We start from the raw sequence: 62,945 nt of genomic DNA, 5'->3' as shown, positions 1-62,945 counted from the left end.
ATTAAATGGTTCTGTAACTTTTGGAAGTTGAAATCTAAGACGTTTTGGAAATAGGTATTAAGTAAAACGTATTTTGTTAACTATCCTGTAAAATGAAGTAGCATCAGGATAAGAAAACTAGCAGATAGAATAGAACAGCCTTTACGTCATATGCATGAAAATGGGTGCAGTGAAAAGTTTGGAATGTCGCCTCTCGGCACCATCTTAGGTATAGCATACCTAGGTACAGATACTTCAAATGTTTGTTACAAGATCGAAATAGTATAAAAAATAGATTAGCATAGGAATACAGTGTTTTAAAAGTCCAGAATGAGAATGAAAAGTGTCTTTAAAGTACTCGGGTTATAGTCCTTTTCCAACATGAGTCCATGCCCACCGAGTTTCAGAACACAAGGCCATGCGCTGGCCTCTGTCCAGGACTCGCCCTGCTCCGTGCTCTGGGACTCGGCATGTGACTTGTCTTGTTTCCATGCTCCTGCATTCTCCAGGTTGGGTACTTTAAGAAGTTAAAAGTTGGGGAGGGGGGTGGAAAGAAAAACTGCAGCAAAGAGGGAAAATAAAACGAAGAAAAAGGAACTGGTGAGCAGAGGAGCTCCGACTGGAGCATCTTACTCTGCCGCCATCCTGTCCAACAGGTGAGTAACTGGCAAATCTTTATATATTTAAATGTATGTTTAATAGTCAAATAAGTAGAGGCATGGCAGGAAGGAGATTGGGAAAGCAAAAGGATTAGAGAAACAGGAGAAACAAACATCAATCCAGGAGTGGTACATTCCCTCTCTCGTGCCAGGGTCAAGAATATCACTTGAGTATCTGTGAAGCACACGGGTGATATTTTAAGAAAAGGATTTTCTCATTTAAAACAGAGATGAAAAATATTTACTCTGAAGAGCATAGATCCCTACAGCACAAGAACAGGCCCTTCAGCCCACCAGGTCTGTGTTAATCATGATGCCTTTCTAAACTAATCCCTCCTGCCTGCACATGGTTCATGTCCCTCTATTTCCTGCTGTTCATATGTCTAAGGTCATCAGCCTGTAGAACGCTCTTTCCGAGAGATCAGTAGATACAGAGTCATTGAACATTTTTACTGCAGTCCTGACTAACAACGGAGTCATAGCGTGTTTTGGGGGTAGGGAGGAAAGTGGGGTTGAAGCCACAGTCAGATTAGCTATGATCATGCCAAATGGTGAGCAGACTCAAGGGAGTGAATGACCTATTCTTGCTTCTAATTTGTATGTTAGATCTAAAAAGGAGGGTGTCATGGTCTGTATTGGTACCAACAACCTAGTTAGAAAGAAGGATGAGATATTAGGCCACTAGGGATGAATAGATCCTAGCTAAGTTAAAAATCACACAACGCCAGGTTATAATCCAACAGGTTTAATTGGAAGCACTAGCTTTTGGAGCACCACTCCATCAGGTGGTTGTGGAGGACACAATTGTAAGACACAGAATTTATAGCAAAAGTTTACAGTGTGATGTAACTGAAATTATACATTGAAAAATACCTTGATTGTTTGTTGGGTCTTTCATCTGTTAGAGTGACCATAATAGTTTCACTTCTTTCATATGTAGATCACAAAACTTTTTTAAAAGTTACATTCTCAGGTTAACTGGAACAATTGGTGTCAGCCAGATAATGTGTTGAAGGTGTTAGCCCCCTTTTTTCCCCGTCTGTGCCATAATGTTTACAGATTCTAACCTAAAAAGTGAGTTAACAGAGTCTTACATGGATTCATGCATTTTTTGAGCAAAGTACAATGTAACTCTGCAAGTACAAATTCACCCCACAAACGTATATGTGTGCATGTGGGTTTTGTGTGCCTGTCCATCCGTACTGTCGTGGGGGGTTGTGAGTGTGAGAGACAGTGTCTTTGAGTGTGTGTATGTGAGTGTAGAGTGTCTAAGTCTGTGAGAGGGTGCATGTTTGAGTGTGGGAGTGTGTGTCTCTGTAGCAGTGTGTATGTGTGTCTGAGGTGGGGGGGGTTGGGAGTGTCTGTGAGAGAGAGTGTGTGTGTGTGTGAGTGTAAAGTGGTCTAAGTCGATGAGAGGATGAATGTGAGAGTGTGGGAGTGTCTTTGTGTATACATGTGTATGTGTGTGTATCGGTGTGGGTGTCTGTGTGTGTGTGTATAGTGCAATAGTGGTCACTTGTAATGTGACATGAACCCAAGGTCCCAGTTGAGGCCCTCCCTATGGGTACGGAACTTAACTATCGACCTCTGCTTGGCCACTTTTCCCTGCTGCCTGTCCCAAAGTCCACCTTGGAGGATGGTCACCAGAAGGTCCGAGGTCGAATGTCCCGGACCGCTGAAGTGTTCCCCAAGTGGGAGGGAACACTCCTGTCTGTTGATTGTTGTGTGGTGCCCATTCATCCGTTGCTGTAGTCTTTGCTCGGTTTCTGTAATGTACCATGCCTCCAGACATCCTTGCCTGCAACGTTGGCTGAGTCACATGAGTACCTGCCATGTACATGGTGGGAGGTGTCCCCACGTGTAGTGGTGGTATCCATGTCCACACTCTGACACGTCTTGCAGCGGCTACCTTGACAGGGTTGTATGGAGTTGTCCTGAGAGCCGGGCAGTTTGCTACGAACAATGATCTGTTTGAGGTTTGGTGGTTGTTTAAAGGTGAGCAGTGGAGGTGTGGGGAAGGTCTTGGCGAGGTGGTCATCCTCATCCTAGCTAGGACGTCAAAGGTAGTAATCCTCAGTGACCTCTTGTTGCCGTATACTGATATATATTGAAATAGGGTAGAACACATAGATATATGACTGCAGACAGGTGCAAGAGGAAGCACTTTAGACTCCTGTTGCTATACCACATAGACTGTATTGGGTCACGAAAGTGATTAACCACCATTTTGTCAAGGGCAATTAGGGATGGACAGTAAATGCTGGCCTAGCTCGCAACAGCCACATTCTGTAAATGAATAAAATAAATCCATTAACGTTCTCTGCCCCACTTTCATTTTTAAAATTATATATGTATATGTAACTTAGCCTCCATGTGTCCATACTTTCTCAGCATGAGTTGAAGTCAGTGTTGGAACGCTTACTTTAAAAGTCCAAATTCCATTGTACTTGAATGACTTTAAACATGCTGTATACTATCAATCTCTCAAGAAAGTCCATTATGGTACAGTATTGAGATATACATCAAATATCATTGCATTGAAATGTTCCAGAAAAGGTTCCTTATGGACAAACTTTGGTATTTGTGCTTTAGGGCACCTAGTACCATACTAATGAAGAAGCAGTCCCCCACTCTGGGTTAGGTGAGAAATTGAATAGGAACAAGGAATATTTCTGAAGTAACCCTCCAAAAGATGAAACAATAACAGAAATTGTTGGCAAAACTCAACATATTTAGCAGCATCCATGGGCAGAATGTAGAATTTGTGATTCAGGTTCAGTGATATTTTTTCAGAACTCCACAGGTAAATCATTGCTTCACCTGGAAGGTGTGTCTAGTGAGGAGGGAGGAGGTAAATGGATGGGTGTTACACCTGTGGCTGCCTGGTAAGGTGCTGTGGTAGCATAGGGAGGTGTTGGGAATGAAGGAGGAGTAGACCAGGGTGTGCTAGAGGGAATTGTCCCTATGGAATGCTGACAAAGGAGGGGAGCAGAATATGCATCTGGTTGTGGCATCATGTTAGAGACGGAAATGGCAGCTAATGATCTTTTTGAATGCTGATGGGATGGTAAGTGAGGACTGCGATCACTGTCAATGTTGTGGAAGAGAAGAGAAGGGATGAGTGCAGCAATGTGGGGAATGGGCTGGACATGGTTGCCCTGTCAACCATGGTAGCAGGGAATCAGAGGTTGCAGAAAAAGGACATTTCTGATGCCTCCCTGTGAAAGTTAGCATCATCAGAAGAGATGCAATGGAGACAGAGAAACTGGGGGTGGTGCGTGTGTCGGGGGGTGGGGGGGAGGAGGAGGAAGAGGAATGGTGTTGGGATGGAGTCCTTAGAGGGAGCTGGGTGTGAAGTGACTGTGCGAGTTGGTGGGTTTGTCACAGATACTGGTAGCCAGCCTATCCACAGAAATGGAAACAAGAGATGTTGAGGAAGAGAAGGGAGGAGTTGGAGATGGGTCAAGTGAAGGTGAGGGCAGAATAAAAGTCAGAAGAAATCTCTTCAAAACAGAAGAGGGAAGCGGACCAATGATGTCATCGATGTACGAGACAACAAGTTGTGAGGAGAGATTAGAGTCAGATTGGAACAAGGAATGATCCATGCACGCCACAAAGAATCAGGCAAATCTGGGAACCTATAGCCACCCCTTTGACCAAAGAAATGCAGCTATCACGTGAGTAGTGTTGACTTTGCAATTTTGTTCAAGCCCCTTTCTTCACCCGCTTCAGTGTAGAGTTGAGAATAGGTTGACTATAGACAATAGGTATTAACTACAAATTTCTTCAAGGCCAACCTCAGAGACTTCAGCATTTATGTTGACATTTCAGCACAGTACTAAAGTAACTGCAGTTTCTAAGCTGTGATCTTTTGAATAAGCCATTCAGGTAAGGCCTAAAGGGCACTCTCTAATGGATGTGAATGATCCCATGATACTTAGTGTAGAAGAGGAAGCAGTGTTGTCAGTCCTGCCAAGTATTTATCACTCAACTAAAACTGGTTTTCTGGCTATTTATCTAATAGGACCTTACAGAAAACCAGTTGGCTGTTATAAGAAGTTGGAGAAGGAGTGGACAGTATGGTCTGCTGAGCTTCATCTTCCATTCAATATGATGATTCTCTGTCTAAAGTCTAATCTTCTGCTCACATCATAACTGTTTTCTGCATAAGTCCCTCCACTTAAAAACAGCATGTGGTTCAATTTTTAATGTAATTAATGTTCCATGTCATGTAAAAAAGCATGATTTGACAATATTTGACCATGGGCTATAAAGATATATTGGGACAGGTGAGCAAATATTTGGTCAAAGAGGTAGATTTTAATAAGAAAAGTCAAACATTTAATGAAAGAGAATTTGGGCTCCTAAATGGTTGAAGGCACAATCCCAATGCTGGGGTGGAGGCGATGATCGAGATGGGAGGGTCAAGACCTTTGACTGCAAGAAATGTAAATTCCAAGATTGAGGCATTTTGGGATGGAGATCCCATTTAGACCAATGTATACACAGATTACAGGTGAACAAGACTGCAAGTTAGGACTCAGGTGATCGAATTTTGGATGAGCTCCATTTTATGGAGGGCAGAATGTGGAATCATTTAATCAAGCCTGGTGACAATAATTGCACATTTGAGAATTTCTTTAGTAGATGACATGAGGCAGGGGCAGAGACTCGCAATATTAGATTGGAAGTAGGATGTGTTGCTGTACAATGCTTTGGGCTGTAAAAAGTCTTAAAAGTTGCTATATGCTTTCCAGGTTTAGTTGACACTACTCTTGTTTCAAGCTATGGTTTTTATTTCAAGTCCTATGCTGGACTGAAATCATGGTAAATGCAGAGAGTATATCTAGTCTGATTCCATGAATGGAAAAGATCCTCTGTAATCATTGGTCAAACAAGAACAAAACATGTTCTCCTGTGCAATGTGTGCTTCTGCAAACCATCTCCAACAGATCAGCAACTATTAATCGCACTAGTGTTTGTGAGTTTGTACTGTGTGCATATTTAGCTAATGTGTCTTTCTGCATTGTAACGAGTCTACTTCAGAAGTACCAAAATGAATGTCAGGCACATTCAAATACAGAATCAGCAAGGCAGCTGAGGTTTTTAACCCTTGGTATTTGACAGATTAGCATAGACTGTTCAATGTGATCAAATTCATCCAATTTAGACCAGGAGGAATTCTAATAGTGTAAAATGATACACCAAAATGGTTAAACTGTGGACACATTTTTATCTATGTGCATTCTCTTTCATTAAATGTTTCACTTTTCTTATTAAAACCTACCTTTTTGACCAAATATCTGCTCACCTGTCCCAAAATGTCTATAGCTTATGATCAAATATTGTCAAATAATGCTTTTTTGCATAGAACATCCATTACATTAAAAATGGAACTGTTACTCATCTGCCAGTATTGTTCATTTCTCTTGTAATTTGTTGCTGTGAAACAACATTATCATTAACTGACAACCAACCGAAAATACTATTGCTCTTTCTTCCCTTCACTATTCCCACCATTCAGCCTTTTATGTAATCTCCTCTTCCTGTTCTGACTTGAAATGTTAATCTCTTGCTTAAATAATGGGATAATTTCCGGTCAGGTACCTGACTCATTGTTTACATGTCTAGCTGTTGCTGTTTCCCAAAGCAAATATCATCCTACTTTGTGGTTCCCAGTTTGGGAGAATGGTCAAGGATCTGACAAAAGATGGATTTCTAACTAAAGGAACCACCATATGGTTTACAAGGACAGGCAGTGAAAGGAAACTTGGAAAAGCTGATCCCTAGGTGTCTTACTCTTACCTGTAGATCCTACTGAAGGGGTCTGAGGGTTTGCAGTGAGATGTGTTCTCTCGAGCACAAATGAAAGAGAGCATCTCCATGCAAGCAAGCAGGATTGGAAGGGACTGAGGAAGTCAGCAGTAGGAGTGTTTGAAGACCGTGTACCAGGAGGACCGAGGACCACCAGAGGATGGGAAAGTTGGCTGGTATACCCCTAACATGTTCAGCATTCTCCTGCATATTTGTCAAGATATAACACTTTAAAGCACAACTCATTTTCTGCTGGCATCACTTCCACTTAGGAGAAAGTGAGGACTGCAGATGCTGGAGGTCAGAGTCGTGAGTGTGGTGCTGGAAAAACACAGCAGGTCAGGCAGCATCCGAGGAGCAGGAGGAACAGGCATCGCTTCCACTTACACCCAGCCTATTGCGTCTTGCCCCCAGCCTATCTTCAATTTTCATAAAAAGGTGTCCTTCAATCCTTCCCACAAAGGATATTGTCAGCACAAACACATATCTGACATTTCTTTTTGTAAAAGAGAACTGTACTTGGCGAGTGGCAAAGAGAAGAAGCTTACCACCAACCCCCCTCCACCTCCAGTGACATGCACTTTTGTCGGCCACTGGTGCAATGTGAACATTTGGCTCCACTGGAAGGTGATCTTGTTGCAGGAGGTGGAGGATCTCGACAACAACTTACCCCGATAGCCTAAGCCTCCTGGGACACTGAAGCTTGAGACATGTTGGGAGATTGACCCTGAGCCTGTAGCCCCCATGTAAGGGTCTCAGTTTATTCATATATTTGTACCTCAGAAGATTGAACCGAATATATTAAAACGACAGCAGAAATGACCAAAAAAGTGGAGGAGGGAAAAAGGGCACTTGGGTAAATTCAAATTATTCAGGAAGCATCAACATGGTAATGTGAAAGGAAAATCATGTTTGACCAAACTTTTGGAATTCTTTGAGGAGCTAACACGTGCTGTGAATAAAGAGGGACTGAGGAATGTACAGTCCTTAGATTTCCAGAAGGAGAAAGGACTGCAGGTGCTGGCGATCAGAGTCAAAAAGGCGTGGTGCTGGAAAAACACAGCCAATCAGGCAGCATCCGAGGAGCAGAAGGGTCCACGTTTTGAGCATAAGCTCTTCAAGAATGTTCTGATGAAGGACACGTTCCTGATGAAGAGCTTATGCTTGAAATATTGACTCTCCTGCTCCTCAGAAACTACCTGACCAGCTGTGTTTTTCCAGCACCACTCTTTTTGACTTAGATTTCCAGAAGACATTTAGTAAGGTGCCACAAAAATTATTGCAGAAAATAAAATTTCATGGTGTCTCATATAGATCAATGCTGCGACTAAAACCATTTATAATTGATATAAATGACTTAAATGAAAGGATGGAAGATACGATTGCAAAATTTACTGATAATAAAAAGGTATGTAGGAAAGTAAATTGTGAAGAGAATGCAAAGAGATTGCAAAAAGACAGACAGTTTGAGTGAGTGGACAAAAATGTAGCGAGTATAATGTGAGAAAATGTGAAGTTGTCTATTGTGGCAGCAAGAATAAAAAAGCATTTTATCTAAGTGATGAGAAATTGCAGAGGGATTTTGGTGCTTTCCTGCATGAACCTCAAAAGGTTTGAATGCATGTGCAGCAAGAAATTAGGAAAGTTAATAGAATGTGATTATTTATCATGAGAATTGAATACAAAAGTAGAGAGGTAATGCTTCGGTTTACAGGGCATTGGTGAGACTGCACCTGAAGTGCTGTACACATACTTTATGTAAGGAAGGATTGAAATGCATTGAGTGCAGTTCAGGGAAGGTTTATTAGGCTAATACCTATAAATGAGCATTCTATCCAGGCCTCTTAGTATTCTGTAAGTTTCAGTTAAATCCTCCCTCATCCTCCTAAATCCAGACTCCTCAGCCTCTCTTCATATGGTAAGTCCCACGGCCTTGGTGAGGGATCTGGATGTCCTTGTGCATGAATCATAGAAGATTAATATGCAAGTACAGGAAGTAACTAGGAATGCTAATGAAATGGTACAGTTTATCATGAAGGGAACCAACAGAAAAGTAGGGAATCTCATGTTTCCATTACACAGGCCACTGATATGATCATCTCTGGAGTACCATGCACAGTGTCAGTCATCTTATTTAAAGAGGGCTATAAAATGCAGTTTAGAGAAAGTTTACTTGGGTAATACCTGAAATGAGCAGTTGCCTTATGAGGAAAGGTTTGCCAGGCTTGGCTTCTATCTGCTGGAATTCAGAAGAGAAAGACAGGACTTGATTAAAATATACTAAATGGGTGAGGGTCTTGTCAGGGCAGCTATGGAAGGGATGTTTCCTCATAGGCAAATCTAGAACTAGAGGTCACTGCTTAATAAGGTTATGCCTTTGGAAGACCTTTTAGAGGTTGTGGAAGCAAAAGTCCTTCAATATTTTAAAGGTAGAGGTAGATAGATTCTTGTGAAACACAGGGAGAGAGATCAGGAGTAGGTGGGAATATGAATTTGAGATTGCAACCAAATCAGCCATGGACTTATTGACTGACAGAACTGTCTGGAAGGAGTTGAATATCCTCCTCCTGTGCTAGATTCTGATGTGCTGCTGGTTTTGTGACCATCCACTTGAAACTGAGTGTTGAGGAGGAGGCAGTTGATGCAGCTGCTAGTGTAGCTCCCGCTGGTGACATGACTTCTGCTCTTGTCCCTCAGTGGAGCTGGAAGTTGCAAAGCAAAACGTGGTGAAGACCGACTGCTGGGAAATGTAACTGAGCGAATGAAATGCTAGACAGATGAAGTGTCTTCCAAGAAGTTGACAATCGCAAAAGAAATGATGGCACACTCTGGGAGAAAAAAGTTACTTTGAACAGCAGTCTTCTTACCTTGCCAAGGCTAGAGCTCTTCTTTGTAATTGATCAGAGACTTCCCAGTTTGTCAATTTCACTGAGGGTAAAAAAACTTATGTAGATGCCTCAGTAATGCTGATGAACTGCAGAGACAAACTGGAAACCAAGCACTATTGAGGAAACAGGATTTCATGGTAAATATGCCCCCTTGTTGGCCTTTTATTTCTTACTAGACCCACAGAACCTGGAACCGTCCAAAGAGAAAATTGGTAGAGGGCAGGATGCCATTGGCATCTGATCTTACATGGTTTTCTGTGTCTATAATCCTGTTTTCTGAAAACTTCCTCTATTTGACTGGGGAAATTCTGCCCATTATCTGTACTTTTCTCTCCATTGTCACTGCAAACCTGCCTTGTGTTTTTCAGAATTTATCTTTATTTCAGGTTTGTGGTATTTTGCCTTGTAGCCTAAACAAACGGATAGCAAAACATGTAAGTGTGTATGCTTTGCAGAGCCTTGCAAGCTGCCGGATTTACCACAAATGTTGCAGTGTGGACCTTTCCAACATCCCTGATCCTTAAAATTGATCAGCTTGAATTGGCAACCATACTGTTATTTGTTGGATGCAAGTAAAGGAAGGGTGGGGATAGTAGAACTCTAGAAACTTTCAACAGCTAATGGTCAGCAAAACAACCCACTGACTCATAAACTGATTCCTTAAAAGATTACAAGCGCTTCTGTGCTCTGCTTACAAGGATAACACTGTTTCCAGACCACAGTTTCAATCTGGACAGGACATGCAGGCGAGTAACACAAAAGGTAATTTCAGGAATCTAGAATTTAAAAATATTTGGAATGGTTACAGAATTTGAGTTTCTTTGAAAGAGAAATTCCATGGTCTATCATATTGAGATTACGAAGTGAGCTGGCAAAATCTTGCACTGGTGAAGTTATAAATGAAGCAATTAACCAATGGAATATGTTTACCATCATGTACTGGGTATGCATTACCTAAAAACAAAAGCCAATAAATGGATGCAATAAGGCTCAAGTTTTTTCTAGCTATTTCTGGATCAAAAAGAATTTGTTGATCAAAAGGATCACAAGTTGGTCTCAAGAGATAAATACCCAGGAGCTCTCCTAACAAGAAATCTTGAGGGTGGATTGGTTATTGCACATAACACAAATGCTGTTGTGTGAAGTGGGATTTCTTTGCTTTTTTTTTAATTGTAATCCTTTCTTAATTCTCCATCTTCCCAAACACCTCCTCCACTGCGGAAGACCCTTTGAGTTCCGTGAAAATGTACTGGTCTTATAGGGCAGCATGGTAGCTCAGTGCTGCCTCACAGCACCAGGGACCCGGGTTCAATTCCGGCCTCGGGCAACTCTGTGTAGAGTTTGCACATTCTCCCCATGTCCGAGTGGGTTTCCTCCACATTCGAAAAGATGTGCAGGTCAGGTGAATTGGCCATGCTATATTGCCCATGGTGTTAGGTACATTAGTCAGGGGTAAATGTAGGGAAATGAGTCTGGGTAGGTTACTCTTTGGAGGGTTGGTGTGGACCGAAGGCCTGTTTCCACACTGTAGGGATTCTAATCTAATTATCTTGTTTGAAGATCTATTCTTTATGAAGGAAATTCAATAGTAAATGCTGAAAGCACCTATGACTGTGTTCATTTACTCCTGAGTTAGTGCAGCAGGGCTTAGCAGATAGTAACAAAAGAAATGTAACATCTTTTCCTAATCTAAATGTACCCAACACTCCCCCACCCCAGTAGAGATTCTCAAAATAAGCTGCGATCAAAGCCAGATACACACTGGATGGTGCAGTTCAGGTACATATTCCATTTGGGAACCCCACTCTCAACAGGCTGTTCTGGGTTTTACAATTCAAAGACAAACCAAATGTTGAAAATACAAAATGCATTAAGGAGACATGGGCCTGTTTAAATCATAACTTTTGTATTGGACTTTTTTTTGTAAATTATGCAAGTTTTGTTCAAAAAGAAGAAATAAAAAAATCAACGATTATGAGAATTTCCGTGAATGTCATTCCCTTTTTATCACACATTAAACAGGTGCCATAACTACACAGAACTGATGACCAAAACTAAAATAATAGCCAAAGTAATCAGATAGCAACACGCACACATAAAGAATTAGAATTGTCACCAAAAAAACCGGATCCAACCACCTACATTAACATTCTACCCCTGAATATGCTACAATGTGACAGTACTAGGGTTTTCCTAAACACCCGTGCTGTTTGTAAAGTGCATTAAAAGCAAATTCTACCTACAATAGCTGATCATGAAAACCAGGAAAGAACATTTTACACAGTTCTAAGTTGCTTTCCTCCTCCCACTTTTGCAATTCTCCCCCCACCCCCAGTCTTCTCCCCTCCCTAGTTATTGACTTGTAGCACCGAAATTCGATATGCACTTAAAATCACTTTTAAAGTCATTGGTACATTTATATTTATATATATATATATTTTATATATATATAGATTATAATATATATCTCAGCCTCTCCATACAAGGCCATCCTCATCATTCAGTACCAGTCATCCTAAGGCCTTGAAACTCCTCATTGCTTCGGTAGGTGGACCATGCATTAATCACTTTTTTTTTAATTACAAAATGAAAATAAAAACACAAGGGATAAAAGACCAATAACTAGCAAATAAACAATTGCCAATCGCATAGATACAAGTGAGAGAAGGCTATTGTTCAATGTTTTACATGACCCCGGTACACCATGCGTTCATAGTATGTGTGAGTGACAGAATGCAGGATAGAAATCCTGGTGGTTTGGGTTTTTTTTTGTTTTGTTTTTTAAAAACACAGTGAAATTCTCTCTTCTCTCTATTCTTGACCAGTTAACGAAGTGCAGGGATCCTCAACATAGTGATGGTGCTCCTGCTGCCTTCAGCACCCAAAGGTTTCCTGAGAGGCGTATACCATGTAGAGGAAGCCATCTTCATCCTTCTCCTGCTCATAGATCTCCGAGATTGAGGTCGAGACGCTAACCATGCTCCGTTGGTTGACCAGCAGGAAGAAGGCTTGATTGGGGTTCAGCTGGAGTCTGCGCCTGTGTGGAAGTTTTGAGGGGGGGGGGGGGGAATAGAGGTAATGGAGAGAAGCAACAGTTATTAAATCTGAGGGATCTACTCCAAAAAGAAAATTGTCAAATAAAAACCTGGTCTCCCGAAGGGCTAATCCTGGAGGCCAGCACATGGAGCAGCGACCCCTCATGTTCTGATGCCCCGGGGGCATGGACTCAGTGAGAAGGACAATAATTTAATGATACCTCTTATTCTAGACTTTGTATTCCTATGTTAGACCTTTTTTTTTAAACTCTTTCAATTCAAACACATGAAGTACCTCAGATGGCACTAAAGAGGTGACATTTCAAACTTTTCACTGCTGCACTCACGTGACAATAAAGCTGTTTTATTCTATTCTAAAACAGAAGTTGCTGGAGAAAGTCAGCAGGTCTGGCAGTTTCTGTCGAGAGAAAACAGTTAGCGTTGAGTCCAGTGACTCCTCTTCGTAGCTAGGAAAAGATAGTAAGTATGGTGCAGCTTGGGGAAAGAAGTGAGTAAATTGATGGCTTACTATTATCTATAGTCAAAAAGTGTGGTGCTGGAAAAGCACAGCCGGTCAGGCAGCATCCGAGGAGCAGGAGAGTTGACACTTTAAGAATAAGCCCTTCAACTTTTGACTCTAACTGTCTTTGTCTCTCTTTCTCTGGGCTTCATGTCCATCAATATACTCACTCCTTTCCCCTAACCCCCCAAGGAATAGAATAGAACAGCCTTTATTGTCACGTGAGTGCTGTGAAAAGTTTGTAATGTCACCTCTTTGGCGCCATCTTAGGTACTTTGTGTTCATTACAAAATTGAAAGAGGTTAAAAAAAAGATTGAGTAGGTCAAAACTTCCTATGCTCGAAGTCCAGAATAAGAATAAAAGGTACCTTTAAAAGTACTCAAATTATAGTCCTTTTCACTGGAGCACTGCAGCAAGCCCAAGACAGACACGTTGGCCAGGGCACACAAAGTGACAGGCAACTGGAAGCTTGTGGTCAAGAGTGTGGTGCTGGAAAAGCACAGCCGGCCAGGCAACATCTGAGGAGTGGGAGAATCGATGTTTCAGGCAAAAGCCCTTCATCAGGAATGAGGCTGGGAGCCTCCGGGGGGGGGGGGGGGGGGGGGGGTGGGAGGAGGTAGCTGAGAGTGCAATAGGCAGACAGAGGTGGAGGTAATGGTGATAGGTCGGAGAGTGGAGTGGATAGGAGGGAAGAAAGATGGACAGGTCATGAGGGCGGTGTTGAGCTGGAAGGAAGGTGGGAGTGGAGGGGAAAAGGAGGAAACTGGTGAAATCCACATTGATGCCGCGGGGTTTGAAGGGGCCCAAGGCAGAAGATGTGGCGTTCCTGATGCGGCAGAGGCAGAAGAATTGGGAATAAGGGATAGCATTTTTGCAGAAGGCAGGGTGGGAGGAGGTGTATTCCAGGTAGCTGTGAGTCGGTTTGTAGATGTCCATGTTGAGTCAGTCACCATTGATGGAGATGGAGAGGTCCAGGAAGGGAAGGGAGGTGTCTGAGATGGTCCAGGTGAACTTAAGTTCAGGGTGGAATCTATTGATGAAGTTGATGAACTATTCAATCTCCTTGTGGGAGCACGAGGTGGCGCTATTACAGTCATCAATGTAACAGAGAAAACGGTAGGGAATGGTGCAGGTGTAACTACGGAAGATGGGCTGTTCCACATAACCAACAAAGACAGGCATAGCTGCGGCCCATGCGGTTCTCCATGGGCTATCCCTTTCATCTGGAGGAAGTGGGGGGATTCAATGGAGAAATTAAGGACCAGTTGAGTTTATCAATGGAAGGTACTGGTGGGAACGTTGGGAGAGGATGAAACAGAGGGCCTGGAAGCCCACATCATGGCAGATGAAGGTATAGAGGGACTGGGAGTCCATGGTGGAGATGAGGCATTGGGGTCAGGCAAACAAAAGTCTTGGAGCAGGTGGAGGGCATCCCGCACGTATGTGGGGAGTTCCTGCACCGGTGGGGATAGGACATTATCAAGGTACGTGGAGATGAGTTCGGTGGGGCAGGAGCAGACCGAGACAATGGGTCGGCCGGGGCAGTCAGACTTGTAGATCTTGGGTAGGAGGTAGAAACGGGCAGTGCAGGGTTCCCAATCTATGAGGTTGGAAGCTGTGGGTGGGAGATCCCCTGAAGTGATGAGCTTGGGGTCATTTTTACGGACTGAACATAGGTGTTCGGCAAAGTGGCTGGCCGGTCTGCATCTCATCTCAATGTGGAGGAGATCACACTGCAGATGCTAAGGCTTTCCAGTACTTTCAGCTTTTATTTCAGATTTCCAGCACCTGCAGTATTTTGCTTCTACTAGTAAATAGGTAAACCCTAGCAAAGTCAGATTGAGAATGGCAGACACAAAAATAAACTTTTCTTTGACATCAGGGGCCTAGATCTCAATCCAACCAGCCCACTGGAGCTAAAGTTTTCACCTGGTGTTGAATTTAAGGTGCCAATGCAGAGTTCTCAGTTCTGCTTGGACATGTTTCTGGAGGCTTCATCACAAAAACATTCCAAATAGTCTTCTACTCAAATAGCTGTTTTGCTACAAGTTAAGTTACACAGCCAACTCCCATATGTAGCAAAGTCATAGTGATCAGAAAATCGGATGTTGAAAGATAAATAAATATTGTCAGGATGTTAGTTAGCAGATGATAGTCACTAGATGTAGTTGTCAGGAGAAAAACAAAGAAAAATGATATTCAGGATTGTTAAATGTTGCTAAAGTCCAAGACTACAGATATTTATTGTTGTTAAATATTTATTTCTGAAAATGTGTGGATATAATATTGCCATTTCTGTTCAAGATTTGGGTTTTCTGTGAGAAAAGTATTGTGGGGAAAGTCAATTGGAAAAGTGACATTAGGTTACCAGGGATCGGGGACAGCATTGTTGTCCATCAGCCCTCACTGAATCCTGGGCCTTTTCCACTCAATATCAGCCATCTTTAAAAGTGAGGAATGAAAGATTTGCAAGAAGAGCTAATATGTGAGACAGCAGAATTAAAAGATTTACATGTTTTTATATAAAAGAGTTGTCTGGTAGGACAGAAATTGAACATTGCTGAAAAGAGGGACATGGAGTCAAAGGCTTGGAGAACCTATAATTCCGCCCTAATGTTGCCATGGCAACAGCATGGCCAACCAGAGTCAACTTAACAACTAATCAGTGCACTTTTCTCCTGCAGCATATATTACTGGGAATGTTTGTGATTCGGTACTCTTGCATTTGTCCTGACGAGTGTAAGACACAAAAACCTAGTCTCTCTTTCCAGCAGTATTTGCTGTCGCACTTCACCACAGCAGTCAGAAATGTTACAAGCCTGACACAATGAATTGCTCTGAAAATAAATAATTATTATACAATGTACTGTTAATGTGCATGGCAAGACCTCAAAAAAAGGAAGAATAGACAGCTGCTTATGGTGGTTGATTATCAAAGTAAGAAACTATTGGCCATGGAACGGGGGAGGCACTATTCTCCCAGATAAAGCTGCCATGGACCTTTGCTATCCACCTACTTCATCAAAGTTCCTTTAGGATGCCCACAAATCAGCTATGATCTCCTTGAATGAAGAACTGAATGGCCTCTTTCCGTTCCCTTGATGCACATTAAAGAATTCAAGCTTATTCGAGGGCAGATACCTCTGGTAGTGTAGCTTTGAAGTGTTAGCCAAATATGTATTCTCAAAATACATGGAAGGTTTGATGTAATTGCTTGAACATGTACCTTTAAGGTGGACGAGGTAACTATCATTTTAATGTAGAGATTTCAAGGTGTGCCAAGGGATCAAGCTTAGAAGATGGAGCTGGCATTTGTTGAGTGCTTTTCACAACTTCAAGATAAAGTACATTTTTTAAAAAAGTATAGTTTTAAAGGAGACAGAAAACTCAATTTGTGCACAGCAACCTCCCACAATACCTCTATGATAAAGGCCAAATAATCCATGTTTAGTGATACTGGTTGAGGCATTGATAGTGACCAGGACAACGAGGAGAATTCCCTGGCCTTTCTTCAAAACTGTATCCAGGATATTTTACATTCACCTGAAAGGGTTAACTTGTAACAACAGAAGTGGGAACCTTTTTCACTTAATTTCAGTTAATGGGTTTGTGAAATTACCTCATATTCATCCTGAGATGCAATGAGATAACACTATCAAAAGACAGCATTAGCTGCTGCACCTGCCAAACTTCATTGTGTAAAAAGTAATAAGAACATTAGCAAAGGAACACAGTAGACTTTATAAAAGCTGTCAAATGGAATTATCTACTCAAATAAGTAAATGCTGGTTAGTTCTCACTGCTGTACTAAGCTATATGCGCACAATACTGGAGGAGAATTTAATGGAATATTACAGCACAGGAGGTGACCATTCAGCTCATCAAGTCTGTGCCAGCTTCCCCCCCCCCCCACCCCCAACAATGTCCCTGCAATTACTTCTGTTCCAAGTGTATTCACAATTCTTTCCCCTCCACTCACCATTGTGACTAGGAAATATATCACAGTTACTTCAGTATCGCTGGGTCAAAATCCTGGAATTCTGTCCCTAATGGCACTGTGGATCTACCCCAAACCAAATGGACTCCAGCGGTTCAAGGCAGCAGCTCACCACTAACTCAAGGGGCAATTAGGGACAGACAGTAAATGCTAGCCTAGCCACCAACACCCATATCCCTCAAATAAAAACAAAAAAGGAAGCATTTATTGCATTTACTTCCAACACCTTTTCAGGCAGTTTGCTCTAATAGTACAGTGGGTTGTAAACCCAAACATGACTGCGGGGGGGGGGGGGGGGAATTTCCGATGGTGGGAGGGAGAAGAAAGGCTCCAATTTATGTACACGTTTCACTGGTGCCATCCAATTTTGGCTGCATGTGCTGGACTTTGTTATAATCAGTTAGATTTTAGGTTTGGAGTAAGTGAGGAGTGCAGATGATGGAGATCAGAGTCGAAGAGTATGGTGCTGGAAAAGCACATCAGGTCAGGCAGCATCAGAGGAGCAGGAGAGTTGACGTTTCCGGCATAAGCCCTTCATCAGATTTCTGGTTTGATACAGAAACCCAAACATTCTGAGTCCGACATTGCTGACAACTGATCCAGTGTGTGAAATCAGTGCAGAATCTCCTGGAAGGCTACTTTGGATACTATATTTTTGTTGTTGTGTCACCATGGTCTTACCAGACCATAGGGGGTGCTCTCTCATTAGAGAGAGAAGTGACTGGTGGCAATTTAACCTGAAGGCCACCAGACCTCAGGGGGAGGGAAGAGGTTGAGCAGGAGAGTAACCTTGAACCGGTGATAGGAATTGAACCGGTGATAGGAATTGAACCCATGCTGTTGGCATCACTCTGTAAACCAACGATCCAGCCAACTGAGCTAAACCAATTCCCAGATACTGTAAACCAGGGTTTTAAATATCTTTTTATGATTAAGAAACCCCATGGTATCTTGTGAAATTCTGTAGAACCCCCCCCCCCGCCACTCCCATGAAATATAATTGTGCCATTTATGTTGCCTAGTGTGTAAGATGTAGGATCAGAATAGGGCATTCAGCTCACTGAGTCTACTCTGCTCTTCAATGAGACCATGGCTGATCTCAATCTTCAACTCCATTTCCTTGCCTTTTCCCTTATAACCCTCAGTTCCCTGATTGAGGAAGTGAAACATTATTGAATGAACAAATTAAAAATTCAAAAATCTTTAATGATTGTTCTTGCATTTAATGAGAAACAATCTCTCAAAAAATCTGATACACAGTTTTCAAACAACCTTAAAATTACACTGTAGCCCATTAAAGAATAATTGCAAAGTTTTCCAGAGAACCTTGGTTGTAATCAACTGCCGTACTGTGCAATTTCTACTAGCAAAGCATCATGACAGATTATCTACTGTTCAATTAAAAATCATTTGGCATCTTTAGGATTTTGCTAATGTAATTTTAAAAGCACTGCCCTTGACTGAAGACAAGCCACAATTTCCCAGATTACAAGCGCATCACTTTATTTTGTCCCATTTTCCAACACCTAAACACGTATATTTGACGACATGCACAGCAATTCAAGGTTTTATGTTTAGCCAAGAAGATTCAGCTATTAAAATGATCATAGATATCTTTATTCGTGTCCATCTGACACCATATCCCATTCTCTGATTACAATGTATCATTGGCTTAATTTACTGATGGTTTAACCATTACTGTACAGAACAAAATGGGAATTTTGAAGAAAGCAGCTCCCATCCTTGATATAATAGTCATGACCATTTATACCTGTAAAAAATGTAGATTTCTCATTTAATACAAGTGTTAAGATACATGATAGACCCAAGAAATCTGAAATGAGATCAAGCCAAATGTCAAACACTAAAGGCTTTTCTCATTACACAACTTTGTCAGCGAACAAATAAAAATATTTTAGGCATGTAAGTTTACACTTTAATTTTTTAAAAAGCTTACTAGCATGGAAGTCTTTTAATGCATGACGGGGAAAACAAAATGATTTTTCCACACTTCATTTTTGTTGGCAAGTCAATACTTGGCAGTCCTGAAATACAAGATTTGCATATCTACATATAGTTTTAATTACTATTCCTTTACACAATGACAGTTCAGTTTAGAAATAAACTGGTCAACTTAAGATCGGAATACAATGCTGGATAACATGTTAAGATTATTAACTTGTTGCTGCATGTTTTGACTAAAAACGTTGACTCAAAAATCATGCAAGAATCATAAAATGGAAATCAGTCATGCTGGATAACCAGTTTGTGTTTATCCTCATGGATCTTAATTAATATCCCTATCCTGCTCTCATCACAATGTAATTGTGATTATTTGACACAAAACATGTCCTCCTGCTCTGTCCTCAAATTTTTTAAATTCAATCTTCTTTATCCATTTGTTCTAGACTTCCCCAACCATATCCCATGCCTTCTTAATGTTAAACTTCTCTCTCAAGTCATCCACTGTTTTATTAAAATCAGCTCCACGCTCTTTCCTATATTTCCTCAAACTAAGCAGTATTCTAGTAGGTCTGTGCTGCACCTTCTCTCTCTTTACCACCAATTCCTCTCCAGGAGGAGGAACCCAAGACCACTGTGTAGGAATGTAGTTGGGTGTATTTCGAGGTAAACTGGCAGGAGGCTGAGATAAAGGGAAGGGTTGGGGGTGGACTTTGGGTGGGGAGGGGGCAGAGTGATGAGGGAGGGATGGGTGAACACAGATAGAGGGTACGACCTGGCTGGTCAATGGGAGGAATGAATCTGGTTTTTCTAGATTTACCACTGCAATGGCACTTTCCTGTTTTACAGTTTTATGATAAACGCCAGTATCTTTTTTTTTGAAAAAAGACTGGCCTACATAAAGTTGGTTCACAAAAATTCAGCGAAATGAAAGGACGAATATTAGATTCCTAATTTTCTTGGCAATGCATAGGGTCAGGGGAATGTCCCTCCAGTCCATAGGTCCCAAAAACATTTAGTTGTTTCACATGGCCAGTTTTTTTCCCATCGCATAGTCTTCCAGTTTGTTTTCCACATTGCAAAGTATGGTATTTAACAACGACATGGATTTGCACGGGAGTTTGCACACTGTTCTGCAGCCATATAGCATTCTATCAAGAACATTTCCACAGACTAAGCTAGAGAAAAAGATTTCAGCAGTACCCCTCCCCTCCCATTCAAAATTTACGTTTTTATAGCCCCGGTTGACTGTGTAATATTAGAAAGTTCTTTCTTTACATGGAGTGTACTTCTGAAGTCTTGTCACATTGGCTTCTCTTTCCCACATGATAATGTGCATGTGGCAAACTTCTGTAAATCGTAATGTGATATTAAACCAGCTAATCTCTAACATTGATCAAAACGCAAATACTGGCAAGAGATTTCCCTGTTATAAAACACAGAGCACTGGAACTACACAGCAGGTCTGGCAGCATCTGCAGAGACAGGAACGGAGTTAACGGTTCAGGGCGTTGACTTTTCAAGAGCACTCTTCCTGCTCTTCTTCAGAATAATGCCGTGGGATCTCTCTTACCCACCGGAGTGGACAGTCGGCACCTTGGTTGAAGGTCTCTTCCAAAGATAGCACCTCTGACAGTGCAACACACTCCTCAGTAATGCACCAAATTGTCAGCTCACATTTTATACTGTTTCCTGTTCAACTTATCAAAGACTGAATGTATGTGGAGACAGTCTCTCCTCTTTTACAGAAAGAGAGGACTGAAAGAACAGGATATTAAGTATATAAACATTACATTGCTTACAGCCACTCTTTGTCCAATTTCAGGCCTGATTAGTAACTGAATGGAGACTGCCTGGGAATACCAGATGCACTGGATCAGTGTAGGGTATCTGATCAGTGCAGACAAGTAGGATTGATGGGTCTCTATCCATGCTGTATAACTACGATTCTATGAGTAGGGTTTTGGACTTTTGTGACAGAGTGGTAATGTCCCTAACTCTAGGCCAGAAGCTCTGGGTTCAAGTCCCCCTGCCCTACAGGTGTTGTAACATGTATAAACAAGTCAAATAAAAATACCTATAGGTTAGACAAGATGAGTTTGTGACTAGCTATGTTTATTTATACACAAGCATCTTCTTTGAAGAGGAAGGTTTGGAAACTAAATGGAGGTGTTCAAAATCATTAATGGGTTTGATAGAAGATGTAAACAAAAAGGGTGTACAGCAACAAATCCTCGGTTTTCTTTAAAACGTCTGGCTGATTTATTTCACTAAGTACATAGACCTTTACTTTAAGTGTAAATATAGCCATGCATAATACCTGCTTAAAAAGGAGCCAGACTGTGCAGAGGTACGTTAACATGGAGTACTAATTTCCAATCACAGAAGAGTCAATGACCAACATTCAACTCTTTTAGAGGCAATTAAGAAAAAGGGCAACATGAGGAAACATTTCCTTTAAAACAAAACAGCAAGTTGTAGTAATCTAGAATGCACTGCATTAATACAGGTGGTGAATGCAAAGTAACTTATGGTTTTCATGAAAAATTGGATTAAATGCATCGTGAAAAATAAAACTTACAGGGCTCTGGATTAATTGGATAGTTCTACCAAATACCTAGCACAGATATGATGGGCAGAAAGCTCACCTCCTCTTGCTGCATCAGTCTACAATACTGTTTGCAGTAATGGCTTAAAATGCACGTCCCATTTATTTATTTATCTTTCCACAGAACTGTTCCAAAATTTCTTTTCAGTTATTTTCATCATTTTTCACTGCTCCTAATGGGTTAATAGTTGTTCCTTGCAGCAGGAAAGTTTCTTCCATCAATAACAAGTATCTAGTGACCAGCACTTTGAACATGTGTTCATTTGGATTAACTCCAGGCACAACATGTGAGCCTCAGAACATCGTAAGATCTCCCCACCATCGCCAAAGCTGGCAGAGACACCAATCTGCTGAGGCAAGGCTAAAATTTCTTTTAAAAGAAGTCCCTCTAACTCAGAATTTTTATTGAGCAACTGTGTGAAATATTAAAGTAAACAAGAGAATTGCTTGATGATTCAAATTTCCACTGGTTGTAAGTTGTGAATCACACTTGATTCCTCCAAAGTCTGCTCACTATCCACAAGGCACAAGTCAGGAAGGTGATGCAATCTCAAGAAACACAACACCATCCAGGAAAAAGCAGCCTATTTGACTGACACCCCGTCCACCACCTTAAAACATTCACTCCCTCCACCTCTGATGTACACAGAAGCAGCAGGGTAATACTATCTACAAAAGACAACTCACCAAGGCTCCTTTGACAACAGTTTTCAAACCCAGTGACCTCCACCAGCTGGAAGGACAAGGGCAGCAAATGCATGGAAACATCCTTGGCAAAGTCACACACTATTCTGCCTTGGAACTGTAGTCACCATTGCGGGGTCAAAATCCTGGAACTTCTTTCCTAACAGCACTGTGGGTGTACTGACACTTGATAGATCACCTACTCAAGGGCAATTCGGGATGGACAATAATTGTTGGACCAGCCTGCAAAGCCCACGTACCATGAATGAATACATTTAAATGAAACCTTCTGCCTAGCTGCCATACAGCAGGAATTGTCATGCCTGGTAAAAGGGTCCACACATGAGCAGTGAAAACTATAACTCACTTGATGCTTCTTCTCTCACATACAGGGGGTTAGCATGGATGGGTATTTTGGTTGGCATGAACCAGTTTGGGCCGAAGGGCCTGTCTCCATGCTATATATAGGACTGACTCTAGATACCTTGTCAAAAGAAGATACAAATCCAAAGTTGGCAATTCCACTCTAGCAGTTAAATCACCTCATGAAATATAATCCCGTGAAAGACTAATAGAGACGATCACATACTGATCAGAATTCTTCTTTATGGATTTTTCTTCAAAACAAAAATGGAGAAGAGAAGGATAAAACAATGGATAGACCAGGATTGTTTTCTTTGGAACAGCAGCGGATTATAACTGCTGGTCCAGACAGTGGCCACCCATGTCCCATGATCTTACTGAAGTATAAAACATGATGAGGGGTCTATGTTGAACGTATATAGAAGGGCCCTAATCCCCTATGGATTTAGGACAAGAGATCGGAGATCTGGAGGAGAATTTGAGAGATATATTTTTCTTGCTTAGAACAGGATACCTAGAACTCACTGCCTGAAAAGGGCATTAGAATTGCTTTTTAAAAAATAAAACATGGAAATGAAAACCTCAGCAGTCTGAAAGTATCTGTTGAGAAAAAGTAAGTGTTAACATTTTGGGTCCAGTGATCCTTTTTCAAAATTTGGATGTAAACTTGAACAACCATAAATGCTGGGGAGGCTTAGGGTTTTTAGATTAGATTCCCTACAGTGTGGAAACAGGCCCTTCAGTCCAACAAGTCCACATCGACCCTCCAAAGAGTCACTCAGTCCAAGAACAATAAGAATGGCAAATAAATACTGGTGTGACCAAGTGCTGAAATATGGAATTAGGTTGGGCGGTACCATGTCATCCAACATGTTGGGTTGCCAGGGTTGGAGTGTTTGAGCTATAGGGAGAGGCTGAATATGCTGGGACTATTTCCCCTGGAGCATCGGAGGCTAAGGGGTAACCTTGTAGAGATTTATAAAATCACGAGGGGCGTGGATGACGTGAATAGCCAAGGCCTTTTCCTTGGTCGAGGTCCCTCCCGAGAGGAGGGGCCGAATGGCCAGGTGTAAATTTACAGGAATCTATGATTTTTGAGTCACTCACATGGTCCATTGTTTCAGTACGTTTGCTGCATCACCTCGTCAGATGGACTGGTCCCATTCCAAGGTTAGAACATGAATGTGGGGAACAGCAGACATCGCACTCCTGGACCATCCTGAGAGAGAGGTACTCTGAGCTTATAAATAATTGCTGGCTTCAACCATGCATTGCAAGTTAGTAACATAACCTTCAGGCTAAGATTACTGTTGTTCTTGTGGTTTGCAGCATGTCTGAGTCAGCAAATTGTACTGAGACACACTCATCTATTCAGGGACAATACTTGGTGAATAAGAATGTTGTCGCAAGTTACACTTAGTAATGTTAGATGGCAGCTGGGTACCAAAGACACACCAGAGGCCCACTCACATATTTCCAATAATGTTCTGGAGACATGAACCCCACCTCAACCTCATCACTCTTAGAGATATACTTAGAGATATACTCTTGGAGTCAGAGTTATACAGCACGGAAACAGATCTGTGTCCATGTTCAACTAGCCCAGGCCGACCAGATCTCCCAAATTAACCTAGTCCCATTTGCCAGCACTTGGCCCATATCCCTCTAAACCCTTCCTATTAATGTACCCTTCCAGATGCTCATAGACAATAGGTGCAGGAGTAGGCCATTCTGCCCTTCGAGCCTGCACCACCATTCATTATGATCATGGCTGATCATCCTCAATCAGTATCCTGTTCCTGCCTTATCCCCATAACCCTCGATTCCACTATCCTTGAGAGCTCTATCCAACTTTTTCTTAAACAAATCCAGAGACTGGGCCTCCACTGCCCTCTGGGGCAGAGCATTCCACACATCCACCACTCTCTGGGTGAAGACGTTTCTCCTCATCTGTCCTAAACAGCCTACCCCATATTTTTAAGCTGTGTCCTCTGGTTCGGGACTCACCCATCAGTGGAAACATGTTTCCTGCCTCCAGACTGTCCAATCCTTTAATAATCTTACATGTCTCAATCAGATCCCCTCTCAGTCTTCTAAACTCAAGGGTATACAAGCTCAGTCGCTCCAATCTTTCAACATAAGATAGTCATAAATGTCATTGTATCTGCCTCCACAGCTCATTCCATACACACACCACCCTCTGCTTGAAAAGGTTCCCCCCAGATCCCTTTTAAATATTTTCCTTCTCATCTTAAACCTATGCCCTCTAGTTTTGACTCCCACACCCCAGGAAAAATACCTTGGCTATTCACCCCATCCATGCGCTACATGATTTTATAAATCTCTCCAAGGTGACCCCTCCGCCTCAGATGCTCCGGGGAATACAGTCCCAGCATATTCAGCCTCTCCCTATAGCTCAAACACTCCAACCCTGGCAACATCTTTATAAATCTTCTTGAAACTCTTTCTAGTTTAAAAACATACTTCCTATAGCAGGGAGACCTAGAATTGAACGCAGCATTCCAAACATGGCCTAACCAATGTCCTGGACACCTGCAACATTACCTCCCAACTCCTACATGCTCTGACCAATAAAGGAAAGCAAACCAAACACCTTCATTGCCCCAACTACTGGGAACTCCACCTTCTAGAAACCATGAACCTGCACTCCAAGGTCTCTTTGTTCAGCAACACTCCCCAGGACCTTACCATTAAGTGTATGAATCCTGCCCTGATTCACTTTTCCAAAATGCAGCACCTTGCATTTACCAAAATTAAACTCCATCTGCCACTCCTTGGCCCATAAGGCCATCTGATCGAAATCGTGTTGATTCCATAGCACCTTTAGAGTGCAGCTCCATTTTTAAAAAAAAAAAGATTTACCCATGGAATGTGGGCATCGCTGGCTAGGCCAACATTTATTGCCCATTCCTAATTCAACCACATTGTCACATGTAGGCCAGACCACGTAAGGAAGACAGATTTCCTTCCCCAATGGACATTAGTGAACCAAATGGGCCTTTTTGACAATCAATGTTGTCATCATTAGACCCTTAATTCCAGATTCTTTATTGAATTCAAATTTCACCATCTACCATGGCAGGATTTGAACCCAGGTGCCCAGAGTATTAGCTGAGTTGCTGGAATAATGGTCTAGCGATAATATCACTTGCCCAACTGGACACGCTTGCTTGCAGTTCGGTTGCCTCATTCAGATGGGCTTGTTCACCTAGTCAGATCAGGTGCGGCATGGTGGCTCAGTGATTAGCACTGTTGCCTCACAGTGACAGGGACCTGGGTTCGGTTCCAGCCTCGGGCTGGAATTTGCGCATTCTCCCAGTGTCTGTACAGGTTGCCTCCAGGTGCTTTGGTTCCCTTTCACAGTCCAAAGATATGCAGGTTAGGTGGATTGCCCATGTTAAATTGTCCACAGTGCTCAGGGATGTGCAGGTTAGGTGCATTAGTCAGGGGAAATGTAGACTAATACAGTAGGGGAATGGGTCTGGGTGGGTTACTCTTTGAACGGTTGGCGTGGGTTTGTCGGGTCAAATGGCCGGTTTCTGCACTATAGGGATTCTATGCAACCTCTCAAAAGTGGTAACAACAACAGGTCAAACTGCAGGTGGAGTTTTCTCAGGGGCTGATCGACATGCAGAGGCTTCACAACAAGCAGTGCAAGTGTTTGTACAAAGAAAGGGCTTAGTTATGAAGGAGCCATGTTACTGAAGCAGCCTGGAGCTTAGAGGGAGGGGGTCTACCATGTTAGGTAGATTTTTCAAAAATGTTTCCATTGAATCCCCTCAACAGCTTTCTGGGAGAAAATTCCATAAGATTTCCATAGAGAAATGCTTCACCTCTTAATGGCCTGCTCATAATTCAACAAGTCTCCCGCTTTGTGGGCTTCAGATCACAGGCAAATATATTCAGCAAATAACTAAAAAAAAGTGTTAAACTTGATCAATAATTCCACACCCTTGCTCTTTCCTTTTAACCTCAATCACTTCCCCATGCCATTTCCAGGATAAAACTATTAGCAGGCCTGAAAATAAAAAAGTTTATAGCTTGTGGCAACGTGTTTAAGGGTTAAACTTGCTTATACCTCTTCTGTGAAATGAAGTGTGGATACAGTGAGCATTTCCTGTAACAACAGATGCTTGAATTTAGGCCTTGGATTAATATTACATTAGCAGCTAATGCACAGATGGTGACCAGGAAGTGATATGTCATTTTTGTTTAAGGACAGAAGGGGTGGGGTCACTAGGACCAGAAACATTAACTCTGATGTTTTGTGGGTGGCACAGTGGTTAGCCTGCTGCCTTACTGCACCAGGGACACAGGTTCAATTCCAGCCTCAGGCTGGGTTCCCCCCCCCGGGTGCTCCGGTTTCCTCCCACAGTCCAAAGATGTGCAGGTTAGGTGGATTGGCCAAGCTAAATTGCTCATAGTGTTCAGGGATGTGTAGGTTAGGTGCATTGGTCAGGGGTAAATGTAGAATAATAGGGTAGGGGAATGGGTCTGGGTGGGTTACTCTTTGGAGGGTCAGTGTGGACCTGTTGGGCCGAAGGGCCTGCTTCCACACTGTAGGGATTCTATGATACTGAGTTTCCTAATCTGAGAACGTACCATAAGGAAGACTTCCAGGATACAATTAAGAGAGGGCTGCATAAGTCTCCATTACTCTATTGTTCCGAATCTTTCGAAGGGAAATTAAATTCAGAGTTCCCACAGTGCAGAAGGAGGCCATCTGGCCCATCGAGTCTGCACTAACCCTCTGAAGAGCAACCCACCCAGACCCAGGTCCCCATAACTCCACGTTTACCATGGCTAACCCAGATTGCGTGCAGACTATGGGGTAATACGGCATGGCCAATCCAGCTAACCTGCTCATCTTTGGACTGTCTGTGGGAGGAAACCCACATAGTCATGGGAAGAATTGCAAATTCTACATAGACAGTCACCCAAGGGTGGGATCGAACCAGAGTCCCTGACACTGTAACGCAGCAGATATTGGCTAATTGTGAAAGAAGCAATACTCTGCGAGTGTTGTATATCTGAAACAACCAGAAAATGCTGGAGGAACTAAATGGGTCTAGCAGCATCTGTGGCAAGAGACAGAGTTAATGTTTCTATTTCGGTTGTGAAGGGTCACTGGACTCAAAACGTCAATTCTGTCTCTCTCCACACATCCTGCCAGACCTGCGGAGTTTCTCCAGCATTTTGTATTTATTTCAATATTGCTACCTGGTAACGGCCTCTTTAGGATAATTAGTTAATGGCAATCCTCTGCCGAAAAAGTTATTGTATTGAACATCCTCCCAGCCTGGTGAATGCACCAGGAAAGTGAACCACAGAGATCACGTTTGTTTTCTGGAGATATGAGGGCAGGACCTGCCTTTTTTTTGTTTTCATTCACGAGGTCACGGCCTGAAGCAACTTTTTTTTCAGCTCATCCCAGATTGCCCTTGGAGACGATTACGAGAAGGTAACTTCAATTCTTGTGGCGCAAGTACACCCACGTTGAGCTGTTAGAGGGAGAGTCTGAGCAGCTCAACCTCATCTAGAAATTCCTTCATTTCTCTCTCTCTCTCACCATTCTTAAATCATTAGCGTGATATGCATGGCTTCCCAATTTAAAGGGATCGGTCTGGAATGAAGATGCCTTGAGAAGGCTAGACTTGGGCATCTGCAACATTCTCACCTACTTCCACCAAAACTACAGACGGAGTTTGAAAAGCCATTATTTGCTCCATTACTGTTATTTTGCTTAAATGAACATCCTGTTGGATCCCAGTCCTGATTCAATATTAATTTCCTTCAAAATTTCTGATGTGCTGGCCTCTTCCTCTGCAGTAAATAGAGACAAGTTGAATATTCAACTTCTCTACCACTTCTGTTTTTTTTTGTTGACAACATAACTGAGCAGTTTTCAAGGGGTCCACGTTACTCCTGAACAACCTCCTTTAAGACCATGAGAAATAGGAATTGGAGTAGGCCATTCAGCCCTTGAGCCTGCTCTGCCATTCAGTGAGATCATGCTGGATCCAATACTTGACGCAGTCTCCTCTACACTGGGGAGACAGGATGCCTACTTACAGAATGCTTCAGAGCACATCTCCGGGACACCCGCACCAACCAACCCCACTGCCCTGTGGTGGAACACTTCAACTCCCCCTCCCAATCCACCAAGGACATGCAGGAGCTGGGCCTCCTCCATCGCCACTCCCTAACCACTCGATGCCTGGAGGAAGAACGCCTCATCTTCCGCCCTGGGACCCTCCAATTCCACGGCATCAATGTGTATTTCACTAGTTTCCTCATTTCCCCTCATCCCAACCTTACCCCAGTTCCAACCTTCCAGCTCAGCATCGTCCTCACGACTTGTCCATCTTCCTTCCAACCTACCCATTCCACCCTCCTCTCCGACCTATCACCAGTACCCCCACCTCCATCCACCTATTGCACTCTCAGCTACCTTCCCCCCACAACCACACCTCACCTCCCACTTATCTCACCATGCCCTTGGCTCACAGCCTCATTCCTGATGAAGGGCTTTTGCCAAAACATCAATTCTCCAGGTCCTCGGATGCGGCCTGACCTGCTGTGCTTTTTCACCACCACACTCTTAACCCCAATAATCCTCACATCCACTTTCCTGCCTTTTCCCTACAACCCCTGACCAAGAATCTAGCTCAGCCTTAAACAGCCACAAGGACTTTGCCCCCACCAATCTGTGGCAAGAAATTCCAGAGGGTCTCACTCAAAGAAGAGGTTCCTCCTCATCTCAGCCTTAAATTATTGCCCCTTTATTCCGAAACAAGTCTTCAGGTCCTAAACTCTCCCATGAAGGAAAACATCTCTCAGCACTTTACACAATCAAGCGCTTTCAATCACCTCTCACGCTTCTAAATTCCAGACAGTAGAATCCCAACCTGTTTAACATTTGCTCATAAGATATTCCCTCCACACTGGAGAATCATCCTAGTGAAGATTAGAGTGGTGCTGGAAAAGCACAGCAGGTCAGGCATCATCTGGGAGCAGGAAAATAGACGTTTCGGACAAAAGCCCTTCATCAGAAATTTTGCCCGAAACGTCAATTTTCCTTCTCCTCGGATGCTGCCTGACCTGCTGTGCTTTTCCAGCACCACTCTAAGCTCCAGCATCTGCAGTACCCACCTCCCCCTATCATCCTAGTGAAGCCTCTTTAGGTTATTTTCTAAAATACTTTGGTGCAGAGTTTGGAATCTTCTGCTCATTCCCCGGTTGGTAATTCTTATTGCCTGCACTGTGGCCCTTTGCTCTTTGCAAAGATTTTTGTTTGGTTTCTTTTAGTTTTGTTTTTAAGTTCTCACTTAGGTCTTTAGACATCCATGGCGGGTGTTTTTTTTTGGAAAAACAAACACTTACATCACAGAGGTATAATCTGGTTCTGGGTCATATTTTCCATGCTGATCTGTCATTATACACTTTCCTGCAAACATTTGCCATTTTATTCTATTGAAGTCAGCTTGGCCAAAATCTATAATCTTAGTAACTTTCGTATTTCAAGATTACAGGGGGCGGGTGGAAATGCTAGAATTGCATGGACACCTTTGTGTGTCACAGTCTGCATTCTGAGCTGGAAAGACTCAATATAGAGACACCGACAAAAGTAGCATTCATTCCAAATAAATACAGCTTCACCATCCACAAACTCCAATCCAACTTTCAATTTCTAGTCATATTTTTTGGCCACACCATTTTAAATATGGTCTCAAACATACACAACCATTAAAAAGCAGTACCTTTCTCCTCTACTGCACAAAATTGCCAATTTTATCCTTCATTTGTGATACAGAGTCAGCAGATACAGTTTATTTTTATTTACATACATTTTTGAGCCACACCTAAATTACAGGTGTACAACCCAGCTCTTTGTTCACAGTAATTAGCACCTATTCAGTTAATTACTCTCAGTTTCTGTCAGCTAATCTGCAGTCTCATCAATGTTAAAGTGCACTCAAAGTTAAATACAAAATGTTAAACTAAAATGTTCGCAGGTCTGGCAGTATCTGAGGAGAGAAATCAGAGTCAATGTTTTGGGTCCAGGGACCCTTCTTCATAACGTTTGAGGAAGGGTCCCTGGACCCAAACCGTTATCTCTGATTTCTCTCCACAGATGCTGCCAGACGTGCTGAGATGTTCCAGCGATTTCTGTTTGTGTTTCAGATTTCTAGCATTTGCAGTTCTTTCAGTCTTTGAATGAAAAATGTTCACCAGGTACTTACCAGAAAACTCCCATCCTTGCCACTATATTATGGTGCATTTCATTTTTGAATGATCTGGATGTTAGCAGAAGTTCTGTGATTGTCATGATGTCAATGAACATCCCCGTAATGAAATGTATAATGAAGGAAAGATCATTGATAACACTGAGGTTGGTAATTATCAATGCTGAGGTAAATCTTAAACCAAGGGCTTGGTAGCATAATGGTAGTGCCCCTACCTCTGGATCAACAGTCCCATCTGCTCTAATAGTATGTCATAACATACTATTAGGCCTTTATTTTAGGCCTTTATAGATGTGGTACAGTAACCCTCAGCACTGCTGTTAGGTATAAACAAAACAAGCCCAGGAAGCACAATCCAATCTTGAACCAACCTGTGGGTATAAGTGTTATGTTTGTTCATAGAGAGTTGTGTACAAACTCAGCCCAAATAGTACATGCTAAAGTTGATGTACCTAGCAGCCATATTGTGGATCTACCTACAGCACATCACATGGTTCAAGAAGGCAGCTCAATACCACCTTCTCAAGGGGCAACACTCACATCCCATGAGCAGATACAAAAAGCCACCTCCTACTACCACACGTTTCTGTGCTGTAAAACTAGAGGTGTGTACATTGTACCATAGTGTGTTGTAATCAGGGTTTCGTACACGCTTCCCATAACTTATCTGCTTTTCAATTCCCAAACCATGAGAAAAACGCCAACAATCTGAAAATTTGACAGCACCGATTAACATTCACCATAGAACTGAGTCTTTAAAAGGGAGAGAAGGAAAATTATACATAGCGACAAGGAAGCTGGGAAGTTTAAAATGTGTAGTCTGAATATAAGAAATAGGACACAAGATTAGTCCATACTCCTCCTCCAACCATTTAATAAGATCATGGCTGATCACCCTCCTCATTTCCACTACTTTGTCCTAGACCTTCATTCCGTTAGTTTTCATTAATTTAATGAGCACCCATAGCTCCATGGTGTATAAACTTCCAAAAGATAGAGAACCCACCAAGTCTTGGCCCTAAACTGATTTAGACGCCTAAATGTTAAATTTTCCAGCCACAGGAAACAGTTTCTCAACATCTACCCTATCAAGCCCTTTGAAAAGTTGTTATGTTCAATTAGATGACCTCTCATTCTTCTAAATACCAGAAAGCAGAGGTGCATTCGACTCAATATCTCCTTTCAGACAACTCCCTCATCTCAGGAATCAATGCACTGCAATTCCTCTCAGGCTTGCTTGGATAATGAGACCAAAACTGTACATACTATTCTCATCAATTGCGTTGAGACTTCCTTACTGCAATAAGCCAACCCCTTTGCTGTAAAGGCCAACAGATCACTTGCTTTCCAAACTACACACTGTACCTACATATGAAATTCCTGTGATTTCTGAACAAAAGCAACCAAATCCATGTGACTATTGACATTAATAATTTTATATTTACAATCTTTCTAAAATTTGGTTAACATTTAAGAACAAAATGATTCAGTTGAAATGGGAAACTCAGGCAGGTTGGTCTTGTACTGTTTTCAGTCTTGATTCAAGAGCAAACTTATACATTAACAACATAAACACTTGCTCTGTTTACATGGAGGACAAATGATTCTCTAATTAATAACTGTGCCAACATTTCTTTACAAAAGATCAGTCAAAACCAAATAACTGCATGACTCGACTCTGAGCACAAATTAAAAAGGTCCTCTGAATTTGGGTTGGTGATTTGATTAGGGACTAAATTAATAAATACAAGGAAATTCTTCAGAGAACAGAATCTAACACCTAATCCAGATGGAGATCAGGACTGTTTCAAACCCTTTTTAGTTTGAGCTCTTACCATGCTTGAACATAAGAAAACAACTGCACTGCTTCAATGAACCGAGAACAGTGTACACACCTATGCAGGGATTAGTACACCAGAGTTTAACAGCTGAATCTAATGAGCCTCATAAGGCATTGTTATCAAGGCCAATGCTGACAGTCACTTAGGGACAAAAGTGCCACTCGAAAAATTGACATCAGTCACATGTTGATTTTGTGTCCTCTGAATTCATGGCATTTTCTCCCTTCTTTCCTCTTGCCTTCCCTTCAGATTTGGACACCTTATTCCCCCCAACATATCTCTCTCATATATCACACACACGAGTTGTACAGATGACCGCAGATCAAATTGAACCATTCTTCTGATGCAACATTCTGTGAACCCAGATATTTAAGATAACACATGTCGATCTACAGGGCCCACTCAAAGAGCCGAGTTTGAAACAGTCAAAATAGAAAACAGGAGGTCAGCAAGAAGGTCAGATGTTAAATTTAAATAGAAATGTTATCCTGGAGAAACTAGAGGACAAAGAACAGAAATGTGAAACCATGACAATCTCTTGATTCTGAATTGAGGGATTTAAAAAAAAAATATACATCATAAATGCAAACCATTTTAAGGAAGGTGTTCTCTAATATCTCGTCCAATGGACCTTGCTATTGAAAGGGACACAGGAACAGAGGTAGGCCATTCAGCCTGGATTAGCAGCTTTCAACTGCAAACATCTGCAGGCAGTGTCCACAAAACCCAAACAAATTCAGTCCTTGGGACAACAAAAAGATAACTCCAGAGATCCTCACTGGCAGGGAGGAGGATCAAGTATGCTGAACGTTTCCCCAGCCTCTACATCACGTCACAGGGCACAATTACTGTCAGCCACAAGTGAGGAAGAGAGCCACTCTAGTCTTCAGTGAATGGCAGATGCTTTGTGCATGTGCTTATGTGGTGTCCAAACCTCAGTCATAGCTTTTTTTTTAAAAAAGAAAACAGGTTTCCCATGTCAGTTCCTCACTTACAGTGAAGCATTCCATTCAAGCTATAAACATACATAAAGAAACAAAAGGCACAATGACCCACAGTGAACATCCATCCACTGTGCTGTCTGTATGGGTTTAAAACTGATATTTCAAACCAAAGGGGTATCATTTAACATCGTGAATCTCCACACTGCAGATGCTTTGGCTTCTCTTTACTGGGAGAAAGTGAGGACTGCAGATGCTGGGGATCAGAGCTTAAAAATGTGTTGCTGGAAAAGCGCAGCAGGTCAGGCAACACCAAAGGAGAAGGAGAGAAGGGCTTATGCCCGAAACGTCGATTCTCCTTCTCCTTTGATGCTGCCTGACCTGCTGCGCTTCTCTTTACTGGGACAGTGACACTCACCGAATAATCTTGACAAGTTCACTCATGTTGACATGGTCGGGAACTAAGAATTTGGTCTTGTCTAGCACAGGCAGCTGCTTTTCCCCCTTGTATCTTTCAATAATCACCTATTGACAAAAGAGATTGAAGGTGAAGATGCAGATATACACTTTTATTTAAAACAATAAAATGTTTTATTAAAATTGCAGCATATTAAAAAAAGGTATTCAGAAGCTACAGCAGAATCACCATTTCCCTTTGCAACAAAGTAACCGCCACCTCTCAGTCTGTTCTCTTTTGTTATCGACAATGACCATTTCTTGGATTCCAACATGGCTTTGGAACCAGTTTAAAAACCGATGAGGCTTTCTACAGTATGGCCAAGGATGAATTATCTGATTTAGTTGGAACTGTCCGGCCTTTCTGGCTTGTTTTTTGTCCTTAGCTGTTGGAAGGCGCTAAGAACATGACTTCAGATTGCCAGCCAAGCAGTTCGTTCTTATATATTTTTTATCTCAGTCATAGAGTATGGAGTTATACAGCACGGAAACAGACCCTTCAGTCCAACTCGTCCATGCTGACCAGGTATCCAACCTAATCTAGTCCCATTTGCCAGCATTTGGCCCCTATCCTGCAAAACCCTTCCTATCCATATACACATCCAGATGCCCTTTAAATGTTGTCATTGTACCAGCCTCCACCACTTCCTCTGGCATCTCATTCCATACACTCACCACCCTCTGCGTGAAAAAGTTGCCCTTTAGCTCCTTTTTAAATTTCGCCCCTCTCACCCTAAACCTATGCCCCCTAGTTCTGGACTCCCCCACGCCAGGGAAAATACTTTGTCTATTTAACCTATCCATGCCCCTCATGACTTTATAAACCTCTGTAAGGTCACCCCTCAGCCTCCAACACTCCAAGGAAAACAGCCCCAGCCTGTTCAGCCTCTCCCTATAGCACAAATCCTCCAACCCTGGCAACATCCTTGTAAATCTTTTCTGAACTTTTTCAAGTTTCACAACATCCTTCTGATAGGAAGGAGACCAGAATTGCATGCAATATTCCAAAAAAGTGACCTAACTAATGTCCTGTACAGCTGCAGCATGACCTCCCAGCTCCTGTACTCAATGCTCTGACCAAACGCATATCAAATGCCTTCTTCACTATCTTATCTACCTGCAAATACACTTTCAAGGAACTATCAATCTGCACATCAGTGTCTTTGCCACAGTTAGTGACTCACCAGCATTTCATCATGAAATTGCTGAATCTGATTTACAACTCTATCAGAACACCTATGGTTAGCTAAGACTTTCCACAAGGCCTCTCAACTTACCATATCAAAGGCTTTTATCAAGTCACAGGCACACCAAAGTCCCACCTGTTGTTTGCAACCTTTCTCTTGCATTTGTCGGAGGGTGAAGATGATGGTTGCAAACACCACAGCCCTTCCTGAAATCACAGGCAGGTTGCTGACGCAAAGGCTTGGAGGATTCCACTATTTGTATTTGGAGATAATGAGTTCAAACAATGTCCATGGACTTAATGGAACTACCAGCCTTGATAATAAGTCCCACAAAGACCAGGAAGCTTTGCTTGGGTTGTTCATAGGATTTGCTTGCCCCGTTAAATTGGTTGGGCTTTGTTTTATTTTTGAATAAGGAGTTCTACGTTAATATTGACAGAAGACTGAAATTGCAAATTACAGAGTCATAGAGATGTATGGCACAGAAACAGACCCTTCGGTCCAACTTTCCCATGTCGACCATATACCCTAAACTAGTTTAGTGCCACTTGCCAGCACTTGACCCATATGCCTCTTAATCCTTCTTATCCATATATCCATCCAGATACCTCTTAAATATTGTAATTGTACAAACACCACCAATTCGTCTGGCACCTCATTCCATATACATGGCAACCATCTCTGTGAAAAGTTGCTCTTTAGGTCCTTTTTATGTTTCCTCTCTCACACTCAATCTATGTCCTCTAGTTCTGGACTCACCCCACCTCAGGGAAAAAGACCTTGTCTATTTATCCATTCCCGGAGAAAGTGAGGACTGCAGATGCTGGAGATCAGAGCTGAAATTGTGTTGCTGGAAAAGCGCAGCAGGTCAGGCAGCATCCAGGGAGCAGGAGAATCGACGTTTCGGGCATAAGCCCTTCTTCAGGAATGAGGAGGGTGTGCCAAGCAGGCTAAGATAAAAGGTAGGGAGGAGGGACTTGGGGGAGGGGCGTTGGGAATGCGATAGGTGGAAGGAGGTTAAGGTGAGGGTGATAGGCCGGAGAGGTCGGGAAGAAGATTGCAGGTCAAGAAGGCGGTGCTGAGTCCGAGGGTTGGGACTGAGATTGCATGATTATACGCACCTCTATAAGGTCACCCCTCAGCCTCCAATGCTCCAGGGAAAACAGCCTCAGCCTATTCAGTCTCTCCGAATTGCGAAACCCTCCAACCCTGGCAACATCCTTGTAAATTTTTCCTGAATTCTTGCAAATTTCACAACATTCTTCCTATAGGAGGGAGACCAGAACTGCACGTAATACTCCAAAAGTGCCTTAACCAGTGACTTAGGAGCAGCACGGTGGTTCAGTGGTTAGCACTGCTGCCTCACAGCGCCAGGGACCTGGGTTCAACTCCTGGCTCATGTAACTGACTGCGTGGAGTTTGCACGTTTGCCCCATGTCTGCATGGATTTCCTCTGGGTGCTCCGGTTTCCTCCCACAATCCAAACATGTGCAGGTTAGGTGAATTGGCCATGCTAAATTGCCCATAGTACTAGGTGCATTAGTTACATTAGGAGAAAGTGAGGTCTGCAGATGCTGGAGATCAGAGCTGGAAATGTGTTGCTGGAAAAGCGCAGCAGGTCAGGCAGCATCCAGGGAACAGGAGAATCGACGTTTCGGGGATAAGCCCTTCTTCAGGAATGAGGAAAGTTTGTCCAGCAGGCTAAGATAAAAGGTAGGGAGGAGGGACTTGGGGGAGGGGCGTCGGAAATGTGATAGGTGGAAAGAGGTCAAGGTGAGGGTGATAGGTCAGACTGGGGTGGGGGCGGAGAGGTCGGGAAGAAGATTGCAGGTTAGGAAGGCGGTGCTGAATTTGATGGATTTGACTGAGACAGGGTGGGGGGAGGGGAAATGAGGAAACTGGTGAAATCCGAGTTCATCCCTTGTGGTTGGAGGGTTCCTAGCCGGAAGATGAGGCGATCTTCCTCCAACTGTCGTTTTGTTGTGGTCTGACGATGGAGGAGTCCAAAGACCTGCATATCCTTGGTGGAGTGGGAGGGGGAATTGAAATGTTGAGCTACAGGGTGGTTGGGTTGGTTGGTCCGGGTGTCCCAGAGGTGTTCTCTGAAACGCTCCGCAAGTAGCCGGCCTGTCTCCCCAATATAGAGGAGGCCACATCGGGTGCAGAGGATGCAATAGATGATATGTGTGGAGGTGCAGGTGAATCTGTGGCGGATATGGAAGTTTCCTTTGGGGCCTTGGAGGGAGGTGAGGGGGGAGGTGTGGGCGCAAGTCTTGCACCTCCTGCGGTTACATTAGTCAGGGGTAAATGTGGGAAGATGGGTCTGGGCAGGTTACTCTTTGGAGGGTCAGTGTAGACCTGTTGGGTTGAAGAGCCTGTTTCTACACAGTAGGAAATCTAATCTAATCAATGTCCTGTACAGCCTCAACATGACCTCCCAACTCCTATACTCAATGCTCTGACCAATAAAGGAAAGCATACCAATCACCTTCTTCACTATCTTATCTACCTGCAAATCCACTTTCAAGGAACTATCAGTCTACACCCCAAGGTCTCTTTGTTCAGCAACACTCCCTCAGACCTTAACATTAAGTGTACAAGTCCTGCCCTGATTTGTCTTTCCAAAATGCAGCACCTCATTGATCAAAATTAAATTCCACCTGCCACAGCTTAGCCCATGGGCCCATCTGATCAAAATTCCATTGTAGTCTGAGGTAACCTTCTTCACAAGTCACATTAATTCAATGTTATATAGCCCAACTAGGTCTCCGACATTTGTTTTTGCTCAAGAGGACAGTTTCTATTCGGTAAATTTAAGACAGAGGGCACGGAAACAGACCCTTCAGTACAACTCGTCCATGCCGACCAGATATCCCAACCCAATCTAGTCTCACCTGCCAGCGCCTGGCCCATATCCCTCGAAACCTTTCCTATTCATATACCCATCCAAATGCCTCTTAAATGTTGCAATTGTACTAGCCTCCACTACTTCCTCTGGCAGCTCATTTCATACACATACCATCCTGTGTGTGAAAACGTTGCCCCTTAGGTCCCTTTTATATCTTCCTCCTCTCACCCTAAACCTATGCCCTCAATTCTGGACTCCCCCACTCCAGGCAAAAAACCTTGTCTATTTATCCCATCCGTGCCCCTCAGGATCTTATAAAACTCTATAAAGTTGCTCTCTGGGTCCCTTTTATGTTTCCTCTCTCACTAAATCTATGCCCTCTAGTTTTGGACTCTCTCCACCTCAGGGAAAAAGACCTTGTCTATTTATCCTATCCATTCCTCTCATGATTATACACACCTCTATAAGGTCACCCCTCAGCCTCCGATGCTCCAGGGAAAACAGCACCAGCCTATTCAACCTCTCCCGATAACTCAAAGCTTCCAACCCTGGCAACATCCTTGTAAATCTTTTCTGAACCCTTTCAAGTTTCACAAAATACTTCTGATAGGAAGACGACCAGAACTGCACGCAATATTCCAACAGTGGCCTAACCAATGTCCTGTACAGCCACAACATGACCTCCCATCTCCTGTACTCAATACTCTGACCAATAAAGGAAAGCATACCAAACACCTTCTTCACTATCCTATCTACCTGCAACTCTACTTTCAAGGAGCTATGAACCTGCACTCCAAGGTCTCTTGGTTCAATAACACTCTCTAGGACCTGACCATTAAGTGTATAAGTCCTGCTTAGATGTGCTTTCCCAAAATGCAGCACCTCGCATTTATCTAAATTAAACTCCATCTGCCCCATCTCAAAGATCCCATTGTAATCTGAGGTAACCTTCTTCACTGTCCACTACACCTTCTATTTCGGTGTCATCTGCAAACTTACTAACTATACCTCTTATGCTCACATCCAAATCATTTATATAAATGATGAAAAGTAGTGAATCCAGCACCAATCCTTGTGGCACTCCACTGGTCACAGGCCTCCAGTCTGAAAAACAACCCTCCACCACCACCACCACCCTCTGTCTTCTATCTTCAAGTTCTGTATCTAAGTGGCTAGTTCTCCCTATATTTCATGAGATCTAACCTTGCTAACCATTCTCCCGTGGGGAACCTTGTCAAACGCCTTCATGAAGTCCATATAAATTACGTCTACCACTCTGCCCTCATCAATCCTCTTTGTTACTTCTTCAAAAAACTCAATCAAGTTTGTGAAATGTCTTTCTCCTTGTGCATGGGCAATCACATGTCGCCTCTCCCTAATCAGTCCTTGCCTTTCCAAATACAAATACATCCTGTCCCTCAGGATTCCCTCCAATAACTTGCCCACCACTGACATCAGGCTTACTGGTCTATAGTTCCCTGGCTTGTCCTTACCACCCTTCTTAAACAGTGGCACCACGTTAACCAACCTCCAGTCTTCTGGCATCTCACCTGTGACTATCGATGATACAAATATCTCAGCAAGGGGTCCAGCAATCACTTCTCTAGCTTCCCACAGAGTTCTCTGGTACACCTGATCAGGTCCTGGGGATTTACCCACTTTTATGCATTTCAAGATATCCATCACTTCCTCCTCTTTAATATGGACAGTTTTCGAGATGTCAGCATCTATTTCCCCACATTCTATATCTTCCATATCCTACATGTTTCAAGACTTCTTGGACTTTGGTTTTTATGTATGTCTGAAGTTCTAAATATTTCTGTAGCCATCATGATTTCTTTCAAAACAGTCTTCAAGGCCTACTTTTAGAATTAATAAGTTAGGTAGTTTTGTAGGGTTTTACCACTGAAAAAAATAAATGAGCTCCAGTTTAGAAAGTCACGGTTTTTTTTGTTAAGCTCTCAATAAACAAACTATAGTTTAGAATGTTTTTGTTTAAGTTTCATTTTGAGCTTTGAGTAGTCCTGTGAAATCATCGGATGAAGACAGCTGTATGGACCTGGGCTCTTGAAAATGGAAGCATATTGTGAAACTAAGTTATCTGAGATTAAAGAGTTAGTTTGGCTTGAAGGAGAACTTACAGGTGGTGGTGTTCCCACGTACCTGCAGCCCTTGTCCTTCGAGATGTAAGTGGTTGTGGGTTTGGAAGGTGCTCTCTTGGGATCTTTCCAGGAATTTCTCCACTGCATCTTGTAGATAGCCCACACTGCTACTATTGTGTGTTGGTGGTAGAGGTAATGGAAGCTTGTGGATGTGGTGCTAATCAGGTGGGCTGCTTTGTCTTGGATGGTGTAAAACTTCTTGCATGTTTGTTGGAACTGCACCCATCCAGGTCAGTGGGGAGTATTCCATTTCACTCCTGACTTGTGCCTTGCTCATGGTGGACAGGCTTTAGGGAGTCGGTGGCAGTGTGTGTTAGTCACCACAGTTTTCTAGTCTCTAACCTACTCTTGTAGCCACTGTGTTTATGTGGCAAGTCCAGTTGAGTTTCTGGTCAATGATAATCCCCAGGATGTTGATAGTGGGGGATTCTGCAGCAGTAACACCATTGAACATCAAGATATGGTGGTTAGATTGCCTCTTATTGATGGTTATTGTCTGGAATTTGTGTTGCATTTGCTATCATTGCCCAGACCTGACTATAGGAATTTGGACGTGACATCAAGGCTGTACAAGACATTGGTGAGACCTCTTCTGGAGTACTGTGTCCTGTTCTGGTCACCCTGTTATAGGAAGGATGTTACTGGAATGGTTCAGAAGAGATCTACTAGGATGTTGCCAGAGATGGAGGACTTGAGTTATAAAGAGAGGCTGGAATTTTTTCACTGCAGTGTAGGAGATTGAGGGGTGACATTATTGACATTTATAAAATCATGAGGGGCGCAGATAGGATGAGTGGCTGTGTTTTTTTTCCTATGGTGGAAAATTTCAAGAAAAGGGGACATATTTTGGAGGAGAGAGAAAGATTTTAAAAAGGCATGGGGTAATTTTTTTTTATAAACAGAGAGTGAACTTCTCGAGGAAGTGACAGATGCAGGTACAGTTACAATGTTTAAAAGGTATTTAAATCAATACATGAATAAGAAATGTTAGGAAGGATATGGGCCAGGTGCAGGCAAATGGGACTTGTTTAGTTTGGGCTTATGGTTGGCATGGACTGGTTGGATCCAAAGGGTCTGTGATCGTGCTGCATGATCTATCTCAAATGACCAATCCTATTGCAAATTATTTTAATAGCCACGTTCAGAGTATATAGGCACTACAGGATATGCCAACTGAGAGAGAATGGCCTTAAATTAGGCCATATTATGAACTCAAAGCCTCCAGTCAACTAAGTAATGACAAATTTGCTGGTGATTTTACAGGCTAAGGAAAGAGAGGAACTAATACTCTGATCTAACAGTCTTTTCAATCTCTTCTGAGATGCAGAAAGTGTGATTAGAGAAGGACATCAAGTGGCACACTGAGTCAGTGATTAACACTGCTGCCTCAAAGTGCCAGGGACCCGATTCAATGCCATCCTTCAGGTTTCTGTGGAGTTTGCACATTCTGCCAGTGTCTCTGGGGGGGGGGGGTTTCCTCTGGGTGATCCAGTTTCCTCCCACAGTGCAAAGATGTGAAGGTTAGGGTGGATTGGCCGTGTTAAATTGTCCAGAATGTTCAGGGATATGCTGGCTAGCTAGATTAGCCATGGGAAATGTGGGGTTACAGGGATAGGGTAGGAGGGGTGGTTCTGGTGGGGAATGCTGTTCAGGTGGTCAGTGTGGACTTGATGGGCTGAATCGCCTGCTTCCACACTGTAGAGGTTCTATGATTCTTGGAAGCTTTGGTTTAAACCTGACTTGGTCAGAATTGTAGACCCAGTGTTTCATGGAAAAATTATCTCGGAGATGCCGAGATAGGACAGATGGAGCCAAGGTGACCAGACACTCAGGAAAAATGAGCTCATGACATTTGAATTATAGTCCCAGGAAGACAGACTGTGTCAGAATGTGTAATATTATCTGCTTTTATAAATTTATATGCCAAAATTAAGTTAGAACTCAAAACAACAGGAATAGATAAAGTATCGAGGACTACGTTAATGAAATTATTTGAACCCACCTAACCAAGGGACAATGGTAAACAGCAACTGCTGGGAAAAAGGAATGGATTTTTTTAAAAAACAGCGAAGTCATTGCATTATTGTTATTAATAGGGTCTGGACTTTTGAATCTGAGTCTGCTTCAAACACATACATGGGACAAGTGGTTTAACATTGTACTGCACTAACAGTTATCCTCCTGAAATTTCGAAAGCTGGTGATAAAGACGAGTAATGAAAACGGCTCAGGAGCTGAAATGCAGTGTGACTGCACACAAGACCAGTTAGGTCACACTACTCTCTCCATTGTAAACATGGATTCTATGGTTGCATGTGTCTGCCCTACTTTGATGCATAGTTTTGCAAGCTTGCCCCTTGACAGCAAACCTCGATATGTTCAATGGCAACAAACTGTAGAACATGGTTCCACACTTTGCTCCTCATTGAAAACAGGACAAATAATTTGCATGGATACTGCACAAATATACTCACATAGGGAGTATACCATTCAGCTCCTCTAGCCCATTCTGACATTCACTCAAACCATGACCCTCACAAAATCTCAGCTTGACCTCTGCTGAGGGTATCTCCACTAACAATACCTACTCATCCTGGAGTTCTATGAACACTGGCAATTATCCAGCACCTCAACCAAACTGCCATTCTTCATCTGCAAATGAAAATTCCACGGAGGTGGGTTTTAAAAATCTAATTTCGAAGTATACTACCCGCAAGCATTACAGAAACCGAGTTCTCACCAAACGCTCCCTCCCCCCCCCCCAAAAAAAAAGGTTAATTACAAACAAAATCTTATTTACGGTATTTTTGTTTTCGAAGTAATTCTAAAATGTCAATCCTCCATCCAATCACCACCACCCCCAAACTCCCAAAACTCCTCCAAAAGGACGCAGTGATTGAAACTCGATTTAAACTAACACAAATGCACACAGTCTGACAATCTTGCATCTTGAAGACTAGCTCCCAGCGCACGCACACACAAATGCAACGTGTAATGTTAAAATTCTGCACTCGCCAGCCAGAGAAGCCTTTGTTTCTGGCAGCTTGATGGATTGTATTGGGTTGAGGGGGTCTGGTTATCACTTAGGTCAGTTTGCACTGGAGCTATCGTGCCTTTAAGCTTCCTTCCCGAAACGCAATGCGGTAAAAAGCAATGAGGTAATGCCGCCTGTGTTTTATTGACAAAGGCAGGGTATTCAGCTCTCCACCGGCACGGAGCACGTCTGCAGAGCGAGGCCTGACCCCGGTCTGTGTGTAGCCGGCACAGGCATAAGGGGCGGGATCGCTTCCCTGTTTGCCACACCCTTATCATGCACACCCGTGCACAGCAAAACTAAAACTGACAACAAAAGAAACAGCCCAGGAACTATCCATAACATAAAACAAAGAACTGCAGATGCTGAAGATCTGAATCAAAAACAAAGGGGTCACTGAAACCTTAACTGTTTCTCTCCGCGCAGATGCTGCTAGACCTGCTGAGTTTCTCCAGCAATTTCTGTTTTTGTTCCTTAAACTATCGAATTAACCCCGCTCCCCTCCTTTCGCCATAGTTCAGTCATTTGGTTCTCTCCAGCTAGGGTCTAAAACGAGACATTAGATCAAAGATGTCCTTCCGATAAAAAATGTTTTGACATGCAAAAAATTTTTTTTGATCATAGCAATGAAAGGCCACTTACTGGTATCTTGTTAGGGTGCTGGTCTCTGATCTGTTGAACTTCTTTAATTCGATCAGCTGTACCACAAATAAAGACAAGTAAGATAATATTATTCTGAGCTCATCTGTCACTGAGAAAGCTGACTTCTTGAATTGTTCCTTGTCCCAAGCCTACCAAACCCCATGACCTCTACCAACTGGAAGGACAAGGGCAGCAAATAGATGGGAAGACCAGCTACCTGGAAAAGTTCCCTCCAAGCCACACACCATCCTGACTTGGAAATCCATACACATTTCTGGACAGGCATTGGGTCAAAATCCTACAACTCCCCTCTGTAGTACTTCCTCCCCCCCCCAGACAGGAATCATTCAAATGTTTGATGCCTATCTTGCACGAAAGGAAAGAAAATAATGCTATCCAAGATCAATTCAACTGGGGGGGGGGGAAAGGTGGATTTACGGAATGGTGTCCACACAGTACAGAATACAGTCTTTGCATCATGAGCTGACATTGGCTATGCACCAGTGCTCACCACCACAACAAATGCAATGCCAGTGAAACCCACACCTCATGAAAGGTTACATTTAAAAATATTAGATTTCAGATACCATCTGTGGGTCATCACAATGTTTGTAATGAAGGTTCCACCTTCTCAACTTCAACTGAAGCGCAGTGACCCTCAGGTTAAACCACCACCAGTGGTCTCTCTTAATAACGACAGACCAGTCCTATGGTGACTTTACAGAATCAGGGTATTGAACGAGCTCAGTACAGTTCTCTAGAAATAGTTGAGTGGATCAAGGTCCTTGGGTAAGATGTGGACATTGTTACAGCCTTTGCAGGAACTGGGAGAGGTTGGGGGTCTCCCACGGTCAAGCACGTCATTATGGGGAAAATTGTGGCAATGTGTTGTCATTACTGATCTGATAATTTAGAACCCTATTACTTTAATTGACCATGGCAGATGGTGAAATTTAAATTCAACAAAAATCTGGAAGTTAGCTGAATGGTGACCATGGAGGCACTATCGATTGTTGTAAAAACACATCCATTTCACTATGCTGTTTAGGGGAATGAAATGTGCCATCCTTACCTGGCCTGGCATACCTGTGTCTCCAGACCCACAACAATATGATTCACTCTTTACAGTTCTCTGAAATGCCACTCAGTCCAGAGCAATTCAGGACAGGCAAGAAATGTTTGATGCCCATCTCGCATGAAAGAAAGAAAATAATGCTGTTCAAGATCAATTCAAATGGGGGAGAAAGGTGGGTATACAGAAAGGGGTCCACACAGTGCAGAATACAGCCTCTGCATCATGAGCTGACATTGGCTGTGCACCAGTGTCTCACCAGGTCAGGTGCTGTGTTGCTCCACATCAGTGGATTGAATGCATTTGGAAGCAAGGTGAAGGAAGTAAGGAAGGTCCTTCAAGGGCCTAGTAGCTCTAGATCTTAATCCACAAAAACTGAAGACAGCAACATCAACAGAATGTGGTGAACAACAAGATTTTATGGCAAGAATGATTGCAGCTTTCAAGGTAATTAACAAGGCAATGTCTTATTAAAACTTTAAAACCTTCCTAACCTTTTAGTTTTTTTTAAAGTGAATTTGGTAAAATGTAGTGATATCTGTCACTTAAGCAAACTAGACAATAAAGGAGCTGAAAAACGTGTTGCTGGAAAAGCGCAGGTCAGGCAGCATCCAAGGAGCATTGATCTATTGGATCATTGACAAGCATTATAGAAAAATACAATATATTGGTTTTATAGGGAAAGAGCAATGCATTTACACTCCTACTGTTGAAGGAGAGAGAAAAAGTACAGTATTGCAAACCACAATGTAGTGAGAAAAAAAAAATCATAATTTACATATAGTCATTCCACTGAGTCTTGTTTTAGCTAAAAATGGAAATTACAGGCTTTTGTGTGAAATCTGAAAATCACATTTAAGAAAGAAATGCCAAGGTTCAACTCCCCTGGTGATAACTCATCTCAAAACTAGGCCTCAACTCAGTAATTGACATAAAATGGAATGATGGTTTCAAATATCTCCACCATCTGCTACATTAGTATGGGAAAGCAGAAACATTTTTTGCTCAAAGTTAGCACATTTCAAAAGATGAATATACTTTGAACCTTAATTAGCTCCTATTATCCTAATTCATAATAACCTATTGCATATACACAATTTGTCACCCTCTTAACTGAAACGGTCTTCATATCAGTTTTTGACTTTTTTATTAAATGATAATTGAATGGTTAAGCAGATAATAGAAAAAAAAACTTGTGTAGTTGCTTTGTTTCACAAATTAGTGCCAAATATGTAACTGAACACAGACTGAAATGATTTCTGCCTTTGTTTTCACCACAGAACAAGTTACCCTGGGAGTTCATAGTGAAATCTGTAAAAACAAAATGTCTGGGTCAAATATAAAGATTGAATGTTTAAAACCTCCCAACTTTTATTCCAGTACTTCTTGACAAAATCATTTAGTTTTTTTATAAAGTCTCTTTTTAAACTAGATTATCCAACGTCAAAACAGAATTTGCCAAAATGTTGTAACTACGTTTTGCGTAGAAAACGAAAGATCTGTTTTTAAAAAAAAGTGGGGGGAAAGGAGATTAATTTCCATTGTTATTAAAACAGGGTTTAAAAAGGGCGATTTTACTGTAAAATGGCTTCCAAAGTATGAATACAGCAACAATAAACCCTCACGTCCTTTAAGAAGCCCGAGCTCACCAATTATTTTAAGGTTAGCTGCAGACACAGTTTTACAAAAAGAATGTTACAAAAAAAGGATCAATGATTCACAATATTAGGCTGATTCGTTCCAGATATTGAGAAAACGGCGAGGAAATAACTGAAATTCACTTCAACAAATAAAATGGTTAAGTACAAAGATTCTGGGGATTAGGTGCGTGCACGCATTGTCCTCGGGCTACCAGGGATCTCAGGCAGAGAGCTTTCCCTTCGTAAGGCAGTTCTGGAGACCTTTTCATCATTGCTGGCTGCAACCGATCCATCTCGTTTTTCTCCTCTCTCTCTCTGTCTCTCTCCCTCGTCGCCCCTCGCCTCCCCCCCCCCGCTCCGATCTGCCTGTGTCCTCCGAGCAGCTGTTTACAAGAATCCTCACCGATATATCCCCTCCACCCCCAACCCAGTCAGCTGAGAGAAGGTCAAAGGCAAATAAGAGAGAAAAATAAAAACAGCAACAGTCCCGCAGAAGAAGAGGGGAGTAGCGGTGTTAGAGGAGGAAAGACAGAGACACATAACTAAGACACACTCTTCCCCAAGTGGTACATCTCTCTCTCTCTCTCCCTCTCCCTCTCCCTCTCTCTCCTTCCCTCTCTGTCTGTTCCTCGGTCGGTCTCCCCTTTGCTCGACGACCACCTACCGAAGCTTCTCCTCTGTTTGAATGACTTATCAGAAGGCATTTTCTGAGCAGGAGAACCCGAGAATAATCAGCTCAAGCGGACGGTGCAGTTCCTGCTGTATCCAAACACAGGGCGATGTAACAAACCGCATCACGTGAACACTTTGACGTCAACGCAAAAGATACTTCAGGGGGAGGACCCGGGGAAGAAAGTGACAAGTTCTCTTCACAGTTTAAATCCCCACCTCTCACAAACACCCCAGGGCAAGGCAGTAAGGGGAGTGGGGAGTGTCTTCGTTTTATTTTCGGTTGAACGGTATTCGAACGAAACACAACCATCTTAACTTAGAGCATTACTTACATTCAACGAGAAAAGATTGTTAGTTATCCTGATTTTAATTTTTACACAACTTGCTCGGCAGATAGTGTACTTTGTCCGCTTGCAGTGATAATATAAAATATCACGCCGTTAGTTGATCATAGTCGACACATTGGATAGTATCGGTCTCTTCACTTTTTGTTGATCTCTTTAGTTAAAGCGTGTGTTTTTTTTAAGAACAGAAATTGCTGGAGAAACTCAGCAGGTCTGAAGAAGCGTCACTGGACCTGAAATGTTAACTTTTTCTCTCTCCACAAGTGCTTCCAGACTTACTGAGTTTCCCCAGCATTGCCTGTTATTGTTTGTTTCAGATCTTCAGCACCCCCAGTTCTTTGTTTTATTTTAGGTTTGTTTTTGTTTCTCTCTGGTGACTCAGTATTTGGGTGAGGTCACAGAGCCATTCGGAATACTAATTAACGCTTTGACGCGATACTGATAACTGACATTGCTAAAGTGACTTAATTCTTCATCTGCCATTTCCAGGGTTTGCTTTAAAATGGGGTTTGATAAAGATGACATGGTGACGATGTGGGGGAGACATCAATATGACAGAAATTTAAGATAGTCGTCACTCCAGTAGACAATTGAGAATAAACGTCTTTATCCAGAGTGACTAGAACATGCAGAACCCAAAGGAGGCAATAACATGGGATGTTATAAAATTGCTTTTTGAGTTGTGAGTCACTAACAAGGCCAATATTTATTGTCCATTCCTAATTGTCTCTGACCACAACCTTCTTGAAGCATTGCAGTGAATGTAGTGTTTTCTGTAGCGGTTTTGTACAATTTATTAGCTTGCTACAAAAAATAGAAATGATTGGAGAAACTGGGCAAGTCTGGCAGCATTTGGACTCAAAATGTTAACTCTGCTTTCTCTCTACAGATGCTGCCAGAACTGCTGAGTTTCTCCAATTATTTCTGGTTCTGTTTCAGACTTCCAGCATCTGTAGTTTTCTTTTTTACTTTAGCAGCTTGCTAGCTCATTGCAGATAAATCAACCACAGTATTGGGGATCAGTAGGCCAGGCAAGGGCAGCAGATTTCTATTCTTCTATTTTACTATTTACTACTTTAACCACTAATTTACCATTCCCTCTGGAATAGTAACATATTTGCTTTTAATATAGCAAAAATGGTAGTTCATGAATATTTTTAACAATTGTTTTAAAATAAAGACTGGCAAATTAATTACATTTAAAATCCTAGCTACTAAGGCCAACTTTGATGAGTTCATACCTCTAGAGCAGGTCCCTGCATTACCAGTCTAGAAACATCATTACTCTGCTACCATCCCCATGAAGGGGCAACTGGAAAAGATCGTCAGACAGAAATGATCAGGTTTTCATCTCCCTGATCAGATTTTCTGATCAGGGAGATGAAGAGGGGCAGGATGAGGCTCTTTTCGAGTGGAAACACCAGCACAACCCAGTTGGGCCAAATGGCCTGCTTCTGTGCTGCCATTGCCATGTAGTTCTCACTCCACACTGCCCACACCTGACCTCAAGCACAAACTGTACTAATTAATCAGTTACTCATACACTGAATTTTACCGTCGGCTACTGCAGTATTTTACCTTGTTCACAATGGCACGTAATGTTTCACTGAATTTTGCATCATAGAGTCATAGGGACGTACAGCAGAAACAGTCATCCATGCCTACCAGATATCCCAATCCAATCTAGTCCCACCTGCCAGCACCCAGCCCACATCTCTCCAAACCCTTCCTATTCATATAACCATCCAGATGCCTTTTAAATGTTGCAATTGTACCAGCCTCCACCACTTCCTCTGGCAGCTCATTCCACACACGTACCACCCTCTGCATGAAAAAGTTGCTCCTTAGGTCTCTTTTGTATCTTTCCACTCTCACCCTAAACCTATGCCTTCTAGTTCTGGACTCCCCCACCCCAGGGTGGCCTAACCAATGTCCTGTACAGCCGCAACACGACCTCACAACTCCTGTACTCAATAGTCTGACCAATAAAGAAAGCATACCAAATGCCTTCTTCACTATCCTATCTGCCTGCGACTCCACTTTCAAGGAGCTATGAACCTGCACTCCAAGGTCTCTTTGTTCAGCAACACTGCCTAGGACCTTACCATTAAGTGTATAAGTCCTGCTAAGATTTGTTTTCCCAAAATGCAGCAGCTCACATTTATCTAGATTAAACTCATCTGCCACTTCTAAGCCCATTGGCCCATCTGATCAAGATCCTGTTGTAATCTAAGGTGACCTTCTTCGCTGTCCACTACACCTCCAATTTTGGTGTCATCTGCAAACTTATTAACTATACTTCTCATGCTCGCATCCAAATCATTTATATAAAAGATGAAAAGTAGTGGACCCAGCTTTGATCCTTGTGGCACTCCACTGGTCACAGGCCTCCAGTCTTAAAAACAACCCTCCACCACTACCCTCTGACTTCTACCTTTGAGCCAGTACTGTATTCAAATGGCTAGTTCTCCCTGTATTCCATGAGATTTAGCCTTGCTCACCAGTCTCCCATGGGGAACCTTGTCGAACACCTTACTGAAGTCCTCATCAATCCTCTTTGTTACTTCTTCAAAAAACTCAATCAAGTTTGTGAGACATGATTTCCCACACATAAAGCCATGTTGACTATCCATAATCAGTCCTTGCCTTTCCAAATACATGTACATCCTGTCCCTCAGGATTCCCTCCAACAACTTGCCCACCATTGAGGTCAGGCTCACTGGTCTATAGTTCCCTGGCTTGTCCTTACTGCCCTTCTTAAACAGTGGCATCACGTTAACCAACCTCCAGTCTTCCAGAACCTCACCCGTGACTATTGATGATCCAAATATCTCTGTAAGAGGCCCAGCAAACAGTTCCCTGGCTTCCCACAGAGAAGATGGTAAAAGTGGGGGGGGAGGTGTGGCATTGTTGATCAGGGACAATATTACAGTTGTAGAAAGGATGTTTGGGGATTCATTAACTGAGGTAGTATGGGCTGAAGTTAGAAACAGGAAAGGAGAAGTCACCATGCTGGGAGTTTTCTATAGGCCTCCGAATAGTCCCAGAGATGTACAGGAAAGGATAACAAAGATGATTCTTGATAGGAGTGAGAGAGGCAGGGTGGTTGTCATGGGGGACTTCAACTATCCAAATATTGACTGGGATCATTACAGTACGAGTACTATAGATGGGTCAGTTTTTGTCTAGTGTGTGCAGGAGGGCTCCCTGACACAGTATGTAGACAGGCCTACAAGGGGCGAAGCCACTTTAGATTTAGTACTGGGTAATGAGCCTGGCCAGGTGTTAGATTTGGAAGTAGGTGAGCACTTTGGAGACAGCGATCACAATTCTGTCAGGTTTACTTTACTGATGGAAAGGGATAGGTGTACTCCACCGAGCAAGAGTTACAGCTGGGGGAAGGGAAATTACGATGCAATTAGGAAAGATTTAGGAAGTGTAGAATGGGGAAGGAAACTGCAGGGGATGAGCACATTAAAAATGTGGAGCTTATTCAAGGAAAAGATCCTGTGTGTCCTAGATAAGTATGTACCTGTCAGGCAGGGAGGAAGATATAGAACGCATGAGCCATGGTTTACTAAGGAAGTGGAATCCCTGGTCAAGAAGAAGAAGAAGGCTTATGTTAGGACAAAATGTGAAAACCCAGTTAGGGTGCTTGAGGGTTACAAGGAAGTCAGGAAAGACCTAAAACGAGAGCTCAGAAGAGCCAGAAGGAGACATGAGAAGTTGTTGGCGGATAGGATCAGGGTTAACCCTAAGGCTTTCCATAGGTATGTCAGGAATAAAAGAATGACGAGAGTTAAATTAGGGCCAATCAAGGATAATAGTGGGAAGTTGTGTGTGGAGTCAGAGGAGATAGGGGAAGCACTAAATAAATATTTTTCGACAGTGTTCACTATAGAAAATGAAAATGTTGGTGAAGAAGATACAGAGATAATTGCATCTAGACTGGAAGAGATTGAGGTTAACAAGGAAGAGATATTTGAAATACAGCAGACTGTGAAAATAGACAGGTCCCCTGGGCCGGATGGGATCTTTCCTAAGATTCTCTGGGAAGCAAGGGAAGAGATTGCCGAGCCTTTGGCATTGATCTTCAAATCATCATTGTCCACAGGAATAGTGCCTGAGGACTGGAGGATAGCAAATGTGGTTCCCTTGCTCAAAAAGGGTAGTAGAGACAACCCTGGTCATTACAGACCAGTGAGTCTCACTTCAGTTGTTGGCAAAGTGTTCGAAAAGTTTATAAGAGATAGGATTTATAACCATCTAGAAAAGAATAATCTGATCAGGGACAGTCAGCACGGTTTTGTGAAGGGTAGGTCGTGCCTAACGAATCTTATTGAGTTTTTTGACAAAGTGACCAAACAGGTAGATGAGAGTAAACCAGTTGATGTGGTGTATATGGATTTCAGCAAGGCATTCGATAAGGTTCCACACAGTAGGCTATTATACAAAATGTGGAGGAATGGGATTGTGGGAGACATAGCAGTTTGGATCAGTAATTGGCTTGCTGAAAGAAAACAGAGGGCTGTAGTTGATGGAACATATTCATCTTGGTGTCCAGTTACTAACAGCGTACCGCAAGGGTCGGTGTTGGGTCCACTGCTGTTCGTCATTTTTATAAATGACCTGAATGAGGGCTTAGAAGGGTGGGTTAGTAAATTTGCGGACGACACTAAGGTCGGTGGAGTTGTGGATAGTGACGAAGGATGTAGTAGGTTGCAGAGAGACATAGATAGGATGCAGAGCTGGGCTGAGAGGTGGCAAATGGAGTTTAATGTGGACAAGTGTGAGGTGATTCACTTTGGACGGAGTAATCGGAATGCAATGTATTGGGCTAATGGTAAGATTCTTGGGAGTGCAGATGAGCAGAGAGATCTCGGTGTCCATGTAGACAGATCCCTGAAAGTTGCCATCCAGATTGACAGGGTTGTTAAGAAGGCATGCAGTGTTTTGGCCTCTATTAATAGAAGGATTGAGTTCCGGAATCAGGAGGTTATGCTGCAGCTGTACAAAGCTATGGTACAGCCACACTTGGAGTATTGTGTATAGTTCTGGTCACCGCATTATAAGAAGGATGTTGAAGCTTTGGAAAGGGTGCAGAGGAGATTTACTAGGATGTTGCCTGGTATGGAAGGAATGTCTTACGAGGAAAGGCTGAGGGTCTTGAGGCTGTTCTCGTTAGAGAGAAGAAGGTTGAGAGGTGACTTAATAGAGACATACAAGATAATCAGAGGGTTAGATAGGGTGGACAGGGAGAGCCTTTTTCCAAGTATGGGAATGGCAAACACAAGGAGACACAACTTTAAAGTGAGGGGAGATAGGTATAAGACAGATGTCAGAGGTAGTTTCTTTACTCAGAGAGTAGTAAGGGTATAGAATGCTTTGCCTGCAACGGTAGTAGATTCGCCAAGTTTAAGTGCATTTAAGTCGTCATTGGCTAGGCATATGGATGTACATGGAATAGTGTAGGTGGGATGGGCTTCAGATTAGTATGACAGGGCAGCGCAACATCGAGGGCCGAAGGGCCTGTACTGCGCTGTAATGTTCTATGTTTAGATTACTTACAGTGTGGGAACAGGCCCTTCGGCCCAACAAGTCCACACCGACCCACCGAAGCGCAACCCACCCAGACCCATTCTCCTACACTTACCCCTTCACCTAACACTATGGGCAATTGAGCATTGCCAATTCACCTGCACATTTTTGGATTGTAAGAGGAAACCCACACAGACACAGGGAGAATATGCAAACTCCACACAGTCAGTCGCCTGAGGCGGGAATTGAACCCGGGTCTCTGGCGCTGTGAGGCAGCAGTGTTACCCACTGTGCCACTGTGCTGCCCACTATGTTCTATGTTCCAGGGTACACCTGATCAGGTCCTGGGGATTTATCCACTTTTATGCATTTCAAGACATCCAGCTCTTCCTCCTCTGTAGTATGGACATTTTTCAAGATGTCACCATCTATTTCCCTACATTCTACATCTTCCACGTCCTTTTCCACCGTAAATACTGATGCAAAATGCTCGTTTAGTATCTGCCCCATCTCCTGCGGCTCCACACAAAGGCCGTCTTGCTGATCTTTGAGGGGCCCGATTCTCTCCCTAGTTACCCTTTTGTCCTTAATCATCATCTGGTGAAAACTCGGCAATGTCAAACCCTCCATGATTAGTCGTCCTTTTTATGAGGGACGATGTGTGTTAGCATCTGTACAATAGAATTAGTGCCAAGTTTCATTTCAGGTAGAACTTGTGATTTAAAAAAAATTCTTTCAGGAATGGATTCACACGTATCTTACTGATTAATTGTGTTCAGATGATGGGCATTAGCTATGGTTGATTTGAATCTGCATAGACACAGACTAATACTGCATGTTTTGGTTAGGAAGTCACAGCGTCATAGAGTCAAACAGCATAGAAGCAGAACCTTTGGTCCAACTTGTCTGTGCCCACCAGACATCCCAATCTGACCTAGTCCTATTTGCCAGCATTTGGCCCATATCCTTCTAAACCCTTCCTATCCAGATGCCTTTTAAATGTTATAATTGTACCAGTCTCCATCACCTCCTCTGGCAGCTCATTCCAAACACACCCCGCCCTCTGTGTGAAAAAATTGCCCTTTAGGTCCCTTTTAAATTTTTTCTCTCCCACCTTAAACCTATGTCGTCTAATTTTCAACTCCCCCATCCTAGGAAAAAGACCTTGGCTATTCACCCTATTCATGCCCCTCAGCCTCCAACGCTCCAGGGAAAAAAGCACCAGCCTATTCAGCCTCTCAGTGTAGCTAAAAACCCCTCGTCCCCGTAATATCCTTGTAAATCTTTTCTGCATTCTCTTGAGTTTAACAACAATCTTTCTACAGTAGGGTGACCAGAATTGTTTGCAGTATTCTAAAAGGTCATCTCACCAATGTCCTGTGCAGCAGCAACATGATGTCCCACTCCTGTACTCAGTGTTCGAACCAATGAAGACAAGCATACCAAATGCCTTCTTCATCACCCTGTCTACCTGCAACTACACTTTCAAGGAACTATGCACCCGCACCCCTAGGTCTCTTTGTTTGGCAGCACTCTCCAGAGCCTTACCATTAACAGGATAAGTCCTGCCCTAGTCTGTCTTACCAAAATGCAACACTCACAATGATCAAAGTCCCGTTGTACTCCGAGGTAATCTTCTTCACTGTCCACTACACTATCTGTTTTGGTATCATCTGCAAACTTACTAACCATGCCTCCTTTGTTCACATCCAAATAATTTATATTAATGATGAAAAGCTGTGTGCTGTATGCTTGTTCTACATAAATCTGTAAAGAAATATAAAAGTGTGTGAACATTGGCCCCAGTTCCATCTTTCATCAACTGGCTTTCACAAACAGGACATTACTGATGTCTTCACAACTTGCACAAGTGGCAAAAATGGTCAACAGAAAGGTCCAAAGGGAGGGAAGTAAAAAAAAAGGTTTGTTTTTATCTAATGCTTTTCCCACCCACCCACAGACTGTATCAAAGAGCTTTACAGCCATGTCAATATTTCTGAACAAATGTCACTGTTGTAGGAAATGTGGGAAAATTGGTAATCAACTTGCACAGATCAAACTGTGATCAGGACAAGATAACCTGTGTTTTGTGATGTTGATTGAGAGATGTGTATACATTGGCGGGATACCAGAGTCCTGAAGAAGGGTCAAGAGTCAAGCTTGAAATGTTAACTTTGTCTCCCTCTGCACAGAAGCTGCCTGACCTGCTGAGATTCCCAGCAGCGTCTTTTTTTATGAGAGTGATAACTTCCCCACTCTTTATCAAGTTTGTACTCTGGGATCTTTTACATCCTCCTATCTGGCAGATAGGGCTTCAGATTAATGTTTCATCACAAGTAACTTCACCAAAGACATAGAAGCTAAATGAAGACTTGCACTTATACAAAATCAAAACACTGCAGGCACTGGGAACCTGAAACTTAAACCAGAGGAAGTGGTGGAGGCTGGTACAATTGCAACTTTGAAGAGGTATTTGAATGGGTATATGAATAGGAAGAGTTTGGAGAGATTTGGACTGGGTGCTGGCAGGTGGGACTAGATTGGATTGGGATATCTGGTCGGCATGGACGGGTTGGACCGAAGGGTCTGTTTCCATGCTGTACATCTCTATGACCCTATGACCCTAAGTGCTGCAGGAACTGTCAAGAAGCATCTGTGGAGAGAAAAACAGAGTTAACATTTTGAGTCCAATATGATTCTTCTTTGGAAAGATTCTGTTGCTTCCCAACAGATGCTGCGTGACCTGCTGAATTTCTATAGCCATTTCTGTTTTTATGGCATTTATATGGTGCCCTTCGCAGGTGATTAAGAATTTTTGAAATGTGGTCACTATTATAATGTGGAAAATATTCCTGCCAATTTGCACACTGTGAACTCCCACAAACAGCAATGTGATATTAACCAGATAATCTATTGTTATAATGTGCATTGAAGAATAAATATTACCCAAAACACCAGAGAGAGACCTTGGAGTGTAGGTTCATAGCACCTTGAAAGTAGAGTCGCAGGTAGATAGGATAGTGATGAAAGCGTTTGGTATGCTTTCTTTTATTGATCAGAGTATTGAGTACAGGAGTTGGGAGGTCATGTTGCAGCTGTACAGGACAATGCTTCGACCACGTTTGGAATATTATGCGCAATTATGGTCTCTTTCCTGTCAGAAGGATGTTGTGAAACTTGAAAGGGTTCAAAAAAGATTTACAAGGATGTTGCCAGGGTTGGAGGGTTTGGGCTATAGGGAGAGGTTGAATGAGCTGGAGTTGTTTTCCCTGGAGTTTCAGAGGCTGAGGGGTGACCTTATAGAGGTTCATAAGATCATGAGGGGCACGGATAGAATAAATAGACAAAGTGTTTTGCCTGGGGGGGGAGGGAGTCCAGAATTTGAGGGCATAGGTTTAGGGTGAGAGGGGAAAGATATAAAAGAGACCTAAGGGGCAAATTTTCACGCAGAGAGTGGTACGTGTATGGAATGAGCTGCCAGAGGAAGTGGTGGAGGCTGGTACAATTGCAACATTTAAAAGGCATCAAAAGAGTATATGAATAGGAAGGGTTTGGCGGGATATGGGCCAGGTGCTGGCAGGTGGGACTAGATTGGGTTGGGATATCTGGTCGGCATGAACAGGTTGGACCAAAGGGTCTGTTTCCATGCTGTACATCTCTATGACTCTAGATAAGTACTACTCTTCTTTGAAATAGAGGCATAGAGGTTTACAACATCGAAACAGGCCCTTCAGCCCAACTTGCCCATGCCATCCAGTTTTCACAATTTAAGCCAGTCCCATTTCCCTGAGTTTGGTCCATATCTCTCCATACCTATCCCATCCAGTTTCCCATCTAAATGTTTCTTAAATGACAAAATTGTACTTGCTTTCCCCATTACTTCTGGCAGCCTGTTCCAGACACTCACTACCCTCTGTGTGAAAAATTGCCCCGTGGACCATTTTGTATCTCTCCCCTCTCACCTTAAACCTGTGCCCTCTAGTTTTAGACCCCCCTACCATGGTTATCTGTTGGTTATCTACCTTATCCATGCCTCTCATGAGACTTCTATGGGGTCACCCCCAGTCTCCTATACTCCAGGGAAAAATGTTCCAGCCTTTTCAACCTTTCCTTATAATTCAAACCTTCTAGTCCAGGTAGCATCCTGGTAACGATAGACTCCATAATGATCATCCTTTAGGCCATTTCATCCCATTCTACCAGTAACAGCCCAACAATCTGTTCAATATAGCTTAAATGCCTAATTCTGTTATGATGTTCTCCATAGTCAAATTTCCTTCTCAAAGACATAAATATTGGCCACCTGTGTAGTTGCCACCTGTGAAACTATGCCCCGAAGGAACAAGCAGATGAGTAATTTGTGGGCGGCACGGTGGCACAGTGGTTAGCACTGCTGCCTCACAGCGCCAGAGACCCGGGTTCAATTCCCGCCTCAGGCGACTGACTGTGTGGAGTTTGCACGTTCTCCCCGTGTTTGCGTGGGTTTCCTCCGGGTGCTCCGGTTTCCTCCCACAGTCCAAAAGATGTGCAGGCCAGGTGAATTGGCCATGCTAAGTTGCCCGTAGTGTTAGGTAAAGGGGAATGGGTGGGTTGCGCTTCGGCGGGGCGGTGTGGACTTGTTGGGCCGAAGGGCCTGTTTCCACACTGTAAGTAATCTAATCTAATCTAACGCTTTTCTGCACTCCTTAGTGCCATCGCATTCTTTATGTCTATCTGAACTGACAGACAAGAGTTTTGATTTAACTGAAAGGCTGGTTACAGAGTACCACTGGGAATGGAATAGCTAATTGCAGAGAATAACTGGGAATGGAGTGTTATAGAGAATCCCTGCAATGTCATGGCATGTTACCAATCTGATGAAAGAAATGAAAGATGAGAGGGAAGAAAAAAGCTGCTGATGAAAAATAAAATTGCAACTAAGATTCTGCTTACAATGTCCAGTGTGGTGCAATAGTTATGCCCATCAACAGATTAATAATATGATTTTTATATTGCACCTTATTATATTAAAATGCTTCATAGAATTAATAATGCTTGTAGTATGGTGATGATAATATTGCTAAAAGAGTAACCTCCTCTAATGCATCCAACCTGAAAGAGGGAGCAATCATTTTGAAACTACAGTCATTAATGTGTGTGCTTGAATACAGTAATTGGTACATAGTAATATTGAAGCATTTGCACAGTGCCATAAAGGCCTGAAGTAGGCATCAAATTCTCATGCCATTCCAATCTCGCAGATTAAGTTTCTCAGGGGAGGATGCTTTTTCTGCTTACTGGATAAATCAGAAGTGAATTAACCACTACGTAAATAAAATACTGCAGATGTTGGGAATCTGAAACACAAACTGAAAATGCTATATTTACTCAGTGGGTCTAAAACATTATCTGTGTTTGTCTCCATAAATGCCTGATATGTTGAGTATTGCCAGCATTTTCAGAAGGAGGGCTGGATGCACTATTGTTGCATATCTTCACCCTCCCCCCTGGATGCATATGGGATTGGTTATTATACTCCATCGTGGCCAGTCTGTGAAAATTTTGCTATTGTCCCAGAGAGCAAAAGGCTGCTCTCTCATTAGAGGGCATAACTGAAAGATCACATAAGGTTGAGAAGGCAAGGTCATCATGGTGACCTCTACTAGGTATAGGAATTAACCCATGCTATTGACAGCACTCTGTAATACAAGCTAGCTGTCCAGCCAACTGATCTAACCAATCCTAAGCCATAGCAGTGGTAGTAAGAACACCTCTAAAATATATTTAACATTACATTTGTAAGTACTTAGAAATAACGTCAGGAAATAAACGCCTATCTAGGAAAGAAAATACTCAAAAGGAGGCCCAGTTAATAGGATAGATTTTGCAAGTACTTCTTAAACTTGGAGAGAGTGGTGGAAAAATTAAGAACTTTTGAGAGAGAATAAGTCAGAGACAGCTGGAGGTGAATGAGGTGAAAGTAAGTGGGAAGATGAGAGAGCCAAAGCCAGAGGAATAGAGCAGTAAAGGAGAAGCTTGAGCAGAAAATATATTTCTATTCATAACAGAGCCCAGAATTAAGGGACAGAAATACTGAAGTATTGAGATGAAGATGGTTGACAGTTATGAAAAAGAGTTTAGGTTACAGGAAGACATTGATGGGTTGGTCTGATGGGCAGATCAGTGGCAGATGGAATTCAACACAGGAAAATGTGAGCTAAAGTAGTTTGGAAGAAGTAACAAGTCAAGGGAGTGTTCAATGAATGGCAAGACCCTGGAAGTTTAGAGAAACAAAGGGATAAGGTGACAATGCAGGTAACTAGGGTAGTTAAGAAGTCATATGGAACACTTGCTTTTATCAGTCAAGGCATAGGTTATAAGAGTAGGGAAGTTGTGTTGGAGCTGTACAGAACTTTGGTTAGGCCACAACTGGAGTAGTACGTGCAGTTCTGGTCACCTCTTTATAGGAAGATTGTGATTGCACTGGAGGGTCATTAGGATGTTGTCTGGGATGCAGCATCTTAGTTATGAAGAGAGGGTGGATTAACTTGAGTTATTTTCTTTGGAGTGGAGAAGGTGAGGGGTGATAGAGATATATAAAACTATGATGGGCATGGTCAAGAGTGTGGTGCTGGAAAAGCACAGCAGGTCAGGCAGTATCCAAGGAGCAGGAGAATCAACATTTTGGGCATAAGCCCTTCATCAGGAATGAGGACAGGGGGCTGAGAGGTAAATGGGAAGGGGGTGGGTGGGGCTGGGGGGCAAGATAGCTGGGAATGCAATCGGTAGATGAAAGTGGGGGTGAAGATGTTAGGTCGGAGAGGAAGGTGGAGTAGATGAATGGGAAGATGATAGACAGGTCAAGAGGGTGGTTCCGCGTTTGAAGCTTGGGACTGGCATAAGGTGGGGGGAGAGGAAATGAGGAAACTGATGAAATCCACATTAATCCCATGTGGTTGCAGGGACCCAAAGCAGAAGATGAGACATTCTTCCTCCAGACGTTGGGTGGTTAGGGTTTGGCCATGGAGGAGGTGTAGGACCTGCATGTCCTTGGTGATGTGGGAGGGGGAGTTAAAGTGTTCAGCCATGGATTGGTGGGGTTGGTTGGTGCAGGTGTCCCAGCGATGGGCATGGACATTTGGACAGAAAGCAGCCATTCGCTTTAGTCAAAGGATCAATAACAGGAGGGGTGCACTTTTAAGGTGGAGGGCCGGAGGTTTAGAGGGGATTTGAGGAAGAGTCTTTTACCCAGAGGATGATGGGGCTCTGGAATGCTCTGCTTGGGAGGGTAGTTCAGGTGGGAAATCTCACAACCTTTTAAAAGTACTTGGATGAGCACTTGGAAATGCCATGAATTGAAGAAGGTTATAGTCCAACAGGTTTATTTGGAAATATAAACTTTTGGAGAACTGCTCCTTTGTCAGTGGGTTAGGATCATTGGACACAGAACTTATAGTAAAAAGATCAAAATGTCACACAATTTCCAAATAAACCTGTTGGACTATGATCTGGTGTTGTATGGTTTTTAACTTTAACCACCCCAGCCCAACACAGCTCATCCGCATCATGACATTGAAGGATAAAGGCCTAGAGCTGGAATGTGGGACTAGGACAGGCAGTGGTATATTTTTGGCTTTACAGACTTGATGGGTTGAAGGGTCTTCTCTTAGAATCCTCATAGAATCATAAAATCTCAACAGAGTGGAAACAGGCCATTTGGCCCAACAAGTCCACACGGACCCTCCGAAGAGTAACCCACCCAGACCCGTTCCCCTACGCTAATACCCTACATTTATCCCTGACTAATGCACTTAACCTAGTTTAAAAAAATCACACATCACCAAGTTATAGTCCAACAGGTTTAATTGGAAGCACTAGCTTTCGGAGTGCTGCTCCTTCATCATGAGAATTGTAAGAGACTGAATTTATTGCAAAAGTTTACAGTGTGATGTAACTGACATTATATACTGAAAAGTACTTTGATTCTTTGTTAAATCTCTCATCTGTTAGAAGCCCACGTTAGTTTCACTCACTGTTATTGACTATAACCTGGTGTTGTGTGATTTTTAACTTTGCACACCCCAGTCCAACTCTGGCAACTCCAAATCAGCACTTAACCAACACATCCCTGAACACTATGTGTAATTCTATGTGAGACTATGGATATGGCCGACGGTTTTCCTGTGTCACAAACATCTTGTGAATCTGCTTAATTTGCCTCTTGCTATGTAAAATTTAAACCCTACAGTTGCAAACTTCTGATCACCCACAACACATGACACAAATCTAAGAGCTTTGTATTGGATAGCTCAATCTCAGAATCTGGTTATGTTCAGCCGAAGCGATGTGCAGCGCCTCGTTAGCGCAGTAGGCAGCGCGTCAGTCTCATAATCTGAAGGTCGTGAGTTCGATCCTCACACGGGGCACAATGTTTTACGGGGAGGAGCTGAAATTGTGGGATTAAGTCCGGAAGGGGACCGAAGGCTTAACCAAGAACCTGCTGCCCGCTGCAATACTCCCTGGAGTCATTGTATCCACCCCGTCTCCCCCTTCGGCAGGTTGGTGTTTTCTTAAAATATGCGGAATTGTGAGATCCGCTGCCCTACTCTCTGGTTATTTTAATTTAGCGGATCATTTACCGGCCGCACCAAAAACTCCAGTCTCCAGTTTGTCCACCCCCCCCCCCACCCCACACCGTCGTATTTTAATGCTGACTTGGGGTAGCTTCACAACTGGGGTGGTTTCGTGCAAATGTCGACAAAGAGCGAGCAGCACGGAGTCGGGAATAACAACTGCGGAACTCAGAGACACAAGCACAATTTGCTGGAGAAGCTCAGCAGGTGTGGCTGCATCAGTGGAGAGAAATCAGAGTTAAATGTTTCAGGTCCAGGGACGCTTCCTCAGAGGGTGCCATGGTCCTGCCGCATGATTATTTACTACCACCTCCTTCCCCAGGACTTTTTACCCCTTTCCTGGGAACATCACTATTCCCCATCTCCATGACCCCACACTCTTGAAGGAAATGGACCTTCAAGCTCAGCGAGCAAACCTACATCCAAAATCCTCAACCTATTCACCCCACGCCTCCTCCTCCCCATTTCTCCCTTCCCTTGAAGCCCCCCTGTTTGTTGCACATTCCAAACCACTCTCTTTATGCCCCTTCCCCCCCCCCACAGCCTACCAGCTCCCCTTTCTATTGCCCTTCTTACTGTCCTCTATGCCCTCTCTAACTCTTGAGCTGTTGCAGCCCCAAATCCCTTAATCAGACTTCCCCAAAGTGTAGGATATGGTGCGGGCGCTGAGACCCAGCATCCTTCTTGCCTCCCCCCCCCCCCAAATACCCTCTCCCCAGCGGCTAGTTGCCCTTTGCAGTGCTCCCGGAGAGAGGCAGAAAGTGGTCCAGGCGCTGGAGTAACTCGCAGGAACCAGCCGCTCTGAGTGCTGCCTCCCAGTCTCACTGGAACTGCTGCATTGATTATCCCAGAGCCTGGAACTGTTCGCTCGGTGTCACTTTCAGAGCCTCGTTAGCGCAGTAGGCAGCGCGTCAGTCTCATAATCTGAAGGTCGTGAGTTCGAGCCTCACACGGGGCACATCGCTGTTTTACTCACTGAGACCAGCCCCAATTAATTTTCACGGCAGCCAGCTGTTTTAATTCACAATGGATGCTCTAATTCCGAACCGTGTAAGGGAGTCGATCAGTGCATGATTTGGAGATGCCGGTGTTGGACTGGGGTATACAAAGTCAAAAATCACACAACACCAGGTTATAGTCCAACAGGTTTAATTGGAAGCGCTGCTCCTTCATCAGATGA

General features: G+C 43.0%; 1 protein-coding gene and 2 non-coding genes across 3 annotated transcripts; 2 read left to right on the top strand and 1 right to left on the bottom strand.

Moving 5' to 3' along the window:
- Positions 1-11,225: 11,225 nt before the first annotated feature.
- On the bottom strand, positions 11,226-47,409 carry LOC122560259 (microtubule-associated protein 1 light chain 3 alpha). Its single transcript, XM_043710762.2, has 4 exons — positions 47,264-47,409; positions 43,888-43,943; positions 33,978-34,084; positions 11,226-12,377 (listed from the first exon to the last, which is right to left on the bottom strand). Exons 1-4 carry the CDS (start codon positions 47,301-47,303, stop codon positions 12,215-12,217), a joined length of 366 nt encoding a protein of 121 aa, XP_043566697.1. The 5' UTR covers positions 47,304-47,409; the 3' UTR covers positions 11,226-12,214.
- A 14,076-nt stretch (positions 47,410-61,485) lies between these two features.
- On the top strand, positions 61,486-61,558 carry trnam-cau (transfer RNA methionine (anticodon CAU)). The gene has a single exon. It is a non-coding gene; the product is annotated as a tRNA-Met (tRNA).
- A 1,092-nt stretch (positions 61,559-62,650) lies between these two features.
- Positions 62,651-62,723, top strand: trnam-cau (transfer RNA methionine (anticodon CAU)). Its single transcript has one exon. It is a non-coding gene; the product is annotated as a tRNA-Met (tRNA).
- Positions 62,724-62,945: the final 222 nt, after the last annotated feature.

Source organism: Chiloscyllium plagiosum, unplaced genomic scaffold, assembly GCF_037043375.1.
Source record: "Chiloscyllium plagiosum isolate Xiang-an unplaced genomic scaffold, Cpla_swu_hap1 HiC_scaffold_15, whole genome shotgun sequence".
NCBI lineage: Eukaryota > Metazoa > Chordata > Chondrichthyes > Orectolobiformes > Hemiscylliidae > Chiloscyllium > Chiloscyllium plagiosum.
The sequence above is the reverse complement of the archived record's forward strand: the minus strand, read 5'-3'. Positions and strand labels throughout refer to the sequence as shown.

Coding starts and splice junctions, on each gene's coding strand:
- LOC122560259 (XM_043710762.2), bottom strand. CDS start 47,303: ATGCCTTCTGATAAGTCATTCAAACAGAGGAGAAGCTTCG. Junction 43,944..47,263: donor CAAACAGAGGAGAAGCTTCG/GTAGGTGGTCGT, acceptor TTTGTGGTACAG/CTGATCGAATTAAAGAAGTT. Junction 12,378..33,977: donor GAACTTGTCAAGATTATTCG/GTGAGTGTCACT, acceptor ACTTCCACACAG/GCGCAGACTCCAGCTGAACC.